This window comes from Balaenoptera acutorostrata, chromosome 15, assembly GCF_949987535.1.
Source record: "Balaenoptera acutorostrata chromosome 15, mBalAcu1.1, whole genome shotgun sequence".
Taxonomy (NCBI): domain Eukaryota; kingdom Metazoa; phylum Chordata; class Mammalia; order Artiodactyla; family Balaenopteridae; genus Balaenoptera; species Balaenoptera acutorostrata.
In genome coordinates this window covers 60002995-60073668 of record NC_080078.1, presented here as the reverse complement: position 1 = coordinate 60073668, position 70674 = coordinate 60002995, and the positions used below count along the sequence as shown (strand labels likewise).

At 47.9% G+C, this 70674-nt stretch overlaps 2 protein-coding genes across 5 annotated transcripts in view; both read left to right on the top strand.

The window, feature by feature from the left end:
- LOC102999257 (STE20-related kinase adapter protein alpha-like) overlaps positions 1–841 on the top strand; it is a 1277-nt gene extending 436 nt beyond the window's left edge. Inside the window, 3 exon segments of the mRNA XM_028162278.2 lie at positions 1–137; positions 139–573; positions 575–841. The exon segment at positions 1–137 is cut by the window's left edge and continues 343 nt beyond it. Coding sequence (XP_028018079.2) covers positions 1–137; positions 139–573; positions 575–838 — 836 coding nt within the window. The 3' untranslated portion in view covers positions 839–841.
- A 14127-nt stretch (positions 842–14968) lies between these two features.
- Positions 14969–70325, top strand: EBF4 (EBF family member 4). Of its 4 annotated transcripts, XM_057529903.1 has the most exons (18): positions 14974–15385; positions 15899–16020; positions 25774–25930; positions 26175–26238; positions 26411–26466; positions 28107–28180; positions 29227–29295; positions 60736–60817; positions 61603–61720; positions 61820–61953; positions 62046–62172; positions 63704–63792; positions 63922–63987; positions 64085–64262; positions 64357–64545; positions 67651–67848; positions 69104–69179; positions 69418–70321. In XM_057529903.1, exons 1-17 carry the CDS (start codon positions 15077–15079, stop codon positions 69172–69174), a joined length of 2103 nt encoding a protein of 700 aa, XP_057385886.1. In that variant the 5' UTR covers positions 14974–15076; the 3' UTR covers positions 69175–69179; positions 69418–70321. The 4 variants fall into 4 exon arrangements, with proteins under 4 accessions (XP_057385889.1, XP_057385887.1, XP_057385888.1 ...); XM_057529906.1 differs by lacking the exons at positions 61603–61720; positions 61820–61953 and having other exon boundaries at positions 14969–15385; positions 69418–70325; XM_057529904.1 differs by lacking the exons at positions 69104–69179; positions 69418–70321 and having other exon boundaries at positions 14972–15385; positions 66214–67793.
- The last annotated feature ends 349 nt before the right edge of the window (positions 70326–70674 follow it).

The following is a 70674-nucleotide window of genomic DNA, read 5'->3' as shown; positions in this document are numbered from 1 at the left end:
AGGACCTCATCTGTACCCACTTCATGGACAGCATGAATGAGCTGGGAATTGCTTACATCCTGCAGGGGGTGCTCAAGACCCTGGACTACATCCACCACGTGGGATATATGCACAGGAGTGTCAAAGATAGTCACCTACGTTCTGATCTCCACAGATGGGAAGGTCTACCTGTCCAGTTTAAGCAGCAACCTCAGCATGATCAGCCATGGGCAGCAGCAGCGTGTGGTCCACGACTTTACCAAGTACAATATCAAGGTTCTGCCCTGGTTCAGCCCAGAGGTCCTCCAGCAGAATCTTCAGGGTTATGATACCAAGTTTGACATCTACAGTGTGGGAATCACAGACTGTGAACTGGCCAATAGCCATGTCCCCTTTAAGGATATGCCTGCCACCCAGATGTTACTGGAGAAGCTGAACGGCATTGTGCCCTGCCTGCTGTACACCAGCACCATCCCTGCCCAGGAGCTGACCATGAGCATCTCGCGCTCAGTGGCCAACTCTGGCCTGAGTGATAGCCTGACCACCAGCACCCCCAGGACCTCCAATAGCAACTCACCGTCCCACCCCTATCAATCACCGCACCTTCTCACCCCACTTCCCCCACTTTGTGGGGCAGTGCCTTCAGCACAGCCCAGATGTAAGACCAAGTGCCAGCACCCTCCTGAACCATTCTTTCTTCAAGCAGATCAAGCGACGTGCCTCAGAGGCTTTGCCTGAGTTGCTTTGTCCTGTCACCCCCATCACCAATTTTGAAGGCAGCCAGTCTCAGGATCGCAGTGGAATCTTTGGCCTGGTAACAAACCTGGAAGAGCTGGAGGTGGACAAGTGGAAGTTCTGAGCCTCTGAAGAAGGTGCACATTCTCCATCCTGGGCCGTATGAGCCTCTGGGACACTTCCTGAGGGTTAGCCACATTCCCACCCTCCTGTGGGCAGATTGGGCAGAAAGGACATTTCTGCCAGGAGAGTTGGCTGCTTACTGACTGGGAAAGAAATTCCTGGAGAGAAACTTCTCTTTACTGCTCCAAGGCTTTTCAGACACAAGGGAATCCCAACAACCATGGATCGGGAGGGGCTGGAAATCTGACATTCCTAGTTCTGTGAGCTCAGGCAACTTGACCTCTTCAGAAGAAAGAGATGCTGTTCTGGCCCTTGGGGCTGAAGTCCAAGCCCAGGGTTTGACTCATCCACCCAGGGAACTGTGTGACTTCTCACTCTGGTTCTCCTACCAGCCTGCTTGCATTCTTCTCCCCTGCTCTCAGATCCTATAGGTCCATGGAGGGGCAAGCAATAAGAACCGCCTCCCTCATACCTCTCCCTAATAATTGAAGGGAAGGTATTTTTTCTTTTTAAGCACTAGGTTAAGGCTAGGGCAGTCCATCCTCATCCCCCTTTTCACTTGGGCCCTGACCCCTAAAACTTTCCCTTGGTTCATCTGTGTAGCTCATTCCTTTCCCACCAAGAGTCCATCTTACCATCTCCTGCAGGCAGCCTTGGTGCTTCTCCCAAGGGCCATGATATCTTGCCTAGCCTGAGGGCCTAAGTCCTTATGCTGTGTGAGTTTCATTGACAGAACAAATTAAAACTTCCAGAGAATCAAAAGAAAAAAAAAAAAACCTCTGTAAGGTTTTTATGTCTGTAAGCTAACATATTGTAACTAGACTTTATTGTAACTAGACTTTATATTGGTGATCATTTTGAAATGTTATAGAAATATCAAATCACTATGTTGTGTAACAGGAACTCACATAGTGTTGTAGGTCACTTATACTTCAAAAACAAACAAACAAATCCATAGAAATAGAGATCAGATTTGTGGTTACGGGACGGGGTGGTATAGAAGGGGAATTGGATGAAGGTAGTCAAAAGGTACAAACTTCCAGCCATAAGATAAATACTAGGGACGTAATGTACAACACAATAAATATAATTAACACTGCTGTATGTTATATATGAAAGAGAATAAATTCTAAGAATTATCACAAGGAAGAAAATATTTTCTATTTCTTTAATTTTGCATCTCTATGAAATGAAGGATACTCACTAAACTTACTGTGATAATCATTTCACGATGTATGTGAGCATTGTGCTATACACCTTAAACAGTGCTGAATGTCAATTATATCTCAATAAAACTGGAAGAAAAAAAAGTGTTTCAATTGATGGGCTATGAGCAAAGTTTGAAGTGGGGACAGGAAATTAAATTGGCCCTATGGTGGGTCCTTTGGGTCAATTCAGTGTACTGTTGTTGGAGCTGCCACTGCTGGAAGTATAATTGGTATTGATGTTGGTACAGGTTTGTACTGTGAATGCCCATAAGTGTCAGAGGGGATTCGCTCATTCAGGGACTGCTGTAGAGAGGTGATTCCTGAATCCTCCAAGACGGTCCAGGAGAAACCCTATAGGCTTCCAAGAAGAGAAAGGGAAACGGGAAGAAATAGACTCAATGGTTGCGATTACTCAGAGGAGGCCAGTTTCCCGCACAACAGCATCACCTTTTGGACACAGTCACCAAGTACATTCCTTTTGGAACCTGCTAATTTCTTACTTACTGACCCATAGAAGTCCTGTGACTCTTCAACCTGACATTCCCATTTGGGGATGGGTAAACTTGGATTTGGTGGCTATCCAGGGAAGAACACAAAAGGCCTTGCTAGGGCTTCCCTGGTGGCGCAGTGGTTGAGAATCTGCCTGCCAATGCAGGGGACATGGGTTCGAGCCCTGGTCTGGGAAGATCCCACATGCCGCGGAGCGACTAGGCCCATGAGCCACAATTGCTGAGCCTGTGCATCTGGAGCTTGTGCTCCGCAACAAGAGAGGCCACGATAGTGAGAGGCCCGCGCACCGCGATGAAGAGGGGCCCCCACTTGCCGCAACTAGAGAAAGCCCTCGCACAGAAACGAAGACCCAACACAGCCATAAATGAATAAATAAATAAATAAACAAAATTAAAAAAAAAAAAAAAAAGGCCTTGCTAGTCAAATGGAAGTACTCTACAGTAAGTCCCCTACATATGAATGAGTTCCATTCCGAGGGCGTGTTCATACGTCCAATGTGTTCATAATTCCAACAAAGTTAGCCTAGGTACCCAACTAACACAATTGGCTATATAGTACTGTACTGCAATAGGTTTATAATACTTTTCACACAAATAATACATAAAAAACAAACACAAAAAGTAGAGAAAACATTTTTAATCTTACAGTACAGTACCTTGAAAAGTACAGTAGCTGGAATACAGGGGCTGGCATCGAGTGAACAGGCAAGAAGAGTTACTGACTGGAGGAGGGAGAGGAGGTGGGAGATGGTAGAGTTGAAGGATCGTTAGCAATAGGAGATGGAGGGCAAGCTGCAATTTCATTCATGCCTGACGTTGATGGCACGGGTTCTGGTTCCTTGCTGGATTCAATTCTATCTACCCTCTTGAAAAAACGATCCAATGATGTCTGGGTAGCAGGTCTTTTTTTTTTTCTCTCATTATAGATGACACAGTAACACTGGATTGCATTCTGAATGGCTCCTGCAAACTTCGTGTACCATTCTACATTTGGGTTCTGTGCCTCGAAAACTACCAGTGTCTCCTCAAATAAAGAAAATCCCCTTGCCATTTCCCTCGTCGTGAATCTCTTCAGTCCTTCAGTTACTTCTTCTTCCTCTTGTCTCTCTTCATGCTTTCTCTGGGCCTCCAATTCCAACAGGTCTTCATTAGTAAGCTCCTCATGTTGCACAGCAAGGAGTTCAATGAAGTCGTCCTCTTGCAGGACTAGCTCCAGCTTCTCGCTGAGGGTCACTGAGTTGCTGAAGACTTCTTTGGACTCTTCATCCAACTTCTCAAATCCATGAAAATCATGAACAAACTGTGGGCAAAGTTTCTTCCAAACCCCATTCATGGTGACAGCCGTAACCTCACGCCAAGCAAAGTCAATGTTTTTTATGGCCTTGTAGATGTTATAGTCCTTCCAAAATTGTCACAAAGTTGTTCCTGATTCGTCACTCACCTTTACTGCCTGACAAAAAGTGTGACGTAAATAATATTTCTTGAAAGTCGCTATAACTCCCTGGTCCATAGGTTGGATAAGCGACATGGTATTCAGTGACAGATGCACTACTTTGACATTGGGATGAAAGTCGTCCATGAATTGGAGGTGGCCTGGAGCACTGTCGAGCAGCAAAAGAATGTTGAATGGATGTCCTTCTCCAAGCAATATTTCTCTACCTCTGGGATAAAGTGGTGGAAAAACCAGTCCTGGAAAATGGCCTGCGTAACACAGGCTTTGGGGTTACTCTTCCATACAACAGGAAGTGTAACCCTTGGCTATGTTTTTAAGGGCTCTTGGGTTCTCTGAATGATAAACTAAGAGAGGCTTCAGTTTAACATCACTAGAAGCATTGCCACCAAACAACAGAGTTAGCCTATCCTTTGCTGCTTTATAACCTGGCATCAACTTTTCCTCCTTACTGATGTAACTTCGGTCTGACATCCTTTTCCAGTACAGTCCTGTCTCATCCACATTAAAAACCTACTCGGGTAAATATGTGCCTTCATCAATAATTTCTGGAAGTGTTTCAGGAAATTCCCAGGCAGCTACCGTATCTGCACTCACTGCCTTGCCACTTACTTTTACGTTCTGAAGGTTGGCTCTAGCCTTGAACCAATGAAACCAACCGTGGCTGGCATTAAAAGTTGCACCCTCTGATTCTTCGCTGTGTTTCTTCTTCAAGTCTTCATAAAGCCTTTTAGCTTTCTCTTAAATCAGCATTAAGCTGAGTGGGACTTGACACTGATGCTGATCCTGTGTCCACACACTGAGAAGTTTCTCCGCCTCTTCCATCACTTTTCCATGCTTCCTCAATATTATTGTTGACATAATTGGCACGGCAGACTTCACATGCCCCATGATCTTGTCCTTGTTCTTTAGAATCGTGCCAATGGTTGAATGATTCATGTTATAAGAATAAGAGATGTCTACCATCTTTTTGCCTCGCTCCACTCTCTCAATTATTTTCACTTTTGTTTCCATCTTTATCACTTGGCACTTCTTAGCAGTACCAGTTACATCACCACTGCTTTTACTCTTGCTTCTGGACATCCTGGGCTTGAAATAAAAATACTATACTACCATACTCTATACAATACTGTACAGTAAAGTACACAAAGCACAACCACTTGTGTAGAGGATGCACGCATGTGACAATGTACACCAGATGCGTGAACTAACTTACATGATTGGACATGGGAACACACTTTCGCATCTTTGGAAGTTTGCAACTTGAAGGTTCGTATGTAGTGGACTTACTGTATTCAAGAGCACACCTGACCTAGCTCTAACATTACCTGGGTTTTACATGAAAGGGTGGCAGCAATCCCTATGGGGAAAACTTTATTCCTCACTTCATCACCTGAAGCATAACTGCTAGCTCAATGGGGCCCTCAGTTCACAGAGGGTCCCCTAAGTTCCTGCCTGGTTTTCAAGCACACCAGCAATGTCCATATTCAACCTCAGTATCAGCTATGCAGAATCAAAAGCAGGCATGGTCATTCTGCTCAATGGGCAGAACTCAAGGCATAGTCCTGGCCAATACCTCCCCTGAAGAAACTTAGGACATTTTTACTGACTTTTGTGCTGTTGCCAACGGCCTAGCTGTCTTGTCTGCAAGACTGGCAAATTAAAGGCATTCTTCTTTGGAGCTGCAAACTGTGGAAACAAATTCAGCTACCAATCAGACAACCTGGGTCTCCCATGGAGATGCCCGTGGTAAGGGCCCTTCTTTAATAAGACCAACTTAAATCAAGCTGTTGATCCAGCCTGTACTACCCATACAACCACCATCACTGCCTGGATCCATCGTTGCACCAGACGCAGCAACACATCCACCATCATGGATGGGGCACAAAGTAAAGAATTGTATGTTTCTGATGCAGAAGCCACCACTACCTACCAGACTTGTGAAACCTCCCAAAATGGAGCTGTTTGTCTTATAGTAAAGAGGCTACATTGCACAGTGCATTGCTGCCACCTACTCCTGGATGATTGACTACCCCAGACCTTTGACCCCTTCTTTGGACTGTCGTTGGTGCCTCACTGCTCTGGGGCACATTTTCAAGTTACAGTGTTGCTGTTCTAGTCTGATCAGGAGACTCTGGCCACCACCATTGTGGCCCTTGTAACTAAGCCATGTCAAGTTTTTGGCTTTTCAGATCATCTACAGCTTGACAATGATGCACCCTTCGTTGCAAAAGCCACCCAACCAGGGACCAATAGTCAAGGTATCTGATGGCCGTGCCATACTCCCTACCACCTGCTGGCACCCTGAATTATTGAGCACTGGAATGGCCTCCTCAAAAATAAACTCAAAAACTTCTGACTACTTCCCTCATCTCCTTTTGTCCACACACCTCAGTGAGGCAGTGTGGTCACTGAATGCAGCCATCCCCAGACAAGGATCATCTCCTCTCAGCCATTTCCTCGTTAATGATCAGGACAAAAAGGGTGGAGGAAGATTTGGGATTCTGACTATTCCTGGGCATGGTGCTTCTTTTTTCTCCCTAACAACAATCCCAGGCTAACCAAGGTGGTATACCCTCCAGGTGTCAGATTAGCAAAAGGGGCCTAGGGGGTTCAAACTTAATTCTGGTTTAGCCACCTAGATTCTCTTGGTGGATTACGTGATCCTGAATCATAAATGTAATGACCACTTGGTTGAATATACTGCTTGCCAAGTCACCCTACACTGGCCTACACAGGCCAAGGTGGGATATATCAATATAGGGGGTCTCTGTAAATTTTGCTCCCCTCACACCTGGCCCCTCCAGATAAAAGGTCAGGGTATGAGTAGGGAAATACTGGGGAAAAGGTGAAGATATGGGTACTGGCGTGGGATACACTGCTTCCGTGGCTATGGAAGACTGGCGAGAAGACATCTTAGGTGCCAGCAGGTACAGGGAGGGGGGACGATTAGTGTTCTCTTTGTCCCCTAGATCCAGCAGTGCAGCCTAGCAACACCATCACCTAGTTCACATGAGCCAAGTTTCAGCTGGCAACCTGATCCCTTCCCTCTAGGTTTGTCATCCTGTCCACATGCTATGGAAACAGGAAACTCATGTGGGCATGGCTGGTCTGAAACAATTTGGCTGTGCCCTTTGCCATCAGTGGCAGCTCTTGAATATGGAACCTCCCCCTTCCCTGTGCTGGTAGTACAAACACACCATCCAGCCATCCAGCACAACCTTGTTTCAATCTGACTGGTATAAATGCACACAATTTTCCTGTCACCTGAGTGGCCTTGCTTCCTACATGGCAACTAAGCTTGCAACTATTTGGTGACACTGCCCATGTGGCTTAACCACATGGTGATGCAAATCAGATTTAACAACAAATCTTAAACTGGAATGACACGTAACCTATTGGGGTGTGTGTTTGTATGTGGGCCATGGAATGTCTCTCCATCAGGGATGGGGAGTACTTTTTGGCCCATCTAATGCCTCCTATAATTATTGGCAATGACACCAAAGATCAGCAGATTAGTATAAAATTCACTTGTGAGAATTTTAGTGGATAATAACCTGGGTTTAGACTATATCCTGGCTGTCTGAAATAAGACCGACTGATCCCCTTGGGATTTACAGATGACTGAATCTGGGACCCTGGGTGGCATGGTTGAAGCCAACACTTCAGGTTAGCCTCATCTTGCTTCTTGAAGTTCTATTGATAGTAGCCTTAATTAAATTCTGTATGAGACAGATTGAGCAGATTTGGTCTCAGCCTCTATTTGATCAGATTAAACAGAGTGGCAAATGGAGTGGCATGTTCATGTGAATTGTTAAGTTCAGCCAAGAATGTGTAGGGCCAATTGTTGAAAGAATTTGGACACCATAGGCCCTGTGCATCACTGCACATTTTTACGTGGCATGCCAAGAATATAAGGTCCTGACCACTCTGCCTGCACTATTTCTCAGGGTTGTGTGTGCAGACAGCAACCTTAAGGAATAAAGTAATTTCTTTCTCCAGGACAAAGAGCTTGTTTATTGCCTTCTATAAAAGAGGTGGGTCCCCCATTCTCCTGTTGCTCAGATGCAACACAAACCCACTTGTATGCAGAGCACCCGCAGGGCTCCTTCACACTGCCCCTATGGGACTTGGGAGTGGGGGCAAGAGGAACTGATGCAAGCATGATGCTTTTGCTACTTGCTTTGCTTTGAGTAATAAAGTTCTCTGTCTCTGATCCAGGAATGTCATGTCTTCTGCCAGCATCCATGAAACAGTAACAGGTAAACCTATTAGCTTGAAAGTAGGGCAAAATCAAATTCCAAATACTTACATGCCATGGGGTGAAAGAAAATAAACAATAACTTCTGGAACGAGCCTTAGGAGAAAGGGTGTCCTAGGGTGTTGCTTTAGTCTGCTCAGGCTGCCATAAGAAAATACCAAAGACTGGGTGGCTTAAACAAAGAGATTTATTTTCTTACAGTGCTGGAGGCTGGGAAGTCCAAGATCAAGGCGCTAGCCAATTCAGGTTCTGGTGAGTGAAACCGAGCAGAAGCCTGCAGAGCCTTCCCAGTGGCAGACCCCTCCGGGTCCCCCAATTCTTGTTTGTAAAAAAAAAAAAGGCTTTAGTCTCCTAGGCCTTCCCTGCATTCCAAAGAGCAGACTCAAGCAGTTACTAATTAGAGAAGTGAGGGAATACAGAGAATAAAGGAAAATCAGTCAAGCAAGAAAAGTAATAATAGCTTAAACAATAGTTCAGCCATAAAATAGAGTCACAGGACCCCTAGTTCCTCCTCAAGGGGTAAAAATACAATCTGACACATATCCTTGAGTTGTTTTACAGAAATCAGGACCCCACTGGATAGAAACTGCTGACCACAAACACAAAGACCTTAGACTGTTTGGAGCCAGAAGATTAATGATTAGATTCCCAAAACACCACCCTGTTACCTCACCACCAACCACAGAAGACTTTCCATGAGCTGATCATGCACCCCACAACCCTTAACCCTAATGTTGCCTTTAAAAACACTTCCCTAAAAAACATCGAGGAGTTTGGGTCTTTTGAGCATTAACTACCCATTCTCCTTGCTTGGCGCCCTGCAAATAAAGGCTGTACTTCCCATCACCACAATCCAATGTCAGTAGATTTGCTTTGCTGCACATCAGGAGAGCAAACCCAAGTTCAATGTGGTAACATGAGGACTCTCTTCCTGGCTTGCAGATGGCTGCCTTCTTGCTGTGTCCTCACATGGTGGAGAGAGCTCTGGTATCTCTTCCTCTTCTAATGGCACAGCCCTATCAAATCAGGGCACCATCCTTATGACCTCATTTAACCTTTATCACCTCCTCACAGGCCCTGTCTCCAAATAGAGTCACATTGGAAGTTAGGGCTCCAACATATGAATTTCAAAGGGACATAAACAGTCAGTCCATAACAGGTGTCATCCAGGTTTCAGTTAAGGCTAGAGATGAGAGAAACCTTTAAAAGAAATGTTGAGAATACGAGGAAGTTGGCTAATTAGGGAGAAGGGTTCTGAAGGCTGTGGCAGATGTTTTTTGGGGTGAAGAAATGGTGGAGGATGAGTCAGGCAGGGCCAATGAGAAACAGAGTATTATGGGACTGAGTATGTGGCCTACCTAACTGTTCCTACCCAACTCCAGATCCTAAGGGAAGATTTAGGTTTGGGGGCGGGGGGCGGTCTTAAGCTTATACAATTGGAGGGTGGCCCTTTAAGAAGAAAAATACAACATTACAAATGCACAATTATATATAAGCATGGGAACACGTTGCAAGGAGCTTGTGAAGGGCCTTGGAAAGGGCCTGTGTGGATGAGCTTAAGCCTCCTGGAGAATCAGCCTCTGCCAGGTCCTCTCCCCACTTCACCCAGGACAAGGTGAACAATGGCCCCCTCCAACTTACCCATTCCATTCCCCTGACCCCTACCCACCCTGCTCCACTTCAGGGGTGATGGCTTCCTTTCTTGTTGACCCCACAGCAATCAGAAAAGGAATTTGACCTTCCCCCGGCCAAGTTATATATATATAATTAAATCATGCACTAAATATAGCTGTTCACATAGTTCCATGAGGAAACAAAATGGCTAGGGCCATCCCAGAAGGCTTCCTGGTGGGTATGCCCCAGCTCTTAGCCTTCCTCCCTGCTGACTGAAGCTTACACAATTGGGGGTGGGGGCTGATGCTGTCATTTCAGACTTTCTGCCACTGCCTGTGGGTAGCTAAGGGACAGCCCTCCAGGGATACTGCTGGTGCTGTTACAGATTTAGGTTAGAAACCTGCAGGTCCTGGACCCTCTCTGAAACCTGGAGGATGAACAAAGGGTCAGCCCTGTGCAGATCTTGCTCCACAAGGGAAATGGTTCCTTTCCTCTTCCTCAGCAGGGACTGAGATTGAGATTGGTTGTCTTTGAGATGGTTTGTGATTGGAAGGGGTGTGAACAACTTGGAATATTGAGGAGACGCACAGCCTGTGCTCCAGCCCAGAGATTGAAGATGGGAGTACAACTCTCCTGACAAAAGTGTCCACCATTGTGGCTCCCATTGAGGTATTATATAAGATTGAATAACTCAGCCTCAATGCAGGGAATGGGATGGATCCTAAGGTCAAATAACACCTGTAGTGCAAGTTTTCCTGAAGCAGTTGAAGAGACCTCAGGAGGCAAAAGGGAGGAAGGCTAAGAGCTGGGGCATGCCCACCAGGAAGCCTTCTGGGATGGCCCTAGCCATTTTTGTTTCTTCACAGAACTATGCGAACAGCCATATTTAGTGCATGCTTTAATTTTTAAATTCTTCCTATATTTTAATTCCCATCAGGGAAGTTGACATGAAGTGGATCCGAGTGCTGACTTAACACTTTGGGGCCTCCAGGGGGCTCTATGGCCCAACACACAGTCTGGTCAAGGGCACTTCTGCCTAATGTGCCACTTTGGATTTGTTTTCTACGGTGCTGCACCCCCTTTGGGGGAGAGAGAGAGAGAAAGAGTTCTGTTGATTTTTAAAATATTGTTTTAAGGCCCAGGCCTACAGGAAAAATTCCAAGCTCCTCAGCATGGCATCCTAGGCACAAGCATGATGCTCCAGGCGCTAAAAGCTTCTACCTTGAAGCAAGTGCTGCAAACCCACTCATTCAGCTCTGCCAGTCGTTACAGATGCTGATCCTTCTGCCCAAGACCGCTTTCTCCCCTCTCAGGCTCAGGCCCTTCTTCTGTGCTGGTCCCAGTACTTGCACCTGCATCTTTATCAGCCCAGGTCACTCTGGAGTGACACTGAGTGTTTACACATCTCCCACCACCACACTGTGGTACCCATAAGGGCACAGCTTGTGTTTTAGGCTTTGCTTATTCTCTAGTACTAGGCACATGACAAGAGCCCTTCCTGTGGTATGAGCACAAATGTCCAGAGGCTCTGGGCTGGTGGCCTGGGGTGAGCCTCTGCTTGGGCCAGAAGGGACTGGCATTCTCTGCGGCCTTGGACCCAGCATCCTCTATCTGTCACTAACACCCCTCCAGCTCTCTGTGAACACAGCTACAGCAGGCCCCCAAATCCCTTCCTCATGAAGCTACAACAGTTTGAGAGAACTTTGTCAAAGGAACTAAGATAAAAAATACAAAATAAAAACATACAAAGAGTTCCAAGAAACAGACTTCCTGGATCTAAAGCAGAGATACTTACCTCTGACTCCAAAAGCTGACCCAGAATTTGCCCTGCTGGGCCCAATTTGTACCCTCATCACCCAGGGCCTTACCCATTGGTTCAGCGGCTCTAACCCAGAAGACCTTCTCAGGGGCTGCAGGCCCTGGGAAGCCTCAAACACCATCCTGGTTGGTTTCTTTCTAGTCCATGTGGTTAATACAAGCTAGACACCCACACAAGTCAGGAGCCCATCTCTGGGTTGAGTGACTCCCCTTTCTGCCCAAGTTAATTCTGAGCACCTATCCCCCAAATCTACCTTAGGAAGAGGCTTCTAGAACCATGAAGACTTGCAACACCAAAGCCCTTCAACCATCGCGAAAAGAATGTGGACCCCGTTGCCTCCCAGAGAAGAAAGGTGTTGCAAAAGTGAGGGCACTGCAGCTGGAGGTCACAGCCAGAGTAGAGGCATGGAGTTGAGAGTGTGGGACCTGTGTCTGCATTTGGAAAACAGTAGATCTTCTGTGTCAGGCAAGCAAGGGACTCACACAGCAAGGGAATGGAGGGAACGCTGGCAAGAACGTTTGGATCAGGCATCAGAGGGCCTAGAATGTCCCTAAACTAAGTCCCTAAATGTCTACTTGGGGAGCCACGAGAGACACTTGGAAGTTTCTAAGCAGGTGATGGCTTGCTTTTAAAAACTGGCAGGAGGATGGAGGGTGGTTGGGGGTAGACAGGTGGGGGCAAGAAGATAGCTAAGGAGGCTGTCATCAGACTGGGGCAGATTCCTCTTCCAAGCCAGGGTGGAGTCCAGTGGAGGGCAAGTAAATTCATTGTTAAAGATATTCACTGTGGGCCCTGGGGTAGAGAGAAGGACAAGGAGGGAGAATCCTTAAGACTTGACAAAGAGGTGGCTATTGGGCAGGCAAGGCAAGTATCAGAGATGAACTCCTGGGCCCCAAACCTGGTGGGCATCAGGAGGAGGTGTCATGGACAGACACAGGGGAGCCAGGAGGAAGAGGTGGTTTGTGGGGAATGGGCATGAACGTGGCTGGGCATGTGGAGATGAAGCAGCCCCAACCCCGGCTCAGGGGCAGAGCTACTTGGGAGAGGGCCACTCCCTGGAAGCAGGTGCTCCCCTCCTCCCCAAGGGTCAAGGACAGCTCTGTCCTCACCAGTGGATGTTCAGGACTGACAGAAGCAGATGGAGGCCCACACTAGGACATCATTTCCCCAAAGATGGCCCCTGACACTGGGGAAAAGCCTGAGTTCTCCGAGAGAAGAAAGGGAGAAGGGAGCAGGACACAGCAAGCTGGGGCGCACCCAGGGGTAAGAGGAGAGACTGGTGTGCTCTGGTCATCAGGATGGCCTTCCCAGGTGTGTGGAGGAGGCAGGTGCGCCGAGCCCAGTGCTGCACGGGGGTCAGAGGGCCTGAGGCCGAGAGAGGAACAAACAGCGGCAGAACTGGAAGGGAGCCAGACCACCAAGGCTTCAAGAGTGGCTTGCTGGGGGCTGGCAAGGCAGCCTTGGTGGAGTGCGCCTGCGAACTTTCTCAGAAACAGGAGTGGCACAAGTTGGAGGAGGAGGAGGCGGGGACAAAGGGAGGGTTCTTTTAAGAATGGGGAGGTCTGAGCAGAGGAAAGGAGTATCAACACACAAACAGATTGCATGGGACAACATCAGGAGGTGCAGAAGAAGGGACTGAGCAAAGAGGTCCCTGAGCCCACATGCTTCTCTGGGTGCAGGGGGAAAAGAGAATGGGTGAGAAGACTGAGAAAGGAGGAAAAACATGGACGGCTGAGAAGGCCAGCAGGATTCTACCAAGATCCCCTGTAATCTCTCCAGTAAATAAGAGGTAGGCTGTCTGTTGGAAATTTTAGAGAGGCAGAGGTAGGTTTGAAGGTTGGAGAGAGGGGTGGAGCAAGTATGTAACAGCCTTGGGGGGTTTCTCTAGAGCATTGCTTCTCAAATGTAATGTGCATGCAAATCACCTGGAATCATGGTAAAAGGTCGGCTCTGATTTAGCAGGTCTGGGCAGGGCCTAAGATTCTGCATTTCTAACAAGCTCCCACTTAATGCTGAAGCTGCTGGTCCAGGGACCACACTGGGAGGAGCAAGGATTTAGAGTCAGATAAGGAGATGGAGAAAAAGACTGGTGTAAGAATTCACCTTAAGGAGAGACTACCTTTGATAATCTCACCTGGGGTAAAAACTGAGACCTTGAGAAGTCTGGGTGGGAGTGACAGCCTCCGCAGGTGATGGGAAGGGGGGCATAGGTCAGAAAAGGAGGTGGGGGTACCTCTGGGGTAGTAGGAGGCCCAGTAGTGGCCCTGGGACCTTCATTTGGGTCCATGTGGGGTGGACCACTAACTGCACAATTGGAGGCCCCCCAAAAGAGGATGGGAGTCAGCTGGGGCAGGAAAGTGATATTCCAGGGGTGTCGGAAAATGAAGCAGCAGGCTGGGTAGGCCACCCCCATGCTGTTCTGCAGGAAAGTGCTGGACTCATTCTGGGCTTGTTCAAAGCCTGGTCAGGACACACCAAGCCAGAATGGGGGGAGAGGGGCAGAAACGGCTCAGCCCTCGGGTCAAGGGTGAGATGATTTCTGGCCCGGGAACTAAGAGGAATGAAATGTGAGAGGGAAGATTCTCTGGCTGGGGAGCAAGAGGAAGTGAGTCCTAACTCAGTATCCAACTTGCATCAAAAACCAAGAGGTGTCTGAAAGGCACAGGTTGGAAACCAAAATGCTTTAGTTTTTAGACAAGCCACGGACTGGACTAGGGATGGGGGGTGCAGGGACTGCGCTCGGCGCGTCTGGGGCCCAGCCTAAGGGAGAAAGGTTTGAGTCCCAGGCTGAGGTTAAACCGAGGTCAGGAGAAGGCGGGCAGGACCAATGGGGCTAGCAAAGAACCTCAAGAGTAAAAGCTTGAAGCCGTCGAAATGAGCGGCAAGTGCAGGAACCGGGCGTCGGCGTGGAGAGTACGGCGGGTACTTGGGAGACGAAGATGAGCGGAGAAGAAGCCGAGACTTCGTCCAGTGGCGACCCGGAGGCGGCGGAGGTTTCTGAGTGCGGCCCTGCTCGATCTTCCGGCTTCGCCCGGGCTCCCCCGCCGCGCAGCCCAGTCAGCTCCTTGCCCGGGCCTCCCGGGCCCACGCTGGTCCCTCCCGTTCCTTCCCGCGGCCTTGGGCAGGCCGCAGCCCCCAGCCCCGGCGACCGACTCGCCAGGGTCCGCCCCGCCGCGGCGGCCCGGGCCCGGCCGCTCCTCCCCCGATGATGTCACGTCCCTGGCCGCCCCTCGGCCAACCGCGCCGCCCCGCCCCCGCCTCCCCCGGCCCCCAGTCCCCTGGGCCCGCCAGCTCCCGCCATCCCTCCTCCCGCCCGCGCTCCCTGCCTTCGGCTCCCGCTCCCCCGGGAGCGGCGGCGGCGGCGGCGGCGGCGGCGGGATGGCCCGGGCCCGCGGCCAGGCCCCGGGGAGCGGCGGGCGGCGGCGGCCGCGGCGGGGCGGCGCGGGAACCGGGCCCAGGGGGGAGTCGGCCGGGCTGCTGCTACTGCTGCTCCAGGTGCTGCCGCCCGGGGCTGCGGCAGGGCCGGGGCGCCGGAGCACGCGGGGCACAGGCGGCGGAGGCGTCTGCTGGCCCGGCGCTGCCCCTGCCTTTCCTCGGGACGCGCGGCTGCTGCTGCTCCTGCCGCCGCTACCGCCGCAGTCGCCGCCGCCGCCGAGCTCCGCGCCCGCAGCCTCCTCCTCCTGGATGGTAATCAGCGTCCCGCGCCGGCGCCGCGGGCGGATGGGCGGGAGGTGGGGGCGATGAGGGGGAAAGGGCGGGCAGCCCCGCGCCCCCGCCTCTCCTGAGGCAGTTCAAGGGGCGCTCGGGCCCCCCCTCCGACGACCGCGGCCCTGGGCAGCCGCCAGAGCGCGCCTCTAGGGCGCCTCTGCGCGGACCGGGTGCCGTCTCCGCTCCCCTCCCTCACCGCCCCGCGCTCAGTCCGCCCGCCGGCGCTCAGGCCGCGGGGAAATCCCTCCATCTCCCCGCCCCGCGCCCCGGGAGGGGAGGGGACAGCGCCGGCGCTCGCGGACCCGCTTTCTCCGAGGGAGCGCCCAGGAGGCTGGCGCGCACTGAGCGGCCGGGACTGGCGCTGCGCTGCGCTCCTGCAGGCGCCGGGTGCCGTCGGGCGGGCGGAGCTGAGACGACCCGCAGCCTCGGCGGGACCGGATCCCCGGCTGTGGGAGCGCCCACCGACTGCGCGCCCTTATGTTTCCTGCGCAGGACGCTCTGCCCCGCGGCGGGCTGAACCTGAAGGAAGAGCCGCTGCTGCCCGCCGGCCTGGGCTCGGTGCGCTCCTGGATGCAGGGCGCGGGCATCCTGGACGCCAGCACCGCGGCGCAGAGGTAAGCGCTCGGACGCGACCGGGCGCGCTCGGGTTGGACGGCTCCGCGCCGCCTTCTCTCAGCTTGCTGAGCTGCTGGGGCGAGGGGTTGGAGGGAGCCCCAACTCTGCACTGTCCCGGCAAGCTCTTGTGCCCACCTCGCCCTGAGAGCCTCTGCATCTTCCTGAGGATGTGGGGCGGGCCGGGGCGGGGCTTCTGCCTCCACTCCTGGATGTCCCGGCTCTGATTTCTGAGTACCGCTTGCTGGCCCAGCCGTCCATGGCTCTAGAGGAGGAGGTCTCCCGGCTGCCCGCAGTCCCACAGCCACCAGCTGTTAAGGAACTGCTGACCCCTCCTTCTCAGGCAGTTAAGTGCCCCTCCTTGTCCAGTTCCATAGATCTCGGCCAGGAAAGGCACGAAACCCAGCCCCCTTTCTGCTTTCTCACATCCCTCAGAGTTGGAGGATGGGGACCTGTGGAGCTGGAGAAGCGGCTGGTGGGGAAGAGATGAGGTGGGCAGTCGACTTGGTGGAATGATTGGGACTGAGGATGGGTCAGGGCCGCTCAGGTCCCTCCAGGTGTTTTTCTGGTGGGTCCTACCCGAGGCAGGGGGTCCCTGGGAACCCAGTACCCACACCCATCTCCTCTGACTCCTTTGCAGGAGTCTGGGCAGGGAGCCTGGGTGGGGGATGGACTCCTGGATTTGGAAAGGAAGCATAATGGTTCGTTGACCAGCCCCCCACAGCACCTGGGCTTTTTGTATCCCCAGTTGTGAGCAAGGGGAGGGGAGGTTAGACATCCTACCTGGAGTTCTCAGTGCCTGGGACTAGGGAGGTGCTGCCTCTGCAGACACATGGGACACTTGGGAGCTGGGCTTCCCAGAGGTCTGAGCAGCTGCTTGTCCAGCAGCTGGAAGGGATTCTGCTGGGGGGTTTCCAGGGCAGACCAGACCTGGATGCCAGCCACACATTCACATCCTCAGTCCTGTTAAGGGGATACCATCCCACCACCAACCCCAACCTCACCCCTTAACAGACACACACCTTGTTTCATGTTCAAACTGAATGGTGTTCCTGCATTCCTGTGCTTTCATAACTGTCCAGAGGGAGCACCGGGGCCTCTCTCTGGAGCTCACCTTTTTAGGAAGAGAAAGGGTCTTGCCTATGAATTAATATCCTTATTTTTACTCATGATATAACTTTTCTAGAAAAAAAAAAGGAAAACAGAAAACAAAACCCCATCTCTCTAAATAGCTACTGTCAATAATTTAGTGTATTTCCTTCCCATCTTCCCATTAACATATTTTTTTCCTGTGTTATACATACAATTCTGTATCCTGTTTGTTTTTCTGTTGGTTCTGGTTTTTCATTTAATTTGAGATGGTCAATTTCTTTGTCTTTTTCTCCACCACCGCCTTTGTGGTGAGAGCTCCTTGTAAGAGAGGAGGAAGTGTTCCAGTGGGGCCTCACGGTTTAAGGTTCCTATTTCTCTCTGACTCTCCCCTCTGTCCCTGTCAGCAGGTTTGATGAGCAGGAAGCCGATGGGAAGGAGGCAGTGCCCTTGTAGCCTGTGTGGGTGCAGGAAGTGTGGCGATGAGGCTCTTCCCATGAGATTGGGCTTCAGCAGTGTCTGCACGTGGGGAAGAGGTCTTGAGTGGGGCTGAGGTGTCCAGTCTGAGTCCCCAGGGCCGCATCACCAGGACTCAGAAGGCCTCCCCAGTTTGAGGAGAGGAATTTCTTCAGGCCTGGGCTGCTTATCTCCAAGTCCAGAGGCTTCTCTGTCTCAGGACACAGATTGGGAGCCCCCACATGTTTGGTTGCCTCTAGGCACCTCCTGCCGAGGGGAGCAGGTGGGAGGTACTTCTTTCTCATTCTTCCTGAGATGCCATCATCTCATCCGTTGGTTCTTGATCCTCCATCAGTCCTCTGTTCGGGTCTTTTCATCCTAAAACAACAATGACAGGAATTCCTTTCCCTGCCCCGCCCCCCTCTTCCACCTCCGAAGGCTCCTCTCCCTCTGTCTCGGAGGAACTTGCCCTGGAACACTCCCTGCAAGGCTGCTTGGGGTCTGACAGCTGTCTTTGATGCGCTCTTCGCCTTCCCCCCACAGCCGCCAGCTTCTCAAGGCTTCTGGACGGTGCCTCTGGGTCCTATTCCTAATCACAGTGCCCACGGCCAGCTCGTAACCGTGACACACACTCTTGCCCTCCACGACTTTCCTCCTTGGCTTGAAGGTTAACCCCAGTGTATCACCTCAGCCTGCTAGCCCACTGTCCCAGCCTCCCACCTCTCCCCCTGCCCCAAAACCGTCTGCCATGCACCAGGGGCCAAAGAAACATTTCCAAAGAACTCTTCTCTGATTGTGTCCCTCCCCAATTAAAAACTTCAGTGACCCACACACACACACTTCCTCCCAGATACTCAGCATTCAAGGCCCATCACAGTCTGATCCCTAGCTTCCTCTCAGCCTCTGTATGACTCTTGGCATCCAACAATGTCTCTTGAAACAGTTCCCCTGCTCCCAGCACCCACACACCCACTGAATAAAATCTTACAACCTCTGGGACCCTCCCCCCCAGCACCTTCTCTCTCTGTGCCCTCCCATCCGGCCCAGGGGAGCAGTTCTTAGTGCTGTCTAAGGATGCTTATCACAGGCCAGAGTCAGCTGTGCCCTGCCTGTCCTGAGCTTCCTTGCTCTGCCAGCCTACACCTTCCTTTAGGGCATGGGTGGTGGCTCATTCATCCTCGTGTCCACAGCACCAGGCTCGAGCAGTCAATAGGGGGTAATGAGTATCTGCTGCAGGAAGCAGGAGTGCATGTTAGAAGGTTACTAAGTCCGTTTTTGTTGGGCTCCACTGTCCACGTTGGTGATCTACCTGACCCCAGGAACCAGGTACTGGAGCAGCTGCTGCTGCCCAGCTTTACAACGCCAGGGTTTTTCAGAAGGTGGAGAAGGAGGAGAAAGCCCAGAGCCTGCTAAGATCAGTGAAGGAGGGCCTGCCAACAGGAAGGAAAGTTCTGAGCGAAAGAGGGGTAGGGAGAAAAGAGAAGCTGCATACCATACACTGGAGGTAAGAGGGAAGGCTGGCAGGGTCTTCCTGGTGGGGAACTCTGCACAAGGATCCCTGGCCTACCCTGGGCCAACAGGACTTTATCTCTCAGCACAGAAGCAGTTCTCCTCTCCTTCTGATGTGACTCCCAGCCTGGGGAGACTCCTGGAGCACCCAGGCTAGCCCTCCCCCTTGAGCTGGTCCCAGAACGCTAGCCGGCCCCTGAGAGGGAAGCCAGCTGGGGCTGCGTTTCCTGTAAGCAGCAGCAGGCTAGCATCCCTGCTAGGAAATGCTTTTGTTTGCTTTAATAATTAATAGCTCTTCCTCAGCCTGGGACCTGGCAGGCAGGCCTGTGGGTGGGTGGTGAGGGGGGTGGGCACAGAGAAGCAGGATGGACAGTCTTTGGGTAGAATTGAGAGCAAGAGGAAACATGGGAGAGCTGGCTAGTGAGATCCTCCCCTCCCCCCTCATCCAGGGACCTGGTGACTGAGATAATTTCCTGGGGCAAGTGAGCAGAGCCCCTGCTGGGGCAGTGGGAGCAGGGGATATGAAACAGCCCCAAAGCCTCATCTCTGGCAGGCCCTTCTAGACCCAGGTTCTGGGCAGCTGCCTCTAGGCACCAGGTCCTCCTGCCTGCACTGTCGCATTGTCGGGGTGGGTTCACCCCAGTGAGCCTCTGCTTTTATCTTCCCAGGCTCTGGGCAGGGCTAGGCCAGTAGATCTTGGCTGGAGTCAGGAATGCCAAGCCCAGCTTGATGATTATCAGCAGTCCCAGGGACCCAAAGGATGCCTGCAGGGAGAGCCACGGCCAGTGGGATGCTTGGAGGAAGAGAGGATGCAGAGGAGAGGAAGAGGGGACTTATGCAGCCATGTTAGGATGGGGAAAAGAAGATCTAGATTTAGCAGAGACAGTAGGGAAATCTGAGACAAAGGATGAGATGCAGGAAATACACACTTTTACTCCTTCCACCTCCAGGGTGGAGGGGGGATCAAAAAGAAGCCTCCCCCAACTGCTGATGACAGCAGTGCTTCTCCCCATTTCCCCAGCATCCCAGATTCCAAGATGGATCAGGCCCAAGCCAAGGCACTGCTCAGAACCTTGGGCTGCCAAGGTAGGCAAGAGTTAGCATTTAGTAGAGGGCAGAGGGGTGCAGGGGAGACAAAGGCCTGAAGGTGCCTCTGGGGGAAGGCCAAAGCTCCAGTCTCGGCCATTGTCCTCTGTGGGATTTGAGATGCTTGTTTTAAATTGCTAGCGCTTACAATAAGTACCTAATCAAGGATGTAAAGACTTATGAATGGCCTTCTGACCCGAGAGCAGATACTGACTGTGAGGGAGGTGTCGTCTGTCCTAGACAGCTGTGGTGAGGTCCAGCTGCTGCAAGAAGGTTCCTGGGTCATCCTGCTCAGCCTCGAAAAGGAGCATCTCCAGGGACCCCTGGGTGGCCAAGCAATAGCAGCCAGACAACTCTGCAGCCCCCAGATGCCCCCATATGCATCCCCCGGTACTCTGAAGCACAGGTCACCTGAATGACTCAGGCTGTGAAGGTCAGGTTGCCCTTGGTGTCACCTTTAGCCTGGATTCCCAGCACAGTACTCAGGAAGCCCACACACACCCATGCTCGGATGTCCTCCAACCAAAAAAATAGCTGTGCACACCCAAGCTTTTCTGTCCCATTCTCCTTTAATTTGGGGGCTATTTCAGAAGATGGGAAGGGGATGAGTGGGCCCTGGTAGAAATATGAAGATGAGCACTTTCTCCTCCCACATCCATGCTTTTTACAGGAGCACATGCCCCACCGCCTCAGCACACTCCGGAGTTGATAGGAAAGGGTTTTGAACATTTTGTTGAAAACAATCTTTTTAAGAAAGCAAGGAGATGTGTAAATCATTTGGGAGTCTTACAAAAGTGGTTAATGTGGCTGTTTTCATCACTCAGCTGCATTTACCTGGAAAAGGCGCGTATGTGGCACGCTTTGTGCACTAATCATGCTAAGTGAATGAGACGTTTCTGAATTATAGGCTCCAGCAATACACACACCAGGTGAGGCAGTTCTCGTGTATATTGCCAGGCTGTACGCAGGCCCTTGGGCTGTAGCTTTGCTGGCTTCCATCACACCGCAGGCCTCTGGATGGCTGAGAGTTGCTACCCCACCCACATCCCTGGGGACCCTTGGGAAAGGGTCTGCTTCCTCTGCCAGCATCTGCCTCCTAAGGCTCTTAGACCGCCAGAGCCTGCTCCACCCACCTGCACAACAGGCCAGAAGCACCTGAGAGATGACGCACCAGAAGCCCTCAGCCAGTGACTGACTGGAGTTGGACGATGAAGACCCCAGGTCCCTTGCTCAGCCCTCTGACTAGCTGAAGCACATGTTCTAGACTTGTTTCCAGAGCTCCCTGGGGGCTGAGCTGAAGCTGCCCACAATGGTAACTTGTGGATAATGCACCTGTTAGGGACTGCCTTTCCTTCTCTCTCTCACTCCCCACACCCGCCAGGGTTTCTTGGAATCACCTCCCACATAAAGTGTTCACATTTGAATCCTTGTCTCAGGGTCTGCTTCTGGGGAAACCCAGATAAAACACTTGCCTCTCCAGACTTCTGGGGCTCTCCTCCTGCCTCTCTCCCTTCTTCTAGATAAAGGATTCCTATCAATAAACATCCTTGCAGTTTCTCTCCACACCCCAGTGGGTGTCTTGGGCCACCCCACTTTGGAGACCACAGAATCAGAGACCTTGGCCTTCATCCACATCTCTGCCTCTAAGGTACTGTGGGAGCACATGTCTTCTCCCAGGGTGCCCCAGCAGGCCTCTCAGACCTCTCCACGGCCCGGGTCTGTCTTCTGAGCTGTTTGAGCATATTTCTGTGTCTCTTTCTTTCTGTTCGTTAATCTTGGTTTGCTTTCTCATTACAAGAGCATCAGCTCTTCCCAAGGGGAGAAGAGCAGAAGTCTCCCCCTCCCCCTCCGCACCCTCTCCCTTTGCAGCTTGCAGCTCTGCTCAGGAATGCTGATTGGTTACCCACTCCACGGGCAGGTAGGCGGTGGAGGTGCCTGGGAGAACCAGGAGAAGTCCAGACAGACCTGCATTTGGCACTCTAGCTGCTGTTCTAATCCGCATGTCCTTCTCTGCGTTCATAGGAAATACGAGGATTTCTTTAAACCAAAACCTTTTCCATTTCACCTTGGTCTTCTCACTTGTCTCACAGGGGTATGAACAGGGTAAACTGGAGACGTTTGCAGACCAGGAGCAGAGCTGGGCATGCCCAGCAGGGGTCTTGCCTATTCTGCCGTCCTCTCCTGGTCTGCTTGGGGTCATATTGTTCTGCTGTCATTCATGATAGTGATCCCTGTCCCAGAGCTATAAACTAGCCGCCTCTGTCCCATTGCTTTGCATGGATGTGTGTGATTGTGCCTCAGACCCACTAAGCAAGGTGGAGAATGGAGGCTGATGCTGGGCTGCCTCAAGGGAAGTAGAATTGAGCCTGATCCCACTGTGGAGTCGGACAGTGCAGCCCCTTGATGCCCTGCAGCTGGCAGCACTGGCTACTGGTCCACAGACCCCAGGCAGGGGTACCTGCTCCCTTTCCCCTCCCCTGGTCCCCCCAACCACTCTCCCTGGGAATCCCCTCCTGCTGAGAGGGCAGGCCCTGTGAAGGGAGCTTGGCTTGGGGCTTAGGGCAGACTTCCCAGGTCTGGTGCTTAGGAGCCTGGTAGGAACCCCAGGCAACCAGGACCCAGGACTGACTGGTATTTGCCAAGAGGGATGGATGGGAGAGGAAGCTCAGCATTATTGATTGACTCTTGGCCTGGGAAGTACAGGAGTGTCTGTGTAGATAGGGTATGTTGAGGGGTCCGGGGGATTGTGTTCTTGCTCAGCCTCCACCCCTCCTCTGTTAAGGTCTCTTTCTTTCTCTATACCCTCTCTCCCCACTGTCTGAGAGCCTTCCAGGCACCTTTCCTGGGCTAGATGACAGAGTAAAGGGCAGAGTGATCTGGGATGGCCCCACAGCCCACCTCCTTCTGGCCTTATCTACCCCCAGGTGGTCCTGTCCCTGGGGAGCCTCACTGCCCCTAAGCTGGTCCTGGGGGCTGGAGGGAGGAGTCAGGGTTGCTGCCTCATTAGCATATTCATCAACGGTAATCAGGGACCTGCTGTGATCAAAGCGGTCTTCAGGCTTCCCTGCCTCTTGGCAAGTGGGAAGCGGGAGGGTCAAGGCCTGGACGTGAAAGGACTGTAAGCCTGAGGCTGAGGAGAAGGGAGGGACACCAAGGAAGGAGGGAGGAGGATGATCCTGGAGCAAGGAACGTGTAGAAATAACCTTTGGTGAGGAAGAGAAGGTGTTGGTGGCGCCCTCCTCATCTTGATCAGGGACAAGCAAGACCAGTCACTTCTGCCTCCAAAATTAGCATTTTACATGGACGACTGAGGCTCCCAAGCAGGCTTTCAAGAGGAGGAACGGTTTTCATTTTATTGTTTATGTATTTACTGTAATCTGTATGAGTAAAAACACAACAAGCTTCTGAAGCCCATGACATTTCAGATATTATGGCTTTGCAAGAAGCCAAGTAAGAGTAAGTTGGTTTAAAATTATACGAAGAAAAATATTAAGTAGTGATGAGTATGGCAGATGTTGTCACAGTGGTATGTCCATGATGGGACTCTGGTCTAAATGGCTCTCAAGACAGTTCCACCATTCTCATCCTCGCCTCTGCATCCCTGCAGCAGCCTCTCACTTTTCTACCACACTGTGCCCTCCTTGCTTACAGCATCTTCTAAGCCCTGCCTGACTTCAGAGCCTTCTGGTGGCCTTTAGTCATGCTTCCCAAACCACATCCCTCCACCAAAATGCTCCGTAGTCAAGTAAGCATGGTGTGTTAGTTATCTATTGCCACATTTAAAAAAAAATCACCCCCAAACTCAGCAACGTAAAACAACATTCATTATCTCACACAGTTTCTTAAAGTTAGAAATCAGGGAGCAGTGTAGCTGGGTAGTTCTGGCTCAGGGTTTCTTATGAGGCTTCAGTGATCTGAAGGCTTGACTGGGGCTGGTAGGCCTCACACAGCTGATCAGTTAGTGCCGGCTGTTGGCAGGAGGGTTCAGTTCTTCTCCATGTGGACCTTCCGTAGGGCTGCTTGAGTATCATCACAACACAGCAGCCAGCTTCCTCCTGAGTGACTAATCCAAGAGAGTGAACAAGGCAGAAGCCACGTGTCTTGTATGACCTAACCTTAGAAATCGTATGCTATCGCTTGTGCCATATTCTATTGGCCACACAGACCAATCCTGATACAGTATGGGAGGAGACTATATAAGGACCTGACTACCAGGAGGCAGGGATCATGGGGAACCATCTTGGAGGCTCGCTACCACACATGGGGAGCACTGGCCTGAGCGGGTCAAGGAGGGTCCATTCCTGGAGGGTGTCCCAGGGCCCCCCACATACACTTGTGTATGCATTTCCCAGCAGTTGTGGCTATAGCACTTTTTTATAGAACGAGGACCTGGAGCCATGAGAGAGCTAAAGAACACACTTTGGAAGACCTTGGCCCAGAGAAGAAAGTCTAAACTCCATGGCCTGGTTTTTGTATGCGTGGATAGTCTGGCACTTCCAATAAAACCTTTTCTCTCCTCACTTCACTCTTTGAAGTGGTCCAGTGACACTAACCCTCATACCTACAGCCATTTCTTATGCTGTTAGTTCTGCCCTTTTGCCTCCTGCCCCTGTTGAGCTCCTATTCATTCCTCAAAGACCAGGGGGAAGGCCACCGTCACCGTGAAGTCTTCCCTTCATCACACACAGAAAGAATTAATCTTTTCCTTTGCTTTTACCGTTTTTTATATAGTAACATCTCTTAAGGGGCACCCACCACTCTGTCTTGTGTTGCAGCTCTCTGTATCTGTCTTCCCTCCCCTTCCAGGTGTTTCACTCTGGCCCCACGTGGTGCCATGTGGCCAGCGCTTGGTACATCATTGGGGTTCAAGAAATATTTGGTGAATAGGGCCTTGGTTCTTCTCCTCCTCCTGCTCTCACCCTGGCTTTGCTTCTGGGACTGGTTTCTGATGAGCCAGGAGAAAGCAAGGCCAGACCAGAAGATCCTTCTGCCCAAGGGAGCCAGTGGTGTCTTCCTCCAAGCATGGAGGCAGGTCCCCCTATACCTGGGGAGGACATTCCCACCTTCAGCCATAGCCCAGGGTCCAGGCTGGGCAGACTAGTGGCCCTGAGCCAGTTCAATGTCTCTTGAGAGTCTGATGGACTTCATCATCTCCCAGGCAATACCATAGGCTCATGCACGTAGCCAGGAGCTGGGGTACAGTGGGATATTCATTCCAAAACCTCCCAGCTGCCCCTTGAGGCCCTAAAGGGCAGTCACAGGAGCCTGTGGTCAGTAAGATGGGTTGCTTGTTCATTTGGTTTTAGAGATCAGCCTTCCAAAATGTGAGGCCCAGGGAAAAGTCTGGGAAGGAGCCTGCCAGGGATGCCTCTGTTGTCACCTGTTGTGCTGCTTATTCCCATGGGAGCAAGCTGGGGTGACCTCAGGGCTGGGAGGCCTCTTCTAGAACTGAGATGGCCCTGGCAAGGGTGGAATGGGCCCATCCAATTTCTTGCCCAATCTCTTGACACACCAGAGCCAAGTCTTGGCCAGCCCACCTACCTGGTCAGAGGTGACGGGGTCTTTCTCGCTGGAGGGCACGTCCAGTGGTTTCCCAGCAACTTTCCTCCCCACAGTGGCGTGGGCCTGGCACGAGCACATTTTGAGAAGCAGCCCCCCTCCAACCTCAGGAAATCCAACTTCTTCCACTTCGTGCTGGCCATGTATGACCGGCAGGGGCAGCCGGTGGAGGTGGAGCGTACAGCTTTCATCGACTTTGTGGAGAAGGACCGAGTGAGAGGCTCATGGGCTCGCTGGGAAGGAACAGGGTGGGGGGGGGTGGTGGGGAGGGTTTCAGGGAACCCCTTCCCACTGGAGCAGATGATGGATAGGTGGTGGAGGAGTGGAGAAGGGGGTGGTGAAAGGATGGGAGGGAGGGGGGTAAGGAGGAAGGTTGGGTGGGAAGGGAGTGGGGGGGATGGGGGTGGCTGGAGGATCCCCGGGAGCACCAAGCATTCTCCCTATCTTGTCCCCGCAGGAGCCCGGGGGTGAAAAGACAAACAACGGGATCCATTATCGCCTCCGGCTGGTATATAACAACGGTGAGTGAGGCCCACTGCCCACTGGGTACCGCAGCACTATGTGACACGTGGTGCCCCACTGTCAGGGTGGAGGGGGCCTGGCTTCAGCAGGGGAGGGTGTGGAGTGTGTTCAGTCATCAGAAGCCACAGGGGCTCCCCAAATAGCAAGCCCTCTCCGCCTTTCCACCCTTAGGACTTCGGACAGAACAGGACCTCTATGTGCGTCTCATCGACTCCATGTCCAAGCAGGTGAGCCAGCCCAGGGTACGCTCAGGCCTGTCCAGCCCCTTCTCTGACCCCCATCTCCCTGTGGTCTGAGCAAGCATCCTTGTCCCTGCCCCCACCTCCCCCATGCCTTTCATCCTCACCAGTCTAGCTGTCCACAGTTCTCTGTGGAGAACTGTCCACAGGAGGAGGATGTGTGCTTTTGCCCTCTAGACAAGAAAAAGACAATATTTGTTCAACAACTTTGTCTTAGGTCCTGTTATCTAGAAGTTCAGCCTAGACGGGGATTCAGGTACACATGGTTTATTGGGGAGGAGGGGAGAAGCTCTCAGAAGGGGAGGGAGGAGAAGCAGGACAGGGCAGGGGATGCTCAGCAAGGATGTGGTCTCTGCTGGAGTCTAGCCTCAACCTGATCCACGAGGAGGCCTGGAGAAGGAATGGCACCAGAGTTGTTCCCCCTTGAGGCAAGGAGGCCAAGATGCTGTCCCCTGTATTGGTCAGTTACTGGCTGGGGACCACTCCCAAGGGGAGAGTGTAACCTTCCAGACATTTTCAGGGGAAGCAGCTCCTGTCTGCTGAGAGCAGTTCTCAAGAGAAAGCCCTTAGCAGCTAATGCTACCCACAGCTGGGGGATGGGTGCACTGGTCCGGGAGAGGGGACTGAGTGGGGCCCCAGAGCTTCCACTGCAGACCCTCAGTACCTTGCTGACTTGAAAAGACAAGAGAAGGAGGCTCAGGGACCAGCATGAGGAGCTCGGGGCAACTGAAACCTGAGTCAGCCCTGATGGACTGTGCAGCCGCAGGGCCCCAAGCCTCAGGCTCTTCAGAGAGGTTGTGTGCGCTGGTAAAGGAGCAGGGCTGAGTCTCAGATGTGAAAATCAGTGGCCTGCAACTTGAGGTGGAGACTTGGGCTTTCCCACACAGACAGTCTTCCAGCAGCCTCCACCCAATCCCAGGGCAGAGGAAGAAGTGGTGTGTTTCTAGGAAGCCTGTGGTCACCATGGTGTGGGAGGCGGACCAGGCAGTGGCAAAGTGGGATTGCATGGTCAACAAGTGTGGAAGGGGTTGGAGAATGTCCAGAGAGAGAGGGACCCACAAATAAGGGATGGCTGCGAGGCACAGAGGTTATAAGGTGGAAGCCAAATGTGTGGTTTGGGAAGCTCACTCCTTGCTTCAGGGTGGAGGAGAGGCTGGGGGACTGGCTGGGGGGGGTGGGGTGGGGGGGTGGTGGCTGATCCAGCAGTCCAAGAGGGAGCCACTGGCCTGGCCTGCGGAGGTGATAGGGGTGGGGAGAGGGACCAAGGAGCCGGCAGGACAGCCTGGAGGGACAATGCTTGTGAGAACCGTGGAGGTTGGAGTGTGTCTGCCCTCCCGGCAGCCTGACGTTGGTCATGGTGATCTGGGGACCTCCCTGCCCCTGAGCAGAGCTGGCTCCGGAAAGAGCTGCCTGTGGACAGACAGAATCTGTAGACCTCATGCCACTCTTGCCCATTCTGATGGTGGTACTGGTTTGGGAAGCCAGGTTCCCAGCTCCCTCTGCATTCCTGGGCTCCCAGAGAGAGTTGGAGGGCGTGCTCTTCCCTGGGAGCAGGGCCCAGCTGTCCCTCCACCTGGCCTTGAGAGGAGCCTCCTTCCCCTCCAGCCTGCGCACTTCCCCTTCCCCAGGCCATCATCTACGAGGGGCAGGACAAGAACCCCGAAATGTGCCGCGTGCTACTCACCCACGAGATCATGTGCAGGTGAGAAGGGCTAGGTCACCTGCCCCTGGCCTCTTGGCCCAACCCCTACCACTGCCACCAACCCCCTCCCCACTGATCCCCAGGGAAGCCTGGGGGTGGGGGGTGATGAGGGAAGAGTGAGGCCCCTGGGCACAGTGCTGGCTGAGGAGAGGGTCCTTGAGGACCCATTAGCCTGGCCTGTTTATGTGGCTTCTCCAAGTGTTTTTGTAAGAGAGGCCTCCTGCTGCTACTGGGAAGCTTAACTAATAAAGCTCTGGGGAGGGCTCGCTGGGAGATGGGGGCAGGGCCTGGGCCTCCTGGATTAGCTCAGAAGCTGGAGGAGGAAACTTTGCTGCCTCTTATGTGAACTTCAGGGCACCCCCTGGGCAGGCAGGATGGGGAAGAGGGAACACAGTGCTGGACTCCCCTTCCCCATTACCCCAGAGCTTGGCATTTCTAGGCAAGGGCTCCCCAGGAGATGTCAGTCAGGAAGGGTCCTCTGAGGCAGCTCTTCATACATGGAAAAGAAAATAGTGTTCAAAAATCTGGTTGGGACAGTGGCTACCCTTGGGAAGGGCAGTGACCAGGAGGGGGCATGAGGGGGCTTCTGGGGCGCTAGTCACGTGGTATTTCTTGGTATGGGTGCTGGTTACATGGGTGGGCTCACTTTGTGATAATTCATGAGCTGCATGCTTACAATTGGAGCTCTTTTCTATATGTATAAAAAGTGTACAGAGAGAGTAGGTGGTCAGCAGCCTGCCCTTTCCTGGATCCTCCAGGAGCAGCATGCCTTTGGGACAAGGGTTTCTTGGCCAACCTTATCCCCAGGGATAAGGGCTCTGCAGGTCCCTGTGTAGGACCCTCACCGCCTGTCTCCCCCAGGCCCCTGAGGGCGAGCCCCTCTGGCCCAGGGATTCCTACTCAGAGACAGGACATCAGCATCCTTACCCCGGAGCCACACACACACACACACACACACACACACACACACACACACACACCACGTGCTGTAACCTCCCTCTCCTTCACCCCCTTCCTCCTTCCCTCCCTTCTCATCTTTCCTTCAGCCGGTGCTGTGACCGGAAGAGCTGTGGCAACCGGAATGAGACACCCTCAGACCCCGTCATCATTGACAGGTACAGACTGGGGGAAGAGGGTCTGGCAGCTGCAAGGCCAGGGCAGGCTGGGATCAGCCACAGAGCACGGTGGCACCCACCGCCCTGTTGGTGGCTCTGAGCAGAGAGAAACGGTCCCCTGACTGAAGCCCCTGGTGGCAGACCTTCTGGGGCTGGGCATAAGAGTTGTGTGTCCTGAGGGAAGGAGCTGGAGAGGGCAGGGGTGGGGGGTGGTAGAGGCTGCTGGGCTAGAGGGGCTGGGAGGGCCTGGCAGGGAAGCGGGCTCTAGTCCTGGTGCCTGGTGCCTCTGCGCTGTTTGACTTGACTTCTCTGATCATCCGTTTCCTTTGTTTAAAAAATAGGGAAATACTTAGCAAGCTTCAATCATAGGATTGTCAAGGTGATGCATATGAAAATGCATTCTCCCACCATGATTTTCTAAAATTATTTTATTTCTTTTTGAATAGGAAATGCATATATAAGGTACAAAATTCGAAAAGTATAAAAGAGTAAATAATGAAAAGTATGTCTGCCCCACCCCTATGTATAGCATATTGTACACAGTCTTTCGTACTTACCTTTTTATTTGTAACAATATATCTTAGAACTCATTCCATATTGGAACATAAACCCTGCCTTGTTCTCCTTTTAGTAGATTAAACCGTTCACAATGTACTAAAATTCAAGTTTAGGAGGGTTGACAGCAAAGTCTCCCACCTCTGCCGCTGACTCATCCATTGCCCTCCAAATAAGCAAGCATTATTACCAGTTTCATGGGTATCCTTCCTGAGATAGTCTGTGCAAGAAAATGCAGACACAAGCAGTCTCCTTATTCTTTTTTCTACTGCAAAATATTCCATTGTATGGATGAACTATAATTTCTTTAGTCTCTATTGCTGGACATTTTGGCTTTTTCATTCTTTTTCAGGGATAAAATATGCTGTAGTGAATTACTTTGTCCAGGTGTCACTTAGCACATGTGTGAATTTATAAAAAGGATATTACTAGAAGCAGAATTTCTGGGTCAAAGGAGATGTGCATTTGTACTTTTGATAGTTATCGCCAATTTGTCCTCTGTAGAGATTATACCAATTGATATTCGTACCAGCTATTTTGAGAATGCCTGTTGCTGTATTCTGGCCAATTAGAATGTTTTTTATTCATTCAACAAATAAATTTTTAACATCTACTGTTAAATGTTAACATCTACTGTTAAAATGGACCCTGTGCCAGGGTCTCTTCTATATGCTGTGGATTAAGCAGTAACCAACGCAGATAAAAAGCCTTGTGTCTATGGGCTTACAATCTAGTAGGAGAGATAGACATAAACTAACTGAATAAAATGTACAGCATGTTAGATGGTGATAACAGCTAAGGAGAAAAAGAAAGCCATCAGGAAAGATCAGAGAGTGCCCAGGAAGGGGCTATTGCAATTTTAGAGTATTTAAGGAAGGCCTCACTAAAACTATGACATTTGAGCCAAGACCTGAAGGAAGTAAAGGAGAGAGCCAAGTATGAATCTAGGAGAAGAATGTTCTTGGCAAGAGTGTACTTGTCGTGTTTTAGGAACAGCAAGAAGGCCCAGGTGACTGGAACGAGGGGGACAGTAGGAGACGAAGATGTCAGAGATACAATGGATGGGGCAGGAGGAAGGGCAGACCATGCAGGGCCTTGTAGGTTGCATGTAAGCCATTCTTGTAAACCATTGTAAGGACTTTGACTTTTATTCTGGATGACATGGAAGCCAGTGGGGGTGTTTGAGAAGAATGATATGACCTGATTTATATTTTGACAAGTTTTTAACTCTAGCTCCTGTGTTGAAGATGACCCGCAGGAAGCAAAGGTGGAGACAGGGAGATGAGTTAGGAAACCATAACAATTATCCAGGAGAGATGATGAGGCTGCGACAGAGGGGATGTTATAGAGAAGTTTGTAAGAAGTGGTTGGATTCTGGATACACTTCATAGGCAGAACTGACAGGATTTGTTATGGAAGGAGAGACAAGGTGACAGGATGAGAGAAGTCAAAGACGGATCCAAGGTTTCTGACCTGAGCAACTTTAAGGGATGGAGCTCCTATTTACTGAGAAGGTGGAGATTTCAGGAGAAGCAGGTTTGGGAGGAGGAAGATCAGGAGTTTGGTTTTGGACGTATGACATTTAAGATTCTTGCTAAACCTCCAGGTGGAGATGTTGAAAAAGAGCTGAACACATGAGTGTGGCTCTCAAGGGGAAGGTCCAGGCTACAGATGTAGATTTGAATGAATGAAATCATGGAGGGAACGAGTGTTGAAAGAAAATATGAGCGGTGCAAGAATTGCATTCCGAGGTGTCCAATGTTGAGAGGTCATGGAGATGTGTAACCAGCAGAGGAGAATGAGAAGCAGCTGCCAGTAAAGTAGAAGGAAAATCAGGGGAGTGGAGTCCCAGAAGCCTAGATAGAAAAATTATCCCAAAAGGAGGCAATAGTCAACTGCATCAAATGCTGCTCATGGATATGATAAAAAGACTAAGGGTTAATCATTAGATTTAGCAATGTGGGAGACATTGGTGACCTCAACAGGAGCCATTTCAGTGGCAAAAGGGGCAGAATTCTGATAGGAGTATGTCTAAGAGAGAGTGGGAGAAGAGAGATTAGAGACAGTGACTAAAGGAACTCTGGACTTTCACCCTAAAGGGATCAAAGAAACAGGATGGAACAGGGTGGTGACAGGAGCACAGTGTAAGGCCAAGAAAAAGATATAGCTTGTTCAGATGCCGATGACAAAAACCCAGTAGGAAATGGAAAATTATGATGCAAGCGTTAGAAGGGAGAATGGCTGAAGCAATGTCCTCTAGTCAGCAAAGGGCAGGGTTTCTCCTGCACACGTGGAGGACTGGCTTTAGCTGAGAGCACAGACGTTATCCATGGAGGCAGCAGGGAAGATAGAGAACCTGGACATGGGTAAATGGGAATATCCAACATAGGAGCTTACGGATGTTCTTTTCTGATTGCTTTGTTTTCTCAGTGAAATAGGAAGCAAGGTCAACAGTTGAGGATGAGGATGGAGAGGGAGACACTAGGGCATGAAACAGTTGTCCAAGAGAGTGAGTGGACCATGGAAATGTTCTGTGATTGCCAAGTGGCACTAAGGGCCCACCTAAGATCTGTGGTCATAAATTTATTTATTTATTTATTTTTAAAATTTATGTATTTGCGGCCACGCCACGCAGCTCGCGGGATCTTAGTTCCCCAACCAGGGATTGAACCTGGGGCCATGGCAGTGAAAGCACCGAGTCCTAACCACTGGACCATCAGGGAATTACCTGTGGTCATAAATTAAAAGTGAGCAATTTCCCCAGTCCTGCTGAGCTGCACAAGTGCAGGTGCAGAACAGGTGAGTGGTTGCGTATAGCCAGAGTTAGGGGTTTGCTATGTGAACACGATGAAACATGAGAGGGCAAGAGAGTGAAAAGTGTAAGCAAGGGGTGTTTACAAAAATGGAACAAGGAATTTAAGCTCAGAAAGGAGAGGACTATGGGAGAGTGAAGAGAAGGCAGGATGAATGGAACATAGGTTTTGATGGGGCCAAGAATCACTAGAGTTGAGGTACTAGAAGGAGTTGGAGCTGGTGGTTAGGGAGTGGGTTGTCTGTAGGTAGGATTATTTGGAAATTCCGTTTATTGGTAATGTGTGGCCAAGGGAGGGTAGAGAGAAGGTCATTGGAGGAGAGATACTCAAGGAATGGAGAGAAAAATGTGTTGGAAGAACTATCTATTTACATTGATACTGAAATCACCAGGAATTATGTTTGATTTTAATGATTCTTTATAGATCCAGATACTGATACTTTGTCAGGGAAGTATATATCAAGTAACTCAATGTAGTTGAATTCATCGATATTTTCCTCATGGATTTCATTCTGCTTTTTGTTTAAGAAACCTTTCTCTATGCTGAGTCATAAAGATATTCTCCTATAGTTTCTTCTAAAGATTTCACAGTTTTTCCTTGTACATTTAGGTTAGTAATCCATGTGGAGCTAATTTGGGGCATGGTGTGAATTAAGGTATCAATGTAATTATTTTTATTTATGAATCACTAATTATTCTAGTATCATTTATTAAATAACTCATCCTTTCTTGCTGAGCTTCAGTACCACCTATGTCCTAAGTCAAGTTTCCTTCTATTTGTGTGTCCGATTCTAGACTCTGTGTTTTATTCTCTTGATCTATTTGATAATCTCTGTGCTAACATGGCATTGTTTGAATCACTCTATCTATATAAAAATAATGTAGACAAGCGTGTAGGGTAAGTTTCCCATCTTATCTTGTTCTTTAGGGAAGAACTGACTATTTTGGCCTTTTGTGCTTCCATATTAATTTTAGAATCCATGTAGAAGGTTCCACATCTTTGGGGGTTTTGTACAGTTAACTTATACATCAATTTGGAGGCGAATTCACATCTTTATGCTACTGAGTCTTCCTATCCATGAATATGGTTTATCTCTCCATTTATATAGATCTTCTTTAAAGCCTTTCAATAAAGTTTTATAATTTTCTCAATTAATTTTCTCAGTAAAGTCTACATACACTTATTGTTTTCCTTTATTCACTCATTCAATAAATATTTATTGAGCATCTACTATGTACCAGACACTGTTCTAGGTTCTAGGAATACCACAGTAAACAAAGCAGACAAAAATATCCATATTCATGGACAGAGAAGACATTGGGGAGATGGGCAATAAACAGTAATTATAAGTATGTTAGAAGGTGATAGGTGGGAAAAAATAGAGAAAAATAAAACTGATCAGGAATTTGGGGGTGGGGGAGGTGTGATTTTAAATGGCGTGGTCACAGTAGGCCAAATTAAGAAGGTGGAGTTTGAGGAAGGACTTGAAGAGGTGAGGGAATGAACCATTCAGTTGTATGGGTAGCTTATTTCTAGGTACAATTTATATTTTGTTGTTATTGTAAATTATATCTTTTGCTATGTTTTCTAAGTCTTTGTTGATAATACAAAGAAATACGATTGATATTTGCATGGAGATATTTGTCTTTAGATTTCTTTTGTTTTGTTTTTTCTATAGAGACAGACGTGTAAAAAATGACTTTTGTTTTTCCTATCCAATCCTTCTGCATTTTATTTATTTTTCTTACATTACTGCACTGACTAGAACCTCAAGTACAACCTTGAGAAAATAAGGAGTGATAATGGGCAGTCTTGGCTTGTTTTTTATTTTAAAGAAAATGCTTCTAGTGTTTCACCATTTAAAATGTTGCTAATTGTAGCTATTTGGTAGCTATACTTCATCAAGTTAAAAATGGTTGGTATGAGAGTTTTTTAATTTTTGTTTTTTGGTTTTTTTTCATGAACAGATGTTGAATTTCACGTGTTGTTTTTCTCTGCATGTATTGAATTGATCATATGGCTTTTCTCCTTTAAACTGTTAATGTACTGAATTTCATTAATGGATTTTCTGATACTGAACTACTCCTGGTATAACCTAACTTGATGATGATTTACTATCTTTAAATGCTACAGGATTTGCTTTGTTAATAATATTTAGGAATTTTGCATTTATGTTCAACACGATTGGCTTGTAATTTTCTTTTCTTACAATGTCCTAGTATGATTTTGACAGTCCGTGGTATAAGACCCTTAAATAATTAGATGGGACATGTTCTTTCTTTTACTATTTGCTGAATGAATTTGTATTAGTTTGTAATGATTTTTTCCTTGAAAATTTGTTACAATTTGGTTTTAGTTTGTGGGGTTGAGGAGGAGAGAATTTTTAAGCCATTTATTCATATTTTAATGGTCATAGGACTATTTAGGCCTTTTATTTCTTTTTTACTCTATTTTCATGAGTTACATTTTTTAAGGAATTTGTACAATGTGCCTGAGTTTTCAAATTTGTTTCCGTAAAGTCGTTCATAATGTTCTCTTATCTTTTTGATCTCTGCTGTATCTTTTTTAAAAATATTTATTTATTTGTCTGCGTCGGGTCTTAGTTGCAGCACACGGACTCTTCATTGTGGCTTGCTGGCTTCTCTCTAGTTGTGCCGTGCAGGCTCAGTAGTTGCGGTGCACGGGCTCTCTAGTTGTGGTGTGTGGGCTCCAGAGCACGTGGGCTCAGTAGTTGCGGCGTGTGGGCTCTCTAGTTGTGGTGTGCGGGCTCCAGGGCACGTGGGCTCAGTAGTTGCAGCACGTGGGCTTAGTTTCCCAGTGGCAGATGGGATCTTAGTTCCCCAACCAGGGATCAAACCCACGTCCCCTGCATTAGAAGGTGGATTCTTAACCACTAGATCACCAGGGAAGTCCCTCTGCTGTATCTTTAGCTGTGAACCTTTTCCATTTCTGATATTAATTGTTTGTATCATATCTTTCTCCTTGATGAGTTTTGCTAGCAATTTTTACTTTTATTTGTGTTTTCTGAAAACTGACAGCTTTATCAATCTTTTTCTAATGTTTGTTTCGCATTACGTTAATTCTGCATTTATCTTTATCATCTCCCTTCTTAGTTCTTTGGGTTTATTTTGTTGTTCTTTTTTAATTTCTTTTTTTATTTTTTTAATTTATTTATTTATTTATTTATGGCCGTGTTGGGTCTTCGTTTCTGTGCAAGAGCTTTCTCTAGTTGTGGCAAGCGGGGGCCACTCTTCATCTCGGTGCGTGCGCCACGCCTCTCACTATCGCGGCCTCTCTTGTTGCGGAGCACAGGCTCCAGACGCGCAGGCTCAGTAGTTGTGGCTCACGGGCCCAGTTGCTCCATGGCATGTGGGGTCTTCCCAGACCAGGGCTCGAACCCGTGTCCCCTGCATTGGCAGGCAGATTCTCAACCACTGCACCACCAGGGAAGCCCTAATTTCTTAAGTTGGATGTTTAGCTCATTAATTGTTGACCTTCTTTACCAATATAATCATTTAAGGCTATGACATTTCCTTAAAATACTATCTTTCCTCTATGTCACATTATTTTTTATTTTTCTTTATTTTTCTTTATTTTTTTGGCTGTGTTGAGTCTTAGTTGCAGCATGCAGGATCTTCGTTGAGGCATGCAGAATCTTTTTGTTGCAGCGTGTGGGCTCTTCGTTGCAGCGCACGGGCTTCATCTAGTTGTGGCATGCAGGTTTTCTCTCTCTAGTTGTGGCACGTGGGCTCCAGGGCGCAGGGGCTCTGTAGTTTGTGGCACGTGGGCTCTCTCCTTGAGGTGCATGAACTCAGTAGTTGTGTTGCGTGGGCTTAGTTGCCCCGTGGCATGTGGGATCTTAGTTCCCCGACCAGGGATCAAACCCTCATCCCCTGCATTGGAAAGCAGATTCTTTACCACTGGACCATCAGGTAAGTCCCTATGTCACATTATTATATCTCATATTTTCATTATCAGTTCCAAGGATTGTTAAATTTGTTTTGATTTCTCTTTTAATACATGGGCTATTTAGAAGTATGTTTCCTTATTCTTTATTTTTAAATTAACTTTATGAGGTATAACTGATATTCAATAAAACAGGCATAAGGCATACAATTTGAAAAGTTTTGACATATGTATACACTGATGAAACTATCACCACAGTTGAGATAGTGAACATATCCTTCATTCCCAAAAGTTTTCTCATGCTCCCCCTGGAATCTCTCCCTCTATCCCCTTACCTCCATCCTCAGGCAACAGTTGATCTGCTTTATGTCATCATAGATTTGTTTGCACTTTCTAGAGTTTTATATAAATGGGATGATACAGTATGTGCTTTTTCTTTTGTCTAGCTTCTTTTGCTCAGCATAATTTTTTTGCATTATCCATTTTGTTACATGTATTAATAGTTCATTTCTTTTTATTGCTGAGTTGTATTCCATTGTATGAATATAGCAAAATGTGCCTTCATCTCTTGATAGACATTTGGGTTCTTTCCAGTTTTTGTCTATTATAAGTAAAGCTTTATAAACATTTATGTACAAGTCCTTATATGGACAAGTGCTTTCATTTCTCTTGGCTAAAATAAGTAGGAGTAGAATGGTTGTATATGTATATGTGTATGTGTATGGTAAGTATATGTTTAACTTCATAAGTAGTCGCCTATTTTCCAAAGTGGTTGTACCATTTTATGTTTCCCACCAGTAGTGTATGAGAGTTGTAATTCCTCTACATTCTCATCAGCACGAGAATGATCTCTTTTTTTTTTAATTAATTAATTAATTTATTTATTTATTTTATTTTTGGCTGTGTTGGGTCTTTGTTTCTGTGCGAGGGCTTTCTCTAGTTGCGGCGAGCGGGGACCACTCTTCATCGCGGTGTGCGGGCCTCTCACTATCGCGGTCTCTCTTGTTGCGGAGCACAGGCTCCAGACGCGCAGGCTCAGTAGTTGTGGCTCACGGGCCCAGTTGCTCCGCGGCATGTGGGATCTTCCCAGACCAGGGCTCGAACCCGTGTCCCCTGCATTGGCAGGCGGATTCTCAACCACTGCACCACCAGGGAAGCCCTGATCTCTCTTTTTAATGTTAGCCATTCTAATAGATGTGTAGTGATATCTCATTATGGTTTTAATTTGCATGTCCCTAATGACTAATGATGTTGAACAACTTTTCATGTGCTTATTTGCCATCCATATTTTTTGGGGGGGGAAGTGTTTGTTCACCCCCTCCCTTTTTATTGGGTTATTTTTTAATTACTGAGTTGTGGGAGTTCTTTATATACTGTGGATAAAAATCAGATAAATATTCTGCAAAAAATTTTTCCCAATCTGTGACTTGTTTTTTCATTCTCTTAACAGTGTTTTGTTTTTTTTTTTTTTTTAAAACCAGATTTTATATTTTATTCAAATCACATTTATTTTAAATTTATTTATTTATTTATTTATTTATGGCTGTGTTGGGTCTTTGTTTCTGTGCGAGGGCTTTCTCCAGTTGCGGCAAGCGGGGCCACTCTTCATCGCGGTGCGTGGGCCTCTCACTATCGCGGCCTCTCTTGCTGCGGAGCACAAGCTCCAGACGCGCAGGCTCAGTAATTGTGGCTCACGGGCCTAGTTGCTCCGCGGCATGTGGGATCTTCCCAGACCAGGGCTCGAACCCGTGTCCCCTGCATTGGCAGGCAGATTCTCAACCACTGCGCCACCAGGGAAGCCCTTAACAGTGTTTTTGAAGAGCACAAATTTTTAATTTTGATAAAGTACAAATTATAAATTTTTTCTTTTGTGTATTGTGTTTTTGTTGTCATAGCTAAAAAATCTTTACCTAACCCAAGGTCACAGAAAATTTCCCCCTTCCTCTATAAGTTTTGTAGTTCTAGGTTTTACATTTAGGAGTAGGATCCATTTTAAGTTAATTTTTGTAGATGATGAGAGGTATAGATTCAAGACGTTTTGTTTTGTTTTGCAATATATATTTGTTTTGCAATATATATATATATATTTGCAATATATATATATATGTTCCAGCACCATTTCTTTTTTTTTTTAATGAAGACAGTGTTTCCTTTTTTTTTCTTAACTTTTTAAAAAATTTTATTTATTTATTTATTTATTTATTTATGGCTGTGTTGGGTCTTTGTTTCTGTGCGAGGGCTTTCTCTAGTTGCAGCAAGCGTGGGCCACTCCTCATCGCGGTGCGTGGGCCTCTCACTATTGTGGCTTCTCTTGTTGCGGAGCACAGGTTCCAGATGCGCAGGCTCAGCAATTGTGGCTCATGGGCCCAGTTGCTCCGTGGCACGTGGGATCCTCCCAGACCAGGGCTCGAACCCGTGTCCCCTGCATTGGCAGACAGACTCCCAACCACTGCGCCACCAGGGAAGCCCCACCATTTCTTTTAAACTTTGCAAAAAATCAATTGTTTATATATGTGTGGGGTTATTTCTGGCCTCTATTCTGTTCCATTGACTCCTTAGTCTAGCTTTTATGCCAATACCACACTATTTTGATTACTGTTGCTTTATAATTCTTGAAATCAGGTAATATAGGACCTCCAACTTTGTTTCTTCATTGCAACTTTTTTCTTTGCATTTCCGTATGAATTTGGGCATCAACTTGTCAATTTCTACAAAAAATTCCGTTGAGATATTGATTGGGACTCTTTGAATCTCTAGACTAATTTGGGAAAATTGATATCGTAACAATATTGAGCCTTCCAACCTATGAACAAGGCATATCTCTCCATTTATTTAGATTTTCCTCAATCTCTCTCATCAATATTTTGTAGTTTTTAGAATACAGATCTTTCACATCGCTTGTTCACATTTATCCTTTAGTATTTCTTTATTTTGATGCTATTGTAAATGCTGTTTTAAATTTCAATTTCCAATGGCTTATTTATGGTATATATAATTATGAATTTTTGTATAACTGATTCTGTAGTCTGCAGCCTTGCTAAACTCACTTATTAGTTCTAGTAACTTTTCAGAGTCCAACAGATTATCTTTATAGACAATCATGTCATCTGCAAATAAAGACACTTTTATTTATTCCTTTCCAATCTGGATGTCTTTTGTTTATCTTTCTTGCCTGATTGTACTGGCTAGACCTTCCAGTACAATGTTGATAGTAGCAGTGGTGAGGATGGACATTTATCTTGTTCCTGATCTTAGGTGGAAATTACTCAGTCTTTCACCATTATGTATGTTTTTTATGTATGTATGTATGTGTGTGTGTGTGTGTGTAGCTATAGGTTTTTCATAGATGCCTTTATCAGGTTGAGGAAATTCTCTACTATTTTTTGTTACTGGGAGTTTTTATCAGAAATCGGTATTAGATTTTTGTCAAGGGCTTTTTCTGCATCTATTAAGATTATTATTATTTTTTTTTTAGTTTAATATGATGAATTACATCAGTTGTTTTTCCGATGTTAAACCAACCCTGCATTTCCCAGATGAGCCACACTTGGTCATGGTGTATTATCTTTTTAATATATTGTTGGATTCTATTTAATGAAATTTTGTTTAGAGTTTTTGCATGTTCATTATGAATATTTGTCTTTAATTTTCTTATAACTTTTTTGTCTGGTTTTGGTATCAGATGTGCTGATATACTGGCCTATAGATTTAGTTGGGAGGTATATCCAGCTCTTCAATTTTTTGGAACAGTTTGTGTAGAATTGGTATTACTTCTTCCTTAAGTGCTTGGTAGAATTCACCAGTGAAGCCATCTGAGCCTGGACTTTTCTTTGTGGCAAGTATTTTAACTGTAATTTCAATGTCTCTAATAGAATAGGCTATCTACTTTTTCTAGAATGAACTTTGGTAATTTGTATCTTTCAAGGAATTTGTCCATTTCTTATAAGTTGTTGAATTTGTTAGCACAAAATTGTTTATAATATTCCCTATCCAATATCTCTAGAATCTGCAGTGAAGTCAGCACTCCCATTTCTGATACTGGCAAATTGTGTCTTCTTTTTTGCTGATCAGTCAGGATACAGGTTTATCCATTTTATTGACCTTCTAAAAGAACCTTTTGGTTTCATTGATTTTCCCCATTGTTTATCTATTTCCTATTTTGATATTTATTAGTTCCTTTCTTCTGCTTACTTTGGGCTTAATTTCCTCTCCTTTTTCTGGTCTCCTAGAGTGGAAGCTGAGGTCATTTATTTAAGACCTTTCTTTCTGTCTAAAACAGACTTTTAGTGCTATGCATTTCTCCCTAAGTATTGCCTTAGGGTCATACCACAAATCATGATATGTTATGTTTTTATTTCCATTTGATTAAAAGTACTTTCTGATTTCCCTTTTGAGTTTTGTTTTAACCCATTTGTTATTTGTTTCAAAAAGTTTGGGGATTCTCTTAGGATATTTCCATTACTGGTTTCTAATTTAATTCAATTGTCAAGGAATATATACTTTGTATAACTTGAATCCTTTTGAATCTTTTGAGATGCATTTTATGGCCCAGAATATAGCCTGCCTTGATTAATGTTTTGTGTGCACTTGGGAAGAATGTGTATTCTGTTGTTATTGGATGGAGTGTCCTATAAATATCAAATAGGTCACATTAGTTGATAAGTGTTGTTTGAGTCTACTATATCCTGACTGACTTTTTGCCTATTTTTTTTTTCTGTTATTGAGAGAAGGGTATTGGAATGACCAACTATTATTGTGGATTTGTCTATTTTTCCTTGAGGTTCTATCAGTCTTGCTTCATATAATTTGAAAAACTGTTATTAGGTACATAGATATATAGGATTATTTTATGTCCTCTTGTTTAATTGACCCCTTTATTATGAATCCATAAAATCTACTTTGATATAGTAATATAGCCATTCAAGCTTTCTTTTGACTAGTATTAGCATGATAAATCTTTTCCATCCTTTTACTTTTAATCTATTTGTGTCTTTATATTTAACATGCATTTCTTATAGTCAGCATGTCGTTCAGTTTTTCATCTGATCTGATAATCTCTGCCTTTTAATAGGTATATTTAGACCATTTACATTTAATGTGATTATTGATATGATTAAGTTTGAGTCTATCACCTTGATATTTGCTTTCTATGGTGTTCGGTCTCTTTTTTGTTCTTTTCCCTTTTTTCTACTCTTTTAGATTATTCAGGTATTTTTTATTATTCAACTTTATCTCCTTTGTTGGTTTATTAGCAAAATTCTTTATTTTGTTATTTTAGTAATTGATTTAGGACTTAAAGTACACATCTTTAACTTATTGCAGTCTACCTTCAATTATACCAGTTCGTGTCTTAAATTTTATTTTTATATATGTTCTATAATCTACAGTACATTGATATTATGTTTGTTTCAACAATTATTTTTAAAGAGATTTAAATTATATGGAAAATATCATATATTTACCCATGTAACTATTTCTATTGCTCTTCCTTCCTTTCCATAGATTCATATTTCCATCTTGTATCATTTTTCTTATGCCTGAAGGGCATCCTTTAATATTTCTTATAATTTTTTGAAAGATATTTTCACTGGGTATAGAATTATAGGTTGGCAGTAGTAGTCATAGTTGTTGTTTTAAGATGTTGCTCCACTGTCTTTTCTCTTGCATTTCCAATAAGAAATCTGATACCATTGTTATCTTTATTCCTGTGTACATATTTCTTTTATCTTTGGCTGCTTTAAAAAATTTTTCTTTATTATTCATTTTTAGCAACTTGATTATGATGTGCTTTGTAGTTTTCTTCATGTTTCTTGTGCTTGGAGTTCATTGATCTTTTTGGATCTAGGAGTCTACCATTTTATATATGCCCATTTTTTCAAGATTATTAATTGTGTTGTTCAGGTCTGTATTTATTTATCTTTGTCTGCTTGACCTATTAAAAATTGACAGATGAGGTTATAATCTTGCACATGAACTTTCAGCTTACCTTTGTGGGTTTCATCAATTATATCCCACAAAGATAAACTGAAATTTCATGTGGAAGATTAATATATAATTAATAATATATAGAGAGAGAGAGACTATTTTGTTAAATGTGGACATTATAGCCTCCTTCTGAATTGAACCTTTTATCAGTATTGATCCTTTATTTCTAATAATAGTTTTGCTTTGAAGTCTATTTTATCTGATATTATTTATTTATTTATTTATTTTTGGCCATGCCCCGAGGCTTGTGGGATCTTATTCCCTGACCAGGGATTGAACCCAGGTCCCCAGCAGTGAAAGCGCCAAGTCCTAACCACTGGACTGCCAGGGAATTCCCTATCTGATATTATTTAAAGGATCTCTCAACTTTTGGTTATATTTGCCTCATATACCTTTTTCTATCCTTTTATTTTCAACCATTATGTGTCCTTATGTTTCAGATATTTCTCTTTTAACAGTATATCACTGGGTTTATTTTTTTAATCTAGTCTATTTTTTAACTGGCAAGTTTAGCCATTTACCTTATTGAGATTATTGATTTATTTCAACTCTTTTCTACCATCCTGCTTTGCGCCTTCTATTTGTTCCACTTCCATGTTTCTTTGTTTTCCTTTCTTGCTATTTAAAAAAAAAAATTGAATATTTTGTTTGATGTAGTGTATGTATTTCTTATTCAGTTTTTACATTTACTGGTTTAGAAGTTTATTCACTTCATTTCTATGCTTTTATTTATTACCCTTGACATTTACTATATACTCTTAACAAAATTGTAATTCCTTTCCTGACTAATACTAGGATCTGTGACAGTGGTGTGCTGGAGCTGGCTCATACTGGTCCATAAGAGCTCATTGTTAGCATCTCTTCTCAACTCCATATTTAATGACATCATATTGGTAGCTTGAAATCAGCCGTGGGGGAAACATATATATTTATAACCATGGAAATCAACAAACATTATAAATCAGGGGTTTTCCCCCTCTGGAAGTGGTTGTTAAACATTTACCAGCACACCACTGATCTTAGACTGTTTTATTACCCCTATCCCATTTATAAGCCATGTAGCACAGAAATTTCATTCTTTTAAAATTCCACACATTGTTATTATTCTTTTTGTTATAGATGAACAATTTTTATTTAGATTTACCAAGTTTTGTTGCTCATCTTTTCCTTCGTGCATCTCACAACTTCCTCTGGGGTCATTTTCTCTCTTTCTGAAGTACATCTTTTAAGAAGTTTGTACTTTAGTGAAGGTCTGTGTTGGTAAACAGCATGCTCACTTTTGTTTTGTTATTAATGTCTTTATATCAATCTCTTTCTTGAAAAATGGTTTTCCTGGGAATATAATTCTAGATTGATAGTTTTTTGGGTTTTTTTTTTACGTAGCAATTTGAAAATATTTCCATTGTTGCTGCTGAAAAGTACAGCACAAACTAACACAACATTCTGTGTTTGATAGTTCCAATATCTAAAGTCCTTGGGGTTCTAAATCTATTGTTCATTACTTCTGCTGACTCTCATTCATGAAGCTTGTTCCTTGGTTTGGTGCTTTTGTTATTATTGTTGTGGTAGTGTTAATTTTAGCTCATATTTTGTTGAACCAAATCAGGTCCAAAATGGGGTATGCTTTCTTCTGGAAGTATTTGTGTTTGATTCTAACAGGAACAGGGGGTGCTACCAACCTGGGACCTTTCTAGTTTCCTCAGAAGATCCAGGGCCCTCCTCTGAGGCATCTCTGGTCTCCATCCCAGTGTTTATATTGGCATTTGCTACCACTACAACCCTAATATTTGTGTTAGCTTATAGTTCATGGTTTCCACTCAGATTTCAACTCACTTGTTTTTGATTTTTAATATCCTTGGAGATTTTCCTTACCTTTTAAATAAAAGCACAGGATCTAGTTATAATGGGAAGGCACTTCAAGATATGTAGTCTGCCATAATACTGGAAGAGGAAATCATCCATTTGGAATTTACTCTGGTGAAAGGTAGGAAATATGGGTCCATCTATATGTTTTTTTCTGATAGCTGCTAGTTGTCCCAACAGCAATTATTGAATAATCCATTTTCTCCCACCAATTGTAAATATCACCCATGCTATAGTCTAAATGTAATTGCATGTATTTCTGAACTTTCCATCCTATTTTATTATACCTACTATCTATTTATTCATATGGAAATATGATGCTTTTTTACTTTTTGAAGATTTATAAAATGTTTTGGTAACTGGTAGATCTAGTACTCTTTCTTCATTACTCTTATGTTTTTCCAACTATTCTTAATTGTATTTTTCATATTAACCTTACAGTTAGATTGTCTAGGTTACCAAAGAATTACTTCCTGATGTCATTTTTTAAATTATGGTTTAAAAAAAGAGAACAACCACATAATATAAAATTTGCCATCTTTACTATTTGTGAATGTACAATCCAGTATTATTAAGTATATTCACATTGTGGTGCAACAGATCTCCGGAACTTCTTGCAAAACAAAAACTCTATACCCATTAAACAACAGCTCCCCATTTTCCCCTTCCCTAGTCCTCATAGCCATCATTCTACTTTCTGTTTCTATGAATTTGGCTACTTTATACATATATACTTATATACTTATACCTCATATAAGTGGAATCATGCAGTATTAGTCTTTTTGTAACTAGCATATTGTCCTCAAGTTTCATCCATGTTGTAGCATATAATAGGATGCTACATGTTATATGTATTTCCTTCCTTTTTAAAGCTGAATAATATTCCATTTTATGTATATACCACATTCATCTATTGATAGACATTCAGATGCTTCCATCTCTTGGCTACTATGAATAATGCTTCTATGAATATGAGTGTGAAAATATCTCTTTGAGACCCTGCTTTCAGTTTTTTTGGATATATATACCCAGAAGTGGGATTGCTGAATCATATGATTGTTTTTTAAATTCAGTATAGTGAGGAACACTATACTTTTTACCATGGCAGTTGCACCATTTTATAATCCCACCATCAGTGCACAGGGTTCTAATTTCTCCACTTCCTCACCAACACTTGTTATTTTCTGTGTTTTTTTAAATTTTTATAGTAGCCACCCTAATGGGTGTGAGATGATGTATCATTATGGTTTTGATTTGCATTTCTCTAAGGACAAGTGATGCTGAACATCTTTTTAGATGCTTGTTGGCCATTTATACATCATCTTTGGAGAAATGTCTATTGAATTCCTTTGCTCATTTTTAATTGGGTTATTTGTTGTAGTGTTGTTGAGTTGTAGGAGTTCTTTATATATTCTGGATATTAACCCCTTATCAGATATATGATTTGCAAATCTTCCATTTTGTAGGTTGCCTTTCCGCTCTGATTGTGTGTCATTTTTATGGAGACCGTGTTTAATTCAGATCACCCTAGGTGGAAATGAAATCTTTATTATGCTAAGTCTTGAAGGTGCTATGTAAAATGTAACTCATTTATTGTGTGAGTTGAGATAAGGAGTGTTGTTCAAGTCTTCTATTTCCTTGTTGATCTTCTGTCTAGTCATTCTATCCATTATTGAAAGTAGGGCATTGAAATCTGCAACTATTATTGTTGAATTATCTGTTTCTTCCTTTGGTTCTGTCATTTTTTGCTTCATGTATTTTGGAGCTCTATTATCAGGTGCACATATGTTTATAATTTTATTTCTGATAGATTGACACTTTTATAATTATAAAATGTCTGTCTTTGTCTTATGTAACAATTTTGTCTTAAAGTCTATTCTGTGTGATATTAATATAGCTGCTCCAGCAATTTTTCGTTAGAGCTTTCTTAACCCTTTTCCAAATCTTTTCCAACCCTTTTATCATCAGCTTATTTCTATCTTTGAATCTAAACTATGTCTCACATAGACAGCATATAGATAATGTTTTTTAATCCATTCTTCCAATTTTTGCCTTTTAATTGGAGTGTTTAATCCATTTATATTTAATGTAATTACTGATAAAGTAGGATTTATGTCCGCCATTTGCTATGTTTTCTATCTGTCATATATATAGTTGCTCTATTCCTCCATTACTGCTTTTTCTCTTAGTGGTTGCCCTGGGAATTACATTCGGTGTCTTAATTTAGGACAATCTATTTTTTTAAAATTTATTTTATTTATTTTTGACTGCATCAGATCTTAGTTGCGGCACGCAGGATCTTCGTCGAGGCATGCGGGATCTTTCACTGCAGCATGTAGGCTCTTCGTTGCAGCATGCAGGCTTCTCTCTAGTTGTGGTGGCAGGCTTTTCTCTTCTGTAGTTTTGGTGCTCAGGCTCCAGGGCACATGGGCTCTGTAGTTGTGGTGCGTGGGCTCCATAGCATGTGGGCTCTGTGGTTTGTGGCATGTGGGCTCTCTCGTTGAGGCACATGAGCTCAGTAGTTGTGGCATGCAGGCTTAGTTGCCCTACGGCATGTAGGATCTTAGTTCCCTGACTAGGGGTCGAACCCACATCCCCTGCATTGTAAGGCAGATTCTTTACCACTGGACCACCAGAGAAGTCCCTAAGACAATCTATTTTAGATGAATATAAACTTAATTTCAAAATTAAGTATACAAGTATATAAAACAATATATAATGGATTCCATATATAGCTCCAATATAGCTCCATTCCCCCTCCTCTCCTTGTCACATCCTTGTCAATCACATTATATATTTACACATTATAAGCCCATCAACACAGTTTTATAATTACTGCTTTCTGATGTTTTCTTCAATAGATTTTATTTTTAGAATAGTTTTAGGTTTACAGAAGATGTGAGTAAAAAGTACAGTGTTCCGTGTACCCCCTGCCCCTACACATGTGCAGTTGTATTTTAAATTAGGTAGGAAAACAAAATATTTACAAACAAAAATGCATTTATAATGTCTTTTATATTTACCTGAATAGTTAACTTTTACCAGTATCATTTATTTCTTCATGGGGATTCAAATTACTGTCTTGTATCCTTTCATTTCACACTGAAGGACTCCCATTACTATTTCTTATAGGAAAGATCTGTTGGTGATGAATTTTTTCAGTCTTTGTTTATCTAGAAATGTCTTAATCTTTCATGTTTATTTAATTTTGTTTAATTTATCCTTCATGTTTGAAGGATAGTTTTGCTGGATATAGAATTTTTGGTTGACAGTCATTTTCTTTCAGCACTTTATATCATCCCACTGTCTTCTGACCTCCATGGTTTCTGGTAATAAGTCAGTTGTTAATCTTATTCAGGCTCCCTTGTACATGATGAGTTGCTTCTCTTCCTTACTGCTTCCCAGATTCCTTCTTTGTCTTTGTCTTTCAATAGTTTGATTATGATGTGTCTGTCTACATGTGGATCTTTTTGAGTTCATACTACTTGGAGTTCATTAAGCTTCTTGTATGTGTGGGATAAGGTTTTTCATCAAACTTGGGAAGTTTTTGGTCATTATTTCTTCATTGTTTCTGCCCCTTTTCCTTTCTTCTCTTCTGCTGAGACCCCCATTATGCATATGTTGGTATGTTTGATGGTGTCTCCCAACATCATGGGCTCTGTTCAGTCTTCATTCTTTTTCCTTTCTGTTCCAGAACTGTATAATCTCAACTGACTTATCTTAAGTTGACTGACATTTTTCTTCTGTCAACTCATTTTTCTTCTGCTGTTGAGTTCTTCTAGAAAATTTTTATTTCAGTTATTTTTCTTTTCAACTCCAGAATTTAAATTTGGTTCTTTATAATAATTTGTATCTCTTTATTGATGTTCCCTATTTGGTGAGATTTTATTCTCATACTTTTCTTCAATTCTTTAGACATGGTTTCCTTTAGTTCTTTAAACATATTTATAATAGCTGATTTAAAGTCTTTGTCTAGTAAGTCTAACATGTGGACTTCCTCAGGGACAGTTCCTATTGACTGCTTTATGTCTCCCATTTGGACCATACTTTCCTGTTACTTTGCATGTTTCATGATTATTTGTTGAGAACTCAATATTTTAATAATATAATGTGGTAACTCTTGATATCATATCCCCCTTCCCAGTGTTTGTTGCTGTTGCTGTTTGTTTGTTTAGTGACTTTCCTGGACTGATTATATAGAGTCTATATTTTCTGTCATGTGTGGCCACAGAAGTTTCTGTTCAGTTAGGTTAGTGGTCAGCTCATGATTGGACAGGCATTTCCTTATATGCTTTGAACCAATAAGTCTTCAGCCCTTGCCAAAAGTTTCTGTGTGTGTGTTGGGGCATGCCTTCAATGCTCCAGCAATTTACAACTTTGCCTTAACCTTTACTTCCTGTTTGTGCAGGGTTTCAGGGTCAGCCAGAGATGAGAGACTAGGGCCTTCGGAGACCTTTCCTGGACATGTTCTCTTCCCTGCACATACACATGGCCTTTTAGATATGCAGAAATATATAAGAGCTTTTCAGAGCCCCCTATGAACATCTCATTCCCACTTTTTCCTTTAAAGTTTTTTGGCCAGACTCTCATTTGCCTCAGCCAGTATCACTGTCTCAAGTAACAGCAGTGTTCAACAATTGCTACAGGTTGTTTTCAACAAACACCCTGAGAGTAGGGTTTTTCCCACTAAGCAAGTTCTAAGTCAGGTCAAATAACAAGTCCTGAAAATAGGGCTGTCAGGAAACTGCCAGACAGATCAAATAGTGACAATTGTCTGGGAATACAACTTGTTGAGAAGTTCCAAATCCAATCTGTCCCTTTTAGTGGCTACTAGGCTGCTAGTTTTTACAACTACCATGGTTGCAAGCCTACTGCAGAGCTGGGAATAGGGCAAATTAAAACACTGCAGGGAATTCCCTGGCGGTCCAGTGGTTAGAACTCCACACTACCACTGCAGGGGGTGCAGGTTCAATCCCTCCCTGGGGAAGTAAGATTCCACAAGCTGTGCAACATGGCCAAAAAACAAAACAAAACAAAAACCACTGCAAAATTCTCTGTTTTTACTAAGATTCAGCCATTTTTCTTGAATAAACACCCCTTGGATTGTTGTAAACCTTTTGTTAATTTTCAGAGTTCTGAAAAATTTGATTTTGACAGTTTTTGCCTATGTTCCTGTTGCTTTATGGAGGAACAGATTTTCAAAGATCCTTGCTCTGCAATTCTCAAAGTTCTATTTGGGGGCTTTGATACAGCATTCATCCTGTCATAGTAATTATGAATCAATGAGCACCTGCTGTGGGTCAGGCACTATGATAGATGCTTGGGAAAAGATAGAGAAGTTTAAGCAATGATTCCTGCCCTCTGAAAGCTTACAGAGCAGTTGAAGAGACAAAACGTAATTACATAAGCCTTTACATAATGATAAGAGGAACTAGAGGGCTTCCCTGGTGGCGCAGTGGTTGGGAGTCTGCCTGCTAATGCAGGGGACACGGGTTCGAGCCCTGGTCTGGGAGGATCCCACGTGCCGCGGAGCAGCTGGGCCCGTGGGCCACAACTGCTGAGCCTGCGCGTCTGGAGCCTGTGCTCCACAACGAGAGAGGCCGCGATGGTGAGAGGCCCGCGCGCCGTGATGAGGAGTGGCCCCCGCTTGCCACAGCTAGAGAAGGCCCTCGCACAGAGACGAAGACCCAACACAGCCAAAAATAAATAAAATAAATAAATTTAAAAAAAAAAAAAAAAAAGAGGAACTAGAGAATATAAGGCTTTAAGACAACACTATGGAAAAGAATTTCCTGCAATGATGGAAATGTGCTTCACTGACCAATATGGTAGTCAGTAGCCACATGTACCTACTGGGCATTTGAAATGTAGCTACTGTGGCTGAGGAATTGAATTTTAAATTTTAGTTAATTTTAATTAATTCAAACTTAAATAACTACATATGGCTACCTTATTGGATGTCACAGCTCTAAGACTAAGTATTTACTTGATTGGCCAGGATGACTGTGGTATAGGAGTGAATGGGGAAGATGTCCTCCCATGGGAGGCCCACAGCTCTCCTCCTCTGGCTCCTGCGGTTGGACAGGCACTGTGGGCTATGGATACTCCCTGGCATGTAGTTGTGTCTGGTGAACAGTGGACGTTGTACAGTGACACTGTTGAAACAGGTCATGTCTGAGCCACTTGGCAGAGGTAAGCTGTAGTCTACCCCGTTGTGGGCAAACTTAGACCCCAATGCGTAGGTCAGGTACAACCTGACAAATGCAATTTGATGAGAAGGGGTTGTGGGAGCTGTGAAAGAATCAGCCCCTCTTCCTAACCCAGTGGTCAATGTAACATTCACTCTTTTTCTCTGCAGCCACAAGACAAGCTCACAGTAGCATCTGTCTCCTTCTATGCTTTCCAGTAGGGTCTCTTGGCTCCCACACTGATGCTGCAAACACAGCCTTGTGTCTAGGGCCCATTCTGGCAATTCCCCTTGGGGAAACTGAGGTCCTATAACCTCCCTGCTGGGTCAGTGCTGAAGTGGGACTGAGGTTTTCCCTCTTGCCTACAGAATGAACTGCACTTCCTTCCCCACTCCAGCCTTTTCAGAGCTAGGTGCGTTTGATGGAAGGAGATGCAGAAGGGGTTAATAAGAAATTCCCCCATGTACCCTGGGAGTCATGTGGACTGGATGCCAGTCACAAGGACAAGGGTCCCCAAGCCACCCTTAATTCAGAGCAAGGACTTATGGGAGGACATCTGGGCAACTGGGGTCAGAGTGGCCCACGTGCTGAGGCAGGAGTAGAGCCGTGGTTAATGCCCCCAAAGGATATTGAAAGAGAGAGGGAGTGCAGGCATGAAGAGGCCTGGGGACTGTAATAGGTGGAGTGGGACGTGGCTAGTGAATGAACTGTCTGCAATTTGAATGATAAATTCTCTCTATAAAGGGCTAGTCAGTGCTGGGGGACTTGTGCCAACCTGGACTGTCTCGTCATATGACTCAGAGCAAGGTCTCACCTCCTTCAGCCTCAGTCTCCTCATTTGTCAAAAGAAGCTGACCTCAGATGGTAGGGATGTTGTAAAGTTAGGTAAGATGTATTTATGCAGTGCCAGCATAGTGCCTGCCACAATATTATTTCATCCCCCATCCTACCCTCACCCCAACTGATCCTCTTTGAGGGTAAGTACAACTGAGCCTAGACAGTAGCAGGGAAGTTTAGTTAGAGCCAGAGAAGTACTTCCTGACTCTGAGCACACAGATGAGCAGGAGAGGAATGTGAGCCTCTGCCAGGGGCCCTGGGAGGTCTGAGCTGGGAATGGGTCCTTCTCTAATAGGGTAGGGGCAACATTCAACCTTCTGTCTATTCTCTCTGCCCTGGGTTGCTTGGCACATTGTGGAAGCTTGCCAACCCCCACCTCTTCCTCACATGATTCACAAATAGGAAGTGCTAGGGTCTCTGGCTTTGGAGCCTGGCTCACCCACCCAAGGCCAGAGGAACACACAACTTCTTCTTCCCTTCAGTCTTGGGACCCCACCTTCCCCTTTACATCCCTAAGTCACTCACAAGCACACCATACTTCTCTGTGGCTTCCATCTGCCCATCCATCCCCCATCGCCCAGCCCTCCTACTTTTTCTCAATCCCTCCTCCTGTTCTGTTCTTCCCATGGAATCCAATATTCTGCATTCACAGAAGATTCCCCAGGCTGGGGGATGTGCAAGGGGTGTATGTGTATGTCTGTGTCCACACAGGAATAAACAGGCTTCATGCTCATGTGACCCACTGTTCCAGCCTGTCCCTGACACTCCACATGGGGTGCCCAGAGACCTCCCATTAACAGCCCCTTCACCCCTTCTTCCCTCCCCTCAGGCCCCATTAAGGGAAAGTAGAATCACCACCACTCTTCATGGGCAGCTGGGGGCCCCTTAGCAGTCTCTCCACCTCCTCTCCCCCTCTCCTCAGGCCCATGCCCAGCCCTGAGGTTTGGAGAGCCTAGTAAGTGCCCTATCAACATGTTAATCAAATTACTTAGGAGCTAAAATTGACGCTGTTCATTAATTATACAAGATTATGCTAATTGTGCATGCAAATGCATGCAGGGGAACAGAAGGTGTTCAGGCGCATGGTGGGCCATTAGCATAGAGGATGGGGTGCGGGTGCATTGGCATGCTAATGTATGCGCCCCAGCTATTTATAGTCCCCCAGCCCATCTGCACTGCAGCCACCTCTGCCCCAAGTGGGGATCATGGTAGGGAGGCCAGGTCCAGGCCTGGCAGGGGGCTATGGCCCTAGGGATACTCAGCCTTAGCTGTTGCCCCAGGCCAAGGCCAGGAAGTAGCATGCGCCACCGCCACTGTGGCCACCCCCACTTGGGCTTAGACTATCACACCAACCTCCTCATTCACCATCCTTTCCCTGGCCTAGGCCCTTTGGTGCCTGGCTCTCCTTGGAAGCAAAATGACTCTTCCAAATGACACAGCCAATATAAGGCACCTCCTGCTGACTCTCCATCACCCACAGGGTCCAAATTCTGCATGTTTTGGTGCCAATCCCCCAAGAGCTCTGGTCCATAGCTGCCCTTCTCAGTCTTGTCAGGCCCACTGGGCACCATGCATACCACCTACCTCTTGGCAGGACTGTTATTCCTTTTGCATGGAGGGCTCCTGCATCCTATTTCTCTTCAAGGAAAAAAGCCCCGAGTCCTCTAAGACCCAAAATGCCCAAGATCACATGCGACTTCTAGGACTCCTTCCACCTCTCCCAGCCAGAGTGGCTGCCGCAGATTGGCCAGTTATCCTGCCGTGCCCACCATTCTATCTTCCTGGTTGTACTTAGAGTTTTTGTCTTTCTTGCTGGATTGTCATTTCCTTAAGATCTTTTTCACCTCTAGATTCTACTGCCTGACACATAAAAGGTGTTTAATACATCTTTTTTAATGGATGTGTTGAGTGAGTGAATGGTCCAGCAATCTGTATCCTCCTCTGTCCTTGAGCTGGGGGCAGAGAACAGCAGACAATGAAAACAGAGGAGAGCACAGACCCTGTCCCAGATGTTGCATTTCTTCTGAAGCTCATGAGCCCAAAGGCGAGGCCCTTTGGGGTGAAAATTAGGAGGACCCCCTCCCCATTTCCCCACCACAGGCTGCTTTGCCAACTTTGCTCTTGGAAATAAAGTTCTAGTTTGACTCTGCCCTTTGCTCTCAATCTGCTTTCTCTTCCAAAGCCTTCATAGGACACTTCCTTTGAACACCTGCTCCAACCCGTGTATCTCTTGCACCACTTCCTCTTTCTAGGTCTATACTGTCTGATAGGGTGCCTATGAGCCACATGTGACTATTTAAGTTTAAATTAATTAAAATGAAATAAAATTGAGGGAGTTCCCTGGTGATCTAGTGGTTAGGACTCTGTGCTTCCACTGCGGAGGGCCTGGGTTCAATCCCTGCTCAAGGAAATAAGATCTCACAAGCCGTGTGTCACGGCAAAAAAAAAAAAGAAAAATGAAATTTTAGTTTCTCAGTCACACTAGCCACATTTCAAGTGCTCAAAAGCCACATGTGCACAGGGAACTCTACTCAGTGCTTGTGGTGACCTAAATGGGAAGGGAATCTAAAAAAGAGTGGATATATGTATATGTATAACTGATTCACTTTGCTGTACAACAGAGACTAACACAACATTGTGAAGAAACTATACTCCAATAAAAATTAATTTTAAAAAATAACCAATTTTTAAAAATAAAATAAAATGGAAAAAAATCCACCTGTGGCTAGTGGATATCATTTTTGGAAAAGTTCTATCAGACAGCATTTGTGATCTAGATTTCCGTTTCCTTGCTTCTGACAGTCCTGTAGCTGCAAGCATCCTTGGGCTCAGCCCAGCTCTTTCAGTTCCTAACAGCTTTCTCTTTGGAAGCGCAAACATAATTTTAGCTCTAAGTAAGTATCTCAGAGGGATGTAGGGAGGGAAAAGCTGGTGAAAGTTCTGTGCCCTGATTTTTTAGGATGAGATTCCTAGAAACAGAGCTGGAGATGGGGATTATTGTGAAAGTGATTTATTGGAGGAGAGCTCTAGGGAGAAAAGGAGTGAGGGAAGCAGGAGCGGGCAGGAGAAGCAGCTTAGCAAGGAGACAGTCTCAGCTGGAGTCTAGCATCAGCCTAATCCTTTGGGGAGTTCTGAGTATGAATAGTACTAAGAGTTGGTCCTCGTGATGTCAGTCTTTCTTTGGTTGTGGGCTGCTGGTGAGGAGCATATGCTACTGGCTGAGGATAATTCTCAAGTAGTGGGGGCAGCTGTGAGCCATTTATTTATTTATTCATTTATTTAGCTACACCACGCAGCTTGCAGGATCTTGGTTCCCCCGACCAGGGATTGAAACCAGGCCCCTTCAGTGAAAGGGCAGAGTCCTAACCACTGGACCGCCAGGGAATTCCCCAGCTGTGAGCCCTTTAATAGCCAACACTCACAGGAGCTGCGAGTGGGGGAACCCAGGCAGGCACCTGGACACCATGATACCTGGACACAGCCTTTCAAAGACCAGCTCCATCCCACTCTGCTCTCCACCCCCTGAGAACCCAGAGTTTAACAGTGGACTCACATCAATCACCTCCACATTTTCCTTATGTGTTGAGTGTCTCTCGTGTAAAGCACTGTGTGAGGGGAGCTTTCCTTGTGCAATGGTGTCACACCTGAGAAGTTATGTGCAAGTCACATGTTTGCACTTGAGTCATATTCAATCCAGCATTTGCTTCTTTGGTATGGAATATTCCATTGACAAGGAAAGTTCATTTTAATTTCATCTTGAGTTGTGTTTACAGGGAGGAATAAAAAGCATTTATAGAAATGATTAGGAAAGCTAGACTAAGTTCAGGATGTGGCAAGGTAGGTGTGTGGGTGAACTGCTCTTATCTTTCACTTATATCATAGGCATCAGAGTCGTGATGCATAACTTCCACCTTTTACATGCTTTATTAGCTGGATGACCACTGTTCACAGCTCTTCATCTGGTCTTTTATTTATTGAACTTTTTATTATAAAGAATGTTGAACATATAGGCAGAATACAATAAAGAACCACATCTCTCCCTCACTGAATTTCAACAATGATCAACTCTTGACTCATCTTAAAGTTCTGATCTTTAATCCTGAAAATCTTCTCAGACTGAGAGCAGCTGTCACAATAGCCAAAGGCCCCGAACTAGGACCTGAGTCTCTCCTTTGCACCTCTGATGAATTTGTAACCTTGAGGAAATCCCCATGAAATGGCTAATCTGGTCCCTGCACAACCTGCCTCTCAGGGCTGATTTTGAAGGAAGGCTTGCTGCACTGTCCTGCATCGGCAGCCTCGTGGCTGGGGCAGGGTTGGACTCGAAAACCCCACTTACAGGGACTTTTCCATGACTCTTGTCAGTATCAGTGGTTCATAAAGTCCCGAATTCGTATCCTGACTTTGGCATCTACTGTGACTTTGTAGCTTATCCTTGCTGATCCTTGGTTTTCTCATCAGTAGAGTGGGAATGATTGCAGACCTACACCACACCACCTCGGGATTATGAGAGGATTAAATAAGATAATGCAAGTGGTAGGCTCAGCAGAGTTCCAGGCACTTGCTAAGTGCTCAATAGATTAGACTTGGATCACTTAAAAAATTTTTTTTGCATAGTTTTGCATTTTATTTGTAATTCATGCTTATATTTATGGTGGTTTCTTCTAGTAATTCTAATGGCAGCTTCTAGCACTCGACCTTTCTATGAGGCCCAGATGAGGCGTCTGTGCCCCCAGAGAACCTTAAGGCCACAATAGGGATGGCACTGGGCACAGGTCCTTGCCCCAACCCAGGGGGCATCCTAAAATGCTCACCCTCAGGTCAGCCAACTCTGGGGGCTGTGGCCCATCACAGCCAGGGAAAAGGGGCTTCCCCAGGCTCTCTTCCAGCCCCTAGGTGGTGGGAGGGGAGATGCTCAAAAACACTGGCACTGGGGCTCATCCTGGTTTGGGGGGTGGGGGGTGCTTCCCTGGTGAAAAGCAGGATTTTACAGGCCCTCAACAAAGTGCACATCCCTTCCTGCCTTAGGTCCCTGTAGGGTGTCCTCCTATAGCTCCCCTTCCCACTGGGTTACCTGACCCTCTCCACTTCCCAGCCTCCACATCTGTCCTCTGCACAGACATGGCTTGAAGGGTCTGCTGTCCCTCCTTCCTCTTCCCGACACCATTCTCATCCTTCACGGACTGCTCTGGTTTCTCCTCCACCCCCCAGGGTGGAGCAAATTGTCACCCCATGGTGCCAGCCTGTGGAGAAGTTTCCTGGACTGTCCTCATGTTATTCTCCCACCCTGGCCTTCCAGCTTCCGAGGGTGTGGATGGTGTGTCTGTCTCCCAGTGGTGGGGAAAGGAGGGCCCAGAGCCCCCTTTCCAAGGCTGAGGGTAGCCGGGCACTGTTGGGAGGATTGAGAGGTCTGGGCACTACTTCCGGTTCTCCTAGACCAGAATGGAAATCCCCCAGCTCCAGGCCATGTGCTGCAAAATTTCAAGACTAACCTTGGAAGACAGGACCCTTTGGGTGCTAGTCACCCTTGTTAAAGCATAATATTCAAAATGTTAGAAATCTGATTCTCATACAAATTATTACTGAGCGTGTGTTGAGGTTTTCTGTAACTTATTAATGAAGGAATCAGCAGGATGACAAAGCTGGTTCAAAGAAGGCTAAGAGAAACTGATATAGACAGTTGAGGAAAGAGTTGAGAAGAGAGAGAAGGAGGGAGGGAGGGAGAGAAAACAGGATATGTGAAAAATACTTGAATAAGATTGCCAAGTTAGACACAAAGCTAGTTAATGTCCATAGGACAATAAAATTGTAAGCTTTAGGGCTCATTTCTCTACCAAACAGAAGTTATTTATTTCTCCCAACAAAAATCATTTGCACCTTATCAGTTTTCTGCAAATTAGCACCTAACTTTATAGAGTCTGGCCTCAATTAATAGCAAATATTAGTCAAAGTTTTTTCTCCTAGAGAATCAGCTAACTCTTAGGTGGTTTTGTCAACGTAATACTCTGGAACAGCACTGTCCAATATAAGTATGATGTAAGCCATTATACATTTGTCATTTAAAATTTTCTAGTAGCCACATTTTAAAAAACAAAAAGAAACTGGTAAAATTAATTGTAATCATATATTTTATTTAACCCAAGATATCCAAAATATTATTTCAGCATGTAATCAACACCAAAAAATTACTAATGAGATATTTTTACATTCCTTTTTTCCTAAGTGTTTGAAATTCAGTATGTATTTTACACTTACAGCAGTTCAGACTAACCATATCTCAAGTGCTCAGTGCCACTCGGGGCTGGTGGCTGCCATATTGGATAGTGCCGCTGTAAAACAGTGGTTCTCAAACCTCAGGGTGCATCGGAATTACCTGGAGGGCTTATGAAAACACAGATGGCTGAGTCCCACCCCAGGAGTTTCTGATTCAGTGGTCTGCGGTGGGGCCTGAGATTCTGCATTTCCAGCAAGTTCCCAGGTGATGCTGATGCTGCTGGTCTGGACACCACACTTTGAAAACCACTGTTCCAGAATGACTTTGAAAGGACTCACTGTCATCTTTTTGCCTTATTTTCAAGTTGTAGATGATTTTGCTTAACAACCCTGAGACTGGTGGTAGGGCTGCAGGCTGTCTGCAGTGTTAGCATCGGCTTGGCCTCTGACTGGATGGGTGCCGGCTGGACACAGCCTCACCGACTACCATCTGGTGGTGGGTGAGATTTCATCCACCCTTCTTCCGCCACTGATGGCATTGACTGTGTGCGGCTCTGAGCTGGAGGCTCAGGGAGAAAGAAAAAGAGGACTGACCCTCAGTATCCCCCACAGAGGGCCTAGGCCTTGTGTGGCTGCTTTTTACTCAACACCACTCTGCAGATAATGCCAACGAGGCTCAGAAACTGAAATGTCCCAGGACAGGCCTGCATAGATGGAGGTACTGGCAGGGCCCTGAGGTTCTCAGGGAGGGGTGGTCTCCAAAGCCTAGAAGGGCCAGAAGTGGTTGGCCAGACAGGGAGTGAGAATTGGTGTGGACCCAAAGGACAGATGCAACCTGTACTGGGAAGGGAGAGGGTAGGAGACCTGCCAGGCAAGGGCTGCAGGAGGGGATGACAAGGGGGCCCCCCCAGGGGGAGCCAGGATCCTGCAGGAAACAGCAGCCTGAGGCTTTGGGAGGCTGAAATGAAGACAGGATCGGAAGGGACCTCAGCAAGCATCAATTGCTACTCTCTTGGTTCATGAATAAGGAAGGATCCCAGAGATGTGAAAGGATTTACCCCAGGCCACACAGTGAGGCAGTGCCTGGAAAGCCCTCATCTCCAGCCACATGCCAGGGTTCTGTAGGTTTGGGAGTGGGGTTGGGTACAGAGGGCACGTGTGTGGTGTCGAACACGGGTGTGCCATTTTTGGGGTCACATGAGGTGTCTGCACCTCCAAATGCTCTGCGCGGGGTGTATAGAAGGTCTACACTACATGAAAGTATTCTTTGCGTGGTGTCCACTATGGATGAAAATGCGTGCTGATGTAATGTCTCTATGGAAAGGGAACTAAAAAGGGTTCCCAGAAGGGTGCCCATTGTGTGGGGGAATATGACAGGGGCTGAGGGGGTCACAGGCAGGGTGCAAGGGGAGATGCATCTCCAGGAAAGTGACTGCTGCCAGCTCCCAATGAGGGACGGCCCCCTTGGGACACCTCTGTCCAGGAGTGGTGCCCACCCCTTCCAGAACTTGGGGACCTCCTCTTTGGGGACTAAGCCTTCAGAGCTTGTAATAAATCTGATTTCATGTTCGTAGAGTTTGGAGGCAACTCTGATGAGTTAAATGGATGTACATATCTGGAGTTCAAGACCAGGGGGCTGATAAACAGGCAGCTGCTGGAGGAGCTCATAGAGCAGCCCAGGAGGCTGTGCCATGTGCCAGGACCCCCACAGACTTTAGCCCAGCACACTACAGTTTGTAAAGGGCATCTTCCCGGATACTCACAGAGTCCTGTAGGGGTGAAGGCAGATTACTGATAGTATCCTGAGTTTACGAAGAGTACAAATCCAGAGTATTATCCATGGTTACCTCACGAGGGTATGGCAGGGCCAAGGCCTCACCGTCCCCGTCAACTGCCCAGAAGGACTGGAGGATCAAATTCTCATGTGTTTGTCTAAAAAGCAGTCACATCGCTGCATGTACTGTGCTTTTTTCTAATTACTGTATGTGAAAAAGAAGGTATTCACTGTGTATCTGTACGGTGTGTCTGACAGGTACACCATGTGTATATGACGGCTATATGCTCCGTGTGGTTAGGTTTTTGCTATGTGTATAAGGGATATAGAATGTGTATGAGGGAGATCTGTTTGCGGGGGATGTGCCGGGGCAGGGAGTCTATTGTGTGTGATTTGTTGTAGGGGGGACGTGCTTGTAAAGGAGGAAGGGGGGATCTGTACATACAGCACATTATATTGTACCGTAATGACGGTACAGTATTTGCAATGACTATATTCTGGGTAATCATATACAACATAAAAATGGTGCACTAATGCATATACTCATATTCTTTCTGTGCATATACTATGTAGGATGGGCACACACTGTGCATGATGGTATAGACTCTGTGTGATTAGCGTACCACATGTGCGTGATGAGTCCAACCTGACGTGGAGTACATATTGTGTAGGCTTCTGTGAAGGTATACCCTGAGTGTGGTGGGTCTACATTATGTGTGATGGCTGTATCTTGTGAGTAGTAGTATATAAGGCATATACAGTGTGGATATAATGGGTATACTGTTGTAAGTAAACATCTTGTGGCTGATAGGTATACTCTGGGGGAAGGATACACTATGTGATATGGATGCACTGTGTGTGTGATGGGCATATACTATGACAAACATACATGGTGTGGGTTAAGTTTACAGGTAAGTGGGAGTACCTGCTACATATGGTGTATATAATAATTCATGAGTACTAGGTATATATAGTATACATAATGGATGTATTCTCTAGGATGAATATACTGTGTACAGATGTGATAAGTATATACTTTGTGAGATCATTAAGCACTGTGTGATCTGTACACTGTGGAGGTGGGGGATTTTCTGTATAGGGAAGTTGTCGTTGGGACAGGTCTACTGAATGTGTCACATGTACCCTGTGTGTATGCAGCTTAAGATGGGAATATGGGGTATGTGCCTCGTGTGAGCAGGCACAGGGGAAGTCACCCTGCTGGGAGAGGGCATGGCAGGAAGCAGTTGGATCTTCATCCGTTTCTAGAACCCCCAGACCCTTGAGCCCACCGACCACACTGTTTCAGGTTCTTCCTCAAGTTCTTCCTCAAATGCAACCAGAACTGCCTAAAGAATGCGGGGAATCCCCGAGACATGCGCCGCTTCCAGGTGGGTCTGAGGAGAGAGTTCTCCCCTGTAAACCTGCCCTTTCCTGATGGGGCGGCCGGGGAGGCTGTGGCCCTGCCACCCTGAGAAAGGCCGCAGGGGCAGACCCCTGTGCAGACCAGTGCTTTGGAGCCTGGTGCTTGCTGGGGGTGGGGCAGCTCTGTCTCAACTTAAGCTGGCTGCCAAGGGAGGCTTCATTAGAGTCCCACTTAAGGAGATGCTAATTGTGACATTTTTACATGATTAACAACCCAGCTAATTTGCATAGCGTGAAGCAGAGAGCAGCTGCCCTTAGCACATCCCCAACCTGCACACCCCTCCCAGTGAAGGGTAGGGGGGAGAAGGAGGTAGCCCCAATTTCCTCCCAAGAGTGGGGGCTCCTGCTGATGGGCTCTCAGGCCGATGCTCCCCCCGCCATCAAAACGCTCACTCCCACTTGCCTAAGACCCATTCCTGCCTTGGAGCGCTAGGGGTACAGCCTGTGGTACATGTGGTTGCAAAAACAGTTGCCACTCTGCCCAAGGATCCAGAGATTTTTTTTTCAGGGCTTTTGATTTTTCTAGCTCCTGGAGGTCAGTTCCCCTGGGCAGCCAGAGATTGTGCATCTGAGAGTGTCACCTAACCCAGTTGGTCCCCCTTCCACCAGCTCAGCTCCAGAGGGGCTGAAGCACTTCCCCATGCCAGTGACCCTGAACTACAGTATCCAGCCACCGGCCTCAAGTTGCCAGTGCCCCCCAGCAGTCCCTTACTGGAAGCCCCAGCCAGGCTGGCCTTGGCTCTCCCCACAGGTGGTGGTATCCACAACGGTGAGCGTGGACGGACACGTGCTGGCCGTGTCCGACAACATGTTTGTGCACAACAACTCCAAGCATGGCCGCAGGGCGCGCCGCCTGGACCCCTCCGAAGGTCAGGACCTCCAGGCCAGCCCTAGCTGCCGCGGGCCCAGCCAGCCCCAGTCCCCACCTTGGCATGGGCCCCTGACCTGGCTCCTCTCCTGCCTCCCAGCTGCCACCCCCTGCATCAAGGCCATCAGTCCCGGGGAGGGCTGGACCACGGGCGGCGCCACCGTCATTGTCATCGGCGACAACTTCTTCGACGGGTTGCAGGTCGTGTTTGGGAACGTGCTCGTGTGGAGTGAGGTGGGCCGCTCCCGCCGGTCTCCCTCCCAGCCTGGGGCTGGACCCTGCCCTCGCCGGGTCAGAACCCGCAGGCCTCCCCTCTCCCCTCGCAGCTCATCACGCCCCACGCCATACGGGTGCAGACGCCCCCACGGCACATCCCTGGGGTGGTGGAGGTGAGCCTGTCCTACAAGTCCAAGCAATTTTGCAAGGGAGCCCCTGGCCGCTTTGTCTACACAGGTAAGGAGTCAGGGGGGTGAAGGGAGGCCCAGGGTTGTGGGATGGAGCCCCACGCCGCACACACCAGCCCTGACGTAGGAGTCAGCGAATAGCCAGGCCCCCTAAGCCCCTGCTGGCACTCACCCCACATCCCAGGACACCTCCTCTCTGGACCTTCTTTCCCTGTGCTTCTGTTTCCTTCCCTGGCCTCCACCTCCTCAGACGCCCTGCCCGGACATTCTCTCTGCCTCGGGCATTGTCCAGAGCAACTCCCCCCACCCCCTTCACCTTCTGCACTCCCCAGTGCCTAGAACATCTCCACAGGGAGATTTATTTCAAAGATGCCCCCAAATAGCTTGCTGCTCCCCAAATCTTCCCGGTTCTCTTGGTTCCCCCAAGCCACCGCAGGCTTCACTTTGCATGCACACGAACACACACACACACACCTTGCATGAAGCCAGGGCGAGAAGTTAACACAAGACAGGAGTGAGTGTAAGCTACTCCTGAAGATGTGGCTTCATCCCCCTTCCCAGGTCTATCTGACCACTAGCCCGTATCCTCTCCACCTCCACCGTCTGGCACTTCTCCCCATTCCCCCACCCCACCTAACAGACATTCACCAAGCCCTTCAAGGGGCACTGGACACTCAGTAGTGACCCTACTTACTGTCTTAGAGCTCCAGTATAAGAGTGAGGGGGGAACACAGGGAACACAGCGTGGGGTGGGTAGAGTTACACAATGGTTGAGAAAACCTCCAGGCACGAGTGTGGACTAAACTGCTAAGCTGGAACCAGAGGGGTGAATAAGGAGGTAGAGATGAGGAGGAAAAGGCATCCCGGGAGAAGGAATGGCAAGTACGAAGACCGGTGAAGGAGTGCCTTACGTTTTAGAGGAAACTAAAGGAAATTCACTAAATCTAGAGTTGGAGGTGGAGAAGGTAGGTAGGGCTTTGAGGCTGGTAAGATAGGTCGGGGCCAAGCTACAGGAGGAGGCGAGGAGGAGGAGGAGGAGGAGGGCTTCGGGAGCCAGGTCAGGAGGCTGCAGCGTCCTCCCCAGAGCCCTGGGTGTGGGCCAGCCCATTCCTGGGACACAGGCATACCCCTAACGGTCAGGCGCCGCTGAGAGTCCACCAGAGCTGTGATACATGAAGACTGTTGGGTTTTTTTTACTTTTTTTATAATAAATAATTCACTCCTGATAAGACCAAATGCAGACAAAACTTTCCAGTCCTGCTCCTATGAATACTGAAGCTAATATATATACAGTTGCGTTTTTTCTAATCACAAATGGGATCGTATAGTGCATGTGTGTTAATGCCAAGCAGCTGGCACAGGGCCTGGCTCAGTAAACATTTGTTGAATGAATGAGCAAGAAAGGAACTGAGGAAACTACCCGAGCCTCGCTGACCCGTGTGCCCGGAGTTTTCCGAGAGGCTTGGGCTGGCCTTGGAGGAGGTCTGCAGCAAGGCTCCCGGACTGGTTGCTGGCGGGCTTGGTCCTGCTCCGGCGCCGTGCCGGGAGGGGCGTCCTCCAAACACCGCCCCTCTCCCCAGCCCTGAATGAGCCCACCATTGACTACGGATTCCAGAGGCTACAGAAAGTCATTCCCAGACACCCCGGAGACCCCGAGAGGCTGCCCAAGGTACTCAGAGGGGCGGGGCGGGGCGGGGAGAAGGGTGTCCGGTGGCCGAGGGGAGAAGAGGCGGCTCCCGGCCCCTCTGCCGCCCCCGGGGCCGCCCCTCCGTCCGGATGTTTTCCTCCTTGCCCCCAGGAAGTGCTGCTGAAGCGGGCGGCCGACTTGGCGGAGGCCCTGTACGGAGTGCCCGGCGGCAACCAGGTATGGCGCCTCCGCCCGCCTCCCCGCGCCGGGCCCGGGGCTGCCCGCTTCCCGGTGCCCGCGGCTGCCCCGGCCGTGCCCGCTCTTGTCTTCGCAGGAGCTCCTCCTGAAGCGCGCAGCAGACGTGGCCGAGGCTCTGTACAGCGCCCCCCGCGCGCCCGCGCCGCTCGGACCCCTGGCCCCCAGCCACCCGCACCCCGCCGTCGTGGGCATCAACGCCTTCAGCAGCCCGCTGGCCATTGCCGTCGGGGACGCCACGCCAGGGCCGGAGCCGGGTGCGTCCCGCCGCCCTCGCCCTCCCAGCCGCCGGCGCAGCTCGGACTGCCCCTTCCCTGCCGGCGCGCGCCCCTGACGGCCGCTCTCTCGCAGGCTACGCGCGCAGCTGCGGCAGTGCGTCCCCCCGCGGGTTCGCGCCCAGCCCGGGCTCGCAGCAGAGTGGCTACGGCGGCGGCCTCGGAGCTGGCCTCGGCGGCTACGGGGCGCCGGGCGTGGCCGGCCTCGGTGTGCCCGCGTCCCCCAGCTTCCTCAATGGCTCCACGGCCACATCGCCCTTCGCCAGTGAGTGTCCCCTGCCCCCCGGGGAGGGGGGAAGGGACCAGGCCCCGGGGAGCAGAATGGGTCTCAGCCCAGCTCCTTCCTAGCCTATGAGGGGTGGGAGGAGCTCCTGTCACCTGTCGCATGAGCACCGACCCTGGCCTTGCCCTCAGAGGCAAGGGCAGCCCTCTCTGTGTTCGACCTCTCTCTCTGCCTTTGGAGACCCAGCCCTCAACCCCGGTGCCGGGGCACTTCTTGCACTTTTAGTTCTCTTTGCTGACAGCAGTTGTGCACATCGCTTCTAGCCTTCCCCTCCTACTGAAACGAGCTTTAACACGGGGACATCCTGCTTAAACCTAGTGGACCGCCAGCCTTTCCATCTTATGCCAGGACTTCAGGAGGAGGGCTGGTGCCCCCTGCCGGAAGCCTGAGGGAACTCAGGGCCCAAGAAAAGTAGGTTTCCACCTGGCCCCACGCCCCCCAGGAGAGGCAGGGGCCTGAGGAGGGAAGACGTGGCTCCCAGCCATCTGGTTGGGCAGAGCAAGAATTCTGTGTCGTCAGACACCTGGATTCACAGTTTGATTGTCCAAATCAGGAGCTGTCTGACATTCAGCAAGTTACTTTACTTCAGTTTCTTCTCTGTAATACCGGATCAGTACCACCTGTTGCCTAGGGTTGTTCTCAGACCTGAATGTGCCACTGTGCATAAGGGGCCCAGATGCAGTTCAGAAAGAGTGTGTGAATTTGCATCCCAGCACTGGCTGTGGGCATTAACTGTCTTCTGTATGGTTTCTTGGGGTGGGCAGCTCAGAGCTAGGTGGATGGGCGACAGGGCGTTTATGCTTTTACCATGCACTGCCCTCAAGTCCCTTCTTCCAACAGCAAGTTCCAGAACAGCCTGTCTACAGGTTGTTATAGCTTAGCTATTCAGCAGACATGTTTGTAAAGCACCCAGCTTGGGGGATAGCTCCACCCCTGCTCACCTACAAGGAGCCTCCCCCATCAATTGTAAGAGAGATTGCACCTTGAGTCCTGGCCAAGAAGGCTTTTCCTGCCATTCCTTCGCCTGTCCCCTGTCCCCTGTCATATGTTTGCTATTGCTGAAGACCAACATATCTGGCACCTGCCTAACCTTCCTTCCCATGGCCTACATCCTGAGTACTGCTCTTTTTGGCTGTGGGTTTGAGTCTGGCTCTCTCCCTCTGGCCTGGGCTCAATGTGTGGGACCAGAAGCCCCATGTTGCTGGTGTCCACACAGACCATGACCCTCCAGTGTCCCCACCAAGACTCCTGTCTCCCCTTTGCTCAGGCCAGGCTCCACTGCTCCTACTTCCCTTCAGTTCTGGACAGTATTCTTACCACCTCTCTCAGGGTGCCCCCCCAGGTCGAAGCTGGTGGAGTTTGGAACACCAGCCCCCCTTCTCCGCTGCACACACAGTGCAGTCAGCAGTGGAGGAACACACTGCCGCAGTGGGCAAAAGCCAGCCACCTGGGGTCTTCCCATTCAGCCAGGAGATCAAGAATTCTACAGCTGCTTAAGCCTCACTCCAGCATCAACTGGGGACACCCTGGGTGGGCCTGAGGGTCAGTCCCATCTGGTGGTATTGTCCTGTCGAGTCCCCATCCACTCCCCTTGTGCACAACACTTCGTGGTGAAGCTCCAGTGGGCATCATTCTCATTGAGTTTGCCAGGACGTGCCTGTAATGACCTCCGGAACTGTCCCTGCCAGAAGCTGTCTGCTCGGACCTCCCCTCTGTCTTCTGCTTCAGCCACCAGCAGCCCTGGACTGAACCACAACTCCCAGTACTACCCAAGCTACAAAATGCGGCTGTGAGCTCTGGGCCTTGAGAGATACAGTACATTTTCTGGCATTTATTTCAAGCCCTCCACGGAGCTCCATGGGCCTCATCAGCTAGCAGTCAGCATTGTCTTAAAAAGAGATGGTTATCTGTGGGGCTGAGTACATTCGGAACAGGGGCAGCTGTTGAAGGCATCACTGTTCCAAAGGGGGGGTGGTGGTGGGGGAGTGTTCTGATACCAAAAGCAGCTTTCTCAGGCTGCTGCTTTCTTTCAGGAAACCCCCACCCTCATCCCATTGCCCGCTGCCTGGACAACACTCAAGTCACAGTCTTATTGGTCTTTAGAAGAGAGAGGCAGGGAATTGTGTTCAGATGAGGTTGTAGAAAGGGGAATCCAGAGATGGCCTGGGCAGGAGCCCCCAGGAGAGGAGGCTGCAAGAAGGAGGGGCAGGCAAAGGCTGAGTGCAGGAGGCTTCCTGGCTATTCCTAGGAGAGCAAGCCACAGCCATGGGGGCTAGGGGGTTAGAGAACAGGAAGATCTGAGGATTTGGATCTCTGTACCTTTCTTTAAAATTGACCTGCTGGAAGAGGGAGATACAGGAGGCCTCCAGGACCAGGGCTGAAGATGATGAGGACCTGCATTAAGCTGGAAGAGAACAAAGTGTCGGGGGTCGGGGGGAGTGTAATTGGTAAGGGGAACATATTTGTAGGGGGGAGTAAGGGTTCTTGTGTGAGCTGTGATCCTGGACAGAGGGGCCTTATAACAGGAGCCTATGTGTACCCCCCAAACTTCGTCCCTGACCACTTGCCCCAGCTCTGCTGTGAACCCTGACCTTTGACTCTAACCTTGATGCCCCAGGGCCCATCAATGTTTCTTAGTGTCTCAGAGTCCCAGTGGTTTTCAGCAGGAATCCTAACCTGTTCCATTTCTTGCTCATCCCTCATCTTTGCAGGCACCTCTCAGTATCTGGTTCTGTTGGATGTTCTGGTTTTGCTTTCGTTTTTTGGGTTTTGTTTGTTTGTTTGTTTTTAACCTCATCTGGCCCTATCATCTCCAACGCTAAGAAGGGGTCTCCAGAACCCCCAAAAGGGCGAGTGCTAGACCGCAACCCCAGAGGCTCCCAGCCTGCCTCCAGACTCTACCCTGTACTGGTCTCTCCAGGACCCTCACAGCCCCCAGTGAGGGCTGAGCCTGGCACCCAGGTCAGCAGCCCGCACAGGGCATACTGCTCATGCCAGGGCAGCAACCGAGCTGCTCACTCTGGTGCTGTCTCCTTGTTGTGTCTCCCACCGCCTTCCCTGCTGCGCCTGCCCCTCCCCGCCCCGGAGTCATGCCCTCTAGCCCCCCGCTGGCCGCTGCCTCCTCCATGTCCCTCCCGGCGGCTGCCCCCACCACCAGCGTCTTCTCCTTCTCGCCTGTCAACATGATCTCCGCTGTCAAACAGAGGAGTGCTTTCGCCCCCGTGCTGCGCCCACCCAGCTCCCCACCCCAGGCCTGCCCCAGAGCCCATGGAGAGGGGCTTCCAGGTGAGTGCTCTGTGCTGCCTCGCTGGAACCTGGTAGAGCAGCTGGGCCTGCGCAGCCCACTCCATCCACATCTCACAAGAGCTTCAAGCCAGGTGACCAGTTCTCCCTGGGGGTTGCAGAGGAGGGAGCTCCGCAGGGGTTCAAGGAGGTCCATCTGGACTCCACGTCCCTGGGCCTCATAGCTTGGGACGGTCTCACTCTGGACCATCAAGGAGACAAAAATACCAGTTGGAGAAGGTCTGGAAACCACTTCAAGGCCTCATCCAGTTGAGCCCAGAGTAAAGACCCAACATGCAGAGCTGGAAGAACCCCACCATGGGCTGCGTGCCTTTGACCTGTACCTCCCTATGTCCACTGGAGGATAGCATACACCACTGTGAGAGACCAGGTCACTTGCTGGATGGAGGGGGACTGACCTTAGATAAGGTTTAGCCCAGCTTCACCTTCCCCATTTTACAGATAGGGAATTGAGACCAGGTCACACCCCCCGCAGCCCATTAGTGAAATGATTGTTATTTGCCATTTATCAATCTCCTCCAAGTCAACATTCAACTTAAAAAAGCCTGGGTTCTAACCAGTAGTGTATATAGCAAGTCAAAAAGAGTTGCATGCCTTAGAATAAGGTGACTCTTGCGGTGGGCTTGTTAGATGATGCTCTAGGATAATTCAAAGTGGAACACAGTTATATTTAGCCTTGTTTCCAAGTTTTGGATAATTTTTCTTAACCTAAGTGTGTCTGGATCTTAAAATGCAGGGAATAGGAAGGACAGAAGGCCACCAGTTTCTCCTGCAGCAAACCATGGGAAGGGGGTTAGAAAGAGGCAAGGGTGATGGAAGTGATGAATTTCGTGGGGGTGTGGGAGGAAGACATGCTGCTACCACTGCATTAGGTATCTGTACTCCTGGAGGCTGACCTCTTTCCTTTGCTGTCCTGATACATGGCCGTCTGCTTCCTCACCTTGAGACAGGCCCTCTGAAGGAGACAGGCTGGGAAGAAGAGCCCAGAGTCATGTCTCTCGATTGAAGAAACTCGGGGGGCAAGGGCTTGGGGCTCTACCTCCTAAGAGGTCTGGGGGGCACACCTCACCTAACTGTCTGCAGTGCTGGGCCTAGGCTAGGACTGGGGGTGGCTGACTACCTTCAAGGCTCTTGATAGCTCTGCCCTCAAAAAGTGCCATATGTCCTGCATGCTGCCCCCAGTCGAGAGGGGCACAGACTACACATGGCTTATGGCTCCCCTGCTTGGTTACTGCAGACCAGCCTTTTGAAGATTCTGACAAGTTCCACTCTCCAGCTCGGGGGCTTCAGGGCCTGGCGTACTCCTAATTATGGTAGGTCTCTGGCTGAATCTTGCCTCCCTCCCTGGCCTTGGATGGGCTCTCTCCAAAAGACTTTAGCAGGGATGGGGAGTTGGGGTCCATGTCTCCCACTCCAGGGCCCATCTAGACAGCTGTCAGGGCCACATAGCCCAGCCCAGTGGCCCAGGCTGAACAAGAGGCGAGAAGTGGCTTCCTGTCCCCTTGCAGCCAGCCTTCCTACAGGACCTTCGTCTTTTCCTCTCCCCACCAGGTCTACAGGTGTTGTCCCCACTGAGCCCGGACTAGTGGTCCCTCCAGGATTCACACCCATGCCCTGGATGGCAGCACAGACAGATGCAGGGCCGGGGCTGCAGGCAGACCTCAACCCACAGGCCTGAACAGGGAGAGGCCTTCCTCCCTGTGCTCAAGGGCCCCTCAGTCCCACAGGCTTCTCTCACCTCCCTTGAGGCTGGTTGGAAGCCCCAGCACTGTGCTGATGCTCTTGTTAGGAGAGCATCCCGTGGAGGTGCTGGATGCCTGACCTCACTTTCTGGGTCGGTTCCTCTGGAAGAGATGGACCTTGTGCAGACCAAGGGCGTCTGGTGACAGGAGCATGGGATGGGGAGTATGATAAGGAGCTCAGGGAGAGGTGGCCTGGGAAGGTCCTGTTTGCGTCTGACCCATCTCAACCATCCCAGCATCCCAACTACTCTCCAGGACAAGGGGTGGTGCCCAGCAGCCTCAGGAGGCCTGCCTAGGCTCCCATGGAGCTTCTGACGGCCACTTGATTCTGTGGCTGCCCCACTCCCTTTGAGTCCTAAGCACTCATGCTTGCCACATCATGAATCCCAGTGGAGGCTTTGGGCATGAAGGGTGCAGAAGAGGAGGTGCCAGGTCCCCTGGTTGTGGATCTTGCCCTCAATGGATGTCTCATGGACTCTGGCCCCACACACAGATGACTCTGGCTTGCCCCATAGAACTATGGAACGGGTCCAGCTGCCCCTGGTCTCATACTCTGCTCTGCTGAGGTTGGAGAAAACAATAAACACAGGTGCAGGTGGCCACCCAGCCTCTCTTGTCTGCTTCCATGGTGTGGGTCTGCTTTCCTCAGCAGCTCTGCAACTCTAAACCGTGCCGCTGGGCAGCCTTCTTATACCTTGGACTTTTTCAACAGCGTCAGAGTTCAACTGAGCAAGTATTCCCTGCTCCATATCTGCTCTTGTACTGAGTTGGGGGGTTTGGGGAGGGGTGGGAAGACCCAGGACGTGGGCTCAGCCCTGAGAGCTCTGGCTGGGAGCCCATTCTGGGCACTGAGGACTCAGTCCCCCAGCTGTCTGAGCAGGACCAAAGTTGGGGGTGTCAGAAGGACATTGCTGGGAACCAGAACAGAGTCAACTAAATACTACCCAGATGTACAGAGGCTCAGAAGTGAAATCCTTCCTGACTGGAGGCTGCTGGGTGGGGCAAATTTTGGCTGCTAGGATTGCCTGATTAAGTGACACCCAAACCTCCTCCCTCCTTCCCAGGC

What these genes read in the sequence shown, in the direction of transcription:
- EBF4 (XM_057529903.1), top strand. Translation starts at nt 15,077, where the DNA reads ATGGCCCGGGCCCGCGGCCAGGCCCCGGGGAGCGGCGGGCGGCGGCGG. An exon ending in ACCCCGAGAGGCTGCCCAAG is followed by an intron (nt 63,793 to 63,921) that starts GTACTCAGAGGG and finishes CCTTGCCCCCAG; the next exon opens with GAAGTGCTGCTGAAGCGGGC. An exon ending in GAGTGCCCGGCGGCAACCAG is followed by an intron (nt 63,988 to 64,084) that starts GTATGGCGCCTC and finishes TTGTCTTCGCAG; the next exon opens with GAGCTCCTCCTGAAGCGCGC.